This window comes from Dermacentor andersoni, chromosome 11 (genome assembly GCF_023375885.2).
Source record: "Dermacentor andersoni chromosome 11, qqDerAnde1_hic_scaffold, whole genome shotgun sequence".
In the NCBI taxonomy this organism is placed as follows: domain Eukaryota; kingdom Metazoa; phylum Arthropoda; class Arachnida; order Ixodida; family Ixodidae; genus Dermacentor; species Dermacentor andersoni.
In genome coordinates, this window is record NC_092824.1 from 40,253,256 (window position 1) to 40,325,344 (window position 72,089).

Below are 72,089 nucleotides of genomic sequence, written 5' to 3' on the forward strand. Positions count from 1 at the left end.
CCGTGGTTTTAAAGCGCACCCGTGGTAGAGAAACGGAATGCGATATAAGCGTGCGTAGCCATGATACGCACACGACAAACTGCCTTAAAACATTTAGACTTCAGGGAAAGCTTCCTCAGCAAACGATAGCACGGCAATCAGCACTCGAATATAATTATAACCCTAATACTAATTGTAAATATTCATCTCATCTATGGGATCTAATGCGCGCGCTGTTGCTTTGTCTCTGCGTGTAGTAGTTGAGAGAGCCAGTTTAAGGGCGGAGAAGAAGAAAGAAGAGAAAAGCAAAAACTGCAGCGCCGTGGTTTTAAAGCGCACCCGTGGCAGAGAAACGGAATGCGATATAAGCGTGCGTAGCCATGATACGCACACGACAAACTGCCTTAAAATATTTAGACTTGAGGGAAAGCTTCGTTAGCAAACGATAGCACGGCAATCAGCACTCGAATATAATTATAACCCTAATACTAATTGTAAATATTCATCTCATCTATGGGATCTAATGCGCGCGCTGTTGCTTTGTCTCTGCGTGTAGTAGTTGAGAGAGCCAGTTTAAGGGCGGAGAAGAAGAAAGAAGAGAAAAGCAAAAACTGCAGCGCCGTGGTTTTAAAGCGCACCCGTGGCAGAGAAACGGAATGCGATATAAGCGTGCGTAGCCATGATACGCACACGACAAACTGCCTTAAAATATTTAGACTTGAGGGAAAGCTTCGTTAGCAAACGATAGCACGGCAATCAGCACTCGAATATAATTATAACCCTAATACTAATTGTAAATATTCATCTCATCTATGGGATCTAATGCGCGCGCTGTTGCTTTGTCTCTGCGTGTAGTAGTTGAGAGAGCCAGTTTAAGGGCGGAGAAGAAGAAAGAAGAGAAAAGCAAAAACTGCAGCGCCGTGGTTTTAAAGCGCACCCGTGGCAGCGAAACGGAATGCGATATAAGCGTGCGTAGCCATGATACGCACACGACAAACTGCCTTAAAATATTTAGACTTGAGGGAAAGCTTCGTTAGCAAACGATAGCACGGCAATCAGCACTCGAATATAATTATAACCCTAATACTAATTGTAAATATTTATCTCATCTATGGGATCTAATGCGCGCGCTGTTGCTTTGTCTCTGCGTGTAGTAGTTGAGAGAGCCAGTTTAAGGGCGGAGTAGTTGGAAGGCATACTTTCTAGGAAAAATGGCCGCTCAAGGAGAAGAGCCAACTCGAGCGGCTTTAGAGGCTAGGAAAACTGCCTTAAAATATTTAGACTTGAGGGAAAGCTTCGTTAACAAACTATAACACGGCAATCAGCACTCGAATACGACGAGAGAAATTACTGAGACGTGGAAAATTCCCTTGAAAAAAAAATCTGGTTTGCTAGGCAAATGCTTGTATGTATTGAACCTCTTAAAAGATGAGGGGTGAAATATGCGCTCACCGAGAGGGCATCTTCGGCACGAGACATCCCCAAGGCACCTTACAGAGATGTGGAGAGCTTCGCGGCCGGAACGAAGCTTCCCTTCTCCGCCGGCCAAGAGGGGGAAACGCGCTTTCCGATCGCTCAAGGTTGCGCGGACAAAGCCTAACTCTAGCGTCTAGGAAAAGCTTAACCAGGTGCGATGGCGGCACGCATAGCGTGGGAAGCTAGCCGCCAGAATAACTATACCAAGGACTGCTGCTGATGAGGGCGAAATACCTTCGTGTAATTATAATAACCCTAATAGGACTACTTTCGAAAAAAAAAGGAAACGGCCCAGAGGGCTATACTACGAGAGCTATGACTGATAGTTTTCTCTCTCTCTCTCTCTCTCTATATATATATATATATATATATATTCATCTCATCTATGGGATCGCATGCGCGCGCTGTTTCTTTGTCTCTGCGTGTAGTACAGTGAAGAGAGCCAGTTTAAGGGCGGAGAAGAAGAAAGAAGAGAAAAGCAAAAACTGCAGCGCCGTGGTTTTAAAGCGCACCCGTGGTAGAGAAACGGAATGCGATATAAGCGTGCGTAGCCATGATACGCACACGACAAACTGCCTTAAAACATTTAGACTTCAGGGAAAGCTTCCTCAGCAAACGATAGCACGGCAATCAGCACTCGAATATAATTATAACCCTAATACTAATTGTAAATATTCATCTCATCTATGGGATCTAATGCGCGCGCTGTTGCTTTGTCTCTGCGTGTAGTAGTTGAGAGAGCCAGTTTAAGGGCGGAGAAGAAGAAAGAAGAGAAAAGCAAAAACTGCAGCGCCGTGGTTTTAAAGCGCACCCGTGGCAGAGAAACGGAATGCGATATAAGCGTGCGTAGCCATGATACGCACACGACAAACTGCCTTAAAATATTTAGACTTGAGGGAAAGCTTCGTTAGCAAACGATAGCACGGCAATCAGCACTCGAATATAATTATAACCCTAATACTAATTGTAAATATTCATCTCATCTATGGGATCTAATGCGCGCGCTGTTGCTTTGTCTCTGCGTGTAGTAGTTGAGAGAGCCAGTTTAAGGGCGGAGAAGAAGAAAGAAGAGAAAAGCAAAAACTGCAGCGCCGTGGTTTTAAAGCGCACCCGTGGCAGAGAAACGGAATGCGATATAAGCGTGCGTAGCCATGATACGCACACGACAAACTGCCTTAAAATATTTAGACTTGAGGGAAAGCTTCGTTAGCAAACGATAGCACGGCAATCAGCACTCGAATATAATTATAACCCTAATACTAATTGTAAATATTCATCTCATCTATGGGATCTAATGCGCGCGCTGTTGCTTTGTCTCTGCGTGTAGTAGTTGAGAGAGCCAGTTTAAGGGCGGAGAGGAAGAAAGAAGAGAAAAGCAAAAACTGCAGCGCCGTGGTTTTAAAGCGCACCCGTGGCAGAGAAACGGAATGCGATATAAGCGTGCGTAGCCATGATACGCACACGACAAACTGCCTTAAAATATTTAGACTTGAGGGAAAGCTTCGTTAGCAAACGATAGCACGGCAATCAGCACTCGAATATAATTATAACCCTAATACTAATTGTAAATATTTATCTCATCTATGGGATCTAATGCGCGCGCTGTTGCTTTGTCTCTGCGTGTAGTAGTTGAGAGAGCCAGTTTAAGGGCGGAGTAGTTGGAAGGCATACTTTCTAGGAAAAATGGCCGCTCAAGGAGAAGAGCCAACTCGAGCGGCTTTAGAGGCTAGGAAAACTGCCTTAAAATATTTAGACTTGAGGGAAAGCTTCGTTAACAAACTATAACACGGCAATCAGCACTCGAATACGACGAGAGAAATTACTGAGACGTGGAAAATTCCCTTGAAAAAAAAATCTGGTTTGCTAGGCAAATGCTTGTATGTATTGAACCTCTTAAAAGATGAGGGGTGAAATATGCGCTCACCGAGAGGGCATCTTCGGCACGAGACATCCCCAAGGCACCTTACAGAGATGTGGAGAGCTTCGCGGCCGGAACGAAGCTTCCCTTCTCCGCCGGCCAAGAGGGGGAAACGCGCTTTCCGATCGCTCAAGGTTGCGCGGACAAAGCCTAACTCTAGCGTCTAGGAAAAGCTTAACCAGGTGCGATGGCGGCACGCATAGCGTGGGAAGCTAGCCGCCAGAATAACTATACCAAGGACTGCTGCTGATGAGGGCGAAATACCTTCGTGTAATTATAATAACCCTAATAGGACTACTTTCGAAAAAAAAAGGAAACGGCCCAGAGGGCTATACTACGAGAGCTATGACTGATAGTTTTCTCTCTCTCTCTCTATATATATATATATATATATATATATATTCATCTCATCTATGGGATCGCATGCGCGCGCTGTTTCTTTGTCTCTGCGTGTAGTACAGTGAAGAGAGCCAGTTTAAGGGCGGAGAAGAAGAAAGAAGAGAAAAGCAAAAACTGCAGCGCCGTGGTTTTAAAGCGCACCCGTGGTAGAGAAACGGAATGCGATATAAGCGTGCGTAGCCATGATACGCACACGACAAACTGCCTTAAAACATTTAGACTTCAGGGAAAGCTTCCTCAGCAAACGATAGCACGGCAATCAGCACTCGAATATAATTATAACCCTAATACTAATTGTAAATATTCATCTCATCTATGGGATCTAATGCGCGCGCTGTTGCTTTGTCTCTGCGTGTAGTAGTTGAGAGAGCCAGTTTAAGGGCGGAGAAGAAGAAAGAAGAGAAAAGCAAAAACTGCAGCGCCGTGGTTTTAAAGCGCACCCGTGGCAGAGAAACGGAATGCGATATAAGCGTGCGTAGCCATGATACGCACACGACAAACTGCCTTAAAATATTTAGACTTGAGGGAAAGCTTCGTTAGCAAACGATAGCACGGCAATCAGCACTCGAATATAATTATAACCCTAATACTAATTGTAAATATTCATCTCATCTATGGGATCTAATGCGCGCGCTGTTGCTTTGTCTCTGCGTGTAGTAGTTGAGAGAGCCAGTTTAAGGGCGGAGAAGAAGAAAGAAGAGAAAAGCAAAAACTGCAGCGCCGTGGTTTTAAAGCGCACCCGTGGTAGAGAAACGGAATGCGATATAAGCGTGCGTAGCCATGATACGCACACGACAAACTGCCTTAAAACATTTAGACTTCAGGGAAAGCTTCCTCAGCAAACGATAGCACGGCAATCAGCACTCGAATATAATTATAACCCTAATACTAATTGTAAATATTCATCTCATCTATGGGATCTAATGCGCGCGCTGTTGCTTTGTCTCTGCGTGTAGTAGTTGAGAGAGCCAGTTTAAGGGCGGAGAAGAAGAAAGAAGAGAAAAGCAAAAACTGCAGCGCCGTGGTTTTAAAGCGCACCCGTGGCAGCGAAACGGAATGCGATATAAGCGTGCGTAGCCATGATACGCACACGACAAACTGCCTTAAAATATTTAGACTTGAGGGAAAGCTTCGTTAGCAAACGATAGCACGGCAATCAGCACTCGAATATAATTATAACCCTAATACTAATTGTAAATATTTATCTCATCTATGGGATCTAATGCGCGCGCTGTTGCTTTGTCTCTGCGTGTAGTAGTTGAGAGAGCCAGTTTAAGGGCGGAGTAGTTGGAAGGCATACTTTCTAGGAAAAATGGCCGCTCAAGGAGAAGAGCCAACTCGAGCGGCTTTAGAGGCTAGGAAAACTGCCTTAAAATATTTAGACTTGAGGGAAAGCTTCGTTAACAAACTATAACACGGCAATCAGCACTCGAATACGACGAGAGAAATTACTGAGACGTGGAAAATTCCCTTGAAAAAAAAATCTGGTTTGCTAGGCAAATGCTTGTATGTATTGAACCTCTTAAAAGATGAGGGGTGAAATATGCGCTCACCGAGAGGGCATCTTCGGCACGAGACATCCCCAAGGCACCTTACAGAGATGTGGAGAGCTTCGCGGCCGGAACGAAGCTTCCCTTCTCCGCCGGCCAAGAGGGGGAAACGCGCTTTCCGATCGCTCAAGGTTGCGCGGACAAAGCCTAACTCTAGCGTCTAGGAAAAGCTTAACCAGGTGCGATGGCGGCACGCATAGCGTGGGAAGCTAGCCGCCAGAATAACTATACCAAGGACTGCTGCTGATGAGGGCGAAATACCTTCGTGTAATTATAATAACCCTAATAGGACTACTTTCGAAAAAAAAAGGAAACGGCCCAGAGGGCTATACTACGAGAGCTATGACTGATAGTTTTCTCTCTCTCTCTCTCTATATATATATATATATATATATATATTCATCTCATCTATGGGATCGCATGCGCGCGCTGTTTCTTTGTCTCTGCGTGTAGTACAGTGAAGAGAGCCAGTTTAAGGGCGGAGAAGAAGAAAGAAGAGAAAAGCAAAAACTGCAGCGCCGTGGTTTTAAAGCGCACCCGTGGTAGAGAAACGGAATGCGATATAAGCGTGCGTAGCCATGATACGCACACGACAAACTGCCTTAAAACATTTAGACTTCAGGGAAAGCTTCCTCAGCAAACGATAGCACGGCAATCAGCACTCGAATATAATTATAACCCTAATACTAATTGTAAATATTCATCTCATCTATGGGATCTAATGCGCGCGCTGTTGCTTTGTCTCTGCGTGTAGTAGTTGAGAGAGCCAGTTTAAGGGCGGAGAAGAAGAAAGAAGAGAAAAGCAAAAACTGCAGCGCCGTGGTTTTAAAGCGCACCCGTGGCAGAGAAACGGAATGCGATATAAGCGTGCGTAGCCATGATACGCACACGACAAACTGCCTTAAAATATTTAGACTTGAGGGAAAGCTTCGTTAGCAAACGATAGCACGGCAATCAGCACTCGAATATAATTATAACCCTAATACTAATTGTAAATATTCATCTCATCTATGGGATCTAATGCGCGCGCTGTTGCTTTGTCTCTGCGTGTAGTAGTTGAGAGAGCCAGTTTAAGGGCGGAGAAGAAGAAAGAAGAGAAAAGCAAAAACTGCAGCGCCGTGGTTTTAAAGCGCACCCGTGGTAGAGAAACGGAATGCGATATAAGCGTGCGTAGCCATGATACGCACACGACAAACTGCCTTAAAACATTTAGACTTCAGGGAAAGCTTCCTCAGCAAACGATAGCACGGCAATCAGCACTCGAATATAATTATAACCCTAATACTAATTGTAAATATTCATCTCATCTATGGGATCTAATGCGCGCGCTGTTGCTTTGTCTCTGCGTGTAGTAGTTGAGAGAGCCAGTTTAAGGGCGGAGAAGAAGAAAGAAGAGAAAAGCAAAAACTGCAGCGCCGTGGTTTTAAAGCGCACCCGTGGCAGCGAAACGGAATGCGATATAAGCGTGCGTAGCCATGATACGCACACGACAAACTGCCTTAAAATATTTAGACTTGAGGGAAAGCTTCGTTAGCAAACGATAGCACGGCAATCAGCACTCGAATATAATTATAACCCTAATACTAATTGTAAATATTTATCTCATCTATGGGATCTAATGCGCGCGCTGTTGCTTTGTCTCTGCGTGTAGTAGTTGAGAGAGCCAGTTTAAGGGCGGAGTAGTTGGAAGGCATACTTTCTAGGAAAAATGGCCGCTCAAGGAGAAGAGCCAACTCGAGCGGCTTTAGAGGCTAGGAAAACTGCCTTAAAATATTTAGACTTGAGGGAAAGCTTCGTTAACAAACTATAACACGGCAATCAGCACTCGAATACGACGAGAGAAATTACTGAGACGTGGAAAATTCCCTTGAAAAAAAAATCTGGTTTGCTAGGCAAATGCTTGTATGTATTGAACCTCTTAAAAGATGAGGGGTGAAATATGCGCTCACCGAGAGGGCATCTTCGGCACGAGACATCCCCAAGGCACCTTACAGAGATGTGGAGAGCTTCGCGGCCGGAACGAAGCTTCCCTTCTCCGCCGGCCAAGAGGGGGAAACGCGCTTTCCGATCGCTCAAGGTTGCGCGGACAAAGCCTAACTCTAGCGTCTAGGAAAAGCTTAACCAGGTGCGATGGCGGCACGCATAGCGTGGGAAGCTAGCCGCCAGAATAACTATACCAAGGACTGCTGCTGATGAGGGCGAAATACCTTCGTGTAATTATAATAACCCTAATAGGACTACTTTCGAAAAAAAAAGGAAACGGCCCAGAGGGCTATACTACGAGAGCTATGACTGATAGTTTTCTCTCTCTCTCTCTCTATATATATATATATATATATATATATTCATCTCATCTATGGGATCGCATGCGCGCGCTGTTTCTTTGTCTCTGCGTGTAGTACAGTGAAGAGAGCCAGTTTAAGGGCGGAGAAGAAGAAAGAAGAGAAAAGCAAAAACTGCAGCGCCGTGGTTTTAAAGCGCACCCGTGGTAGAGAAACGGAATGCGATATAAGCGTGCGTAGCCATGATACGCACACGACAAACTGCCTTAAAACATTTAGACTTCAGGGAAAGCTTCCTCAGCAAACGATAGCACGGCAATCAGCACTCGAATATAATTATAACCCTAATACTAATTGTAAATATTCATCTCATCTATGGGATCTAATGCGCGCGCTGTTGCTTTGTCTCTGCGTGTAGTAGTTGAGAGAGCCAGTTTAAGGGCGGAGAAGAAGAAAGAAGAGAAAAGCAAAAACTGCAGCGCCGTGGTTTTAAAGCGCACCCGTGGCAGAGAAACGGAATGCGATATAAGCGTGCGTAGCCATGATACGCACACGACAAACTGCCTTAAAATATTTAGACTTGAGGGAAAGCTTCGTTAGCAAACGATAGCACGGCAATCAGCACTCGAATATAATTATAACCCTAATACTAATTGTAAATATTCATCTCATCTATGGGATCTAATGCGCGCGCTGTTGCTTTGTCTCTGCGTGTAGTAGTTGAGAGAGCCAGTTTAAGGGCGGAGAAGAAGAAAGAAGAGAAAAGCAAAAACTGCAGCGCCGTGGTTTTAAAGCGCACCCGTGGTAGAGAAACGGAATGCGATATAAGCGTGCGTAGCCATGATACGCACACGACAAACTGCCTTAAAACATTTAGACTTCAGGGAAAGCTTCCTCAGCAAACGATAGCACGGCAATCAGCACTCGAATATAATTATAACCCTAATACTAATTGTAAATATTCATCTCATCTATGGGATCTAATGCGCGCGCTGTTGCTTTGTCTCTGCGTGTAGTAGTTGAGAGAGCCAGTTTAAGGGCGGAGAAGAAGAAAGAAGAGAAAAGCAAAAACTGCAGCGCCGTGGTTTTAAAGCGCACCCGTGGCAGAGAAACGGAATGCGATATAAGCGTGCGTAGCCATGATACGCACACGACAAACTGCCTTAAAATATTTAGACTTGAGGGAAAGCTTCGTTAGCAAACGATAGCACGGCAATCAGCACTCGAATATAATTATAACCCTAATACTAATTGTAAATATTTATCTCATCTATGGGATCTAATGCGCGCGCTGTTGCTTTGTCTCTGCGTGTAGTAGTTGAGAGAGCCAGTTTAAGGGCGGAGTAGTTGGAAGGCATACTTTCTAGGAAAAATGGCCGCTCAAGGAGAAGAGCCAACTCGAGCGGCTTTAGAGGCTAGGAAAACTGCCTTAAAATATTTAGACTTGAGGGAAAGCTTCGTTAACAAACTATAACACGGCAATCAGCACTCGAATACGACGAGAGAAATTACTGAGACGTGGAAAATTCCCTTGAAAAAAAAATCTGGTTTGCTAGGCAAATGCTTGTATGTATTGAACCTCTTAAAAGATGAGGGGTGAAATATGCGCTCACCGAGAGGGCATCTTCGGCACGAGACATCCCCAAGGCACCTTACAGAGATGTGGAGAGCTTCGCGGCCGGAACGAAGCTTCCCTTCTCCGCCGGCCAAGAGGGGGAAACGCGCTTTCCGATCGCTCAAGGTTGCGCGGACAAAGCCTAACTCTAGCGTCTAGGAAAAGCTTAACCAGGTGCGATGGCGGCACGCATAGCGTGGGAAGCTAGCCGCCAGAATAACTATACCAAGGACTGCTGCTGATGAGGGCGAAATACCTTCGTGTAATTATAATAACCCTAATAGGACTACTTTCGAAAAAAAAAGGAAACGGCCCAGAGGGCTATACTACGAGAGCTATGACTGATAGTTTTCTCTCTCTCTCTCTATATATATATATATATATATATATATATATATATATATATAGATATATATATATATCTCTCTATATATATATATATATATATATATATATATTCATCTCATCTATGGGATCGCATGCGCGCGCTGTTTCTTTGTCTCTGCGTGTAGTACAGTGAAGAGAGCCAGTTTAAGGGCGGAGAAGAAGAAAGAAGAGAAAAGCAAAAACTGCAGCGCCGTGGTTTTAAAGCGCACCCGTGGTAGAGAAACGGAATGCGATATAAGCGTGCGTAGCCATGATACGCACACGACAAACTGCCTTAAAACATTTAGACTTCAGGGAAAGCTTCCTCAGCAAACGATAGCACGGCAATCAGCACTCGAATATAATTATAACCCTAATACTAATTGTAAATATTCATCTCATCTATGGGATCTAATGCGCGCGCTGTTGCTTTGTCTCTGCGTGTAGTAGTTGAGAGAGCCAGTTTAAGGGCGGAGAAGAAGAAAGAAGAGAAAAGCAAAAACTGCAGCGCCGTGGTTTTAAAGCGCACCCGTGGCAGAGAAACGGAATGCGATATAAGCGTGCGTAGCCATGATACGCACACGACAAACTGCCTTAAAATATTTAGACTTGAGGGAAAGCTTCGTTAGCAAACGATAGCACGGCAATCAGCACTCGAATATAATTATAACCCTAATACTAATTGTAAATATTCATCTCATCTATGGGATCTAATGCGCGCGCTGTTGCTTTGTCTCTGCGTGTAGTAGTACAACGACTTATAATAATAGTTAATACAGTAATAATATGTATATTTAATAATGATAATGATTCAGATCTGCGTCTCCTTCCTTCATGCCACAGAAAATGTCTATGGAATTCTTGCTGTCAAAAATATAAATATACTTCAGAGCATTGTCGCGTTGTCGTGACAGTGTAGAATAACACACTGGCAACATCACTTCAAAGCTATAACTGTTTATTGGTCAAACCTGTTCCCAAAAAAACATGTGGCGCTCAAAGCACAACAACCTAGCGGCGAGCATGGTGTGTCAAGCGCGTCACATGCCTTGTCAAAGGTCGTAACGTAATCACTGGTGCTATATGTATATATATATATATATATGTACTGAAATGGGGTTTATTGCAGCTCGTTCGAGGGATCGCAGGTAGCTCTAGATCACGAGTCCTAGCGCTTCGCATCAACAACCCGAGCTCGAGTCTCGCGCCGCAGCGGTGGCAGCCCGCACAGTGCCACATGCATATTACCCACTACAACTTCCCCCGCGGCGAAGAGGAGCCATCCTGGCGACCTAAGGTGATGATACAATAAGGGAGTCGTGGTACGGCTTCAGGCGGCTGACGTGAACGGTCTCGCGGCCACGGCCGCGTTTGTCCGAAGATGGCGTCACCGATTCGACCACATAATTCACAGGCGAAGTACACGCGACGATCCGGTACGGACCTCGATATTTCGGAGCAAGCTTCGGGCTAAGGCCTGGAGCTTGGAAGGGCAGCTGAAGCCAGACGTGAGAGTCCACGGCGAAGGACTGTGTGGGCTGATCGTTGTCGTGGCGATCTTTGTGGATTCCTTGGGTATCCGACGTGAACGAGCGAGCCAGTTGGCGGCACTCTTCAGCATGGCGAGCAGCTTCGGAAAGAGGGGTGAATTCAGAGGCATCCGGGTGATATGGTAGTACGGTGTCGAGGGTAGTGGATGGTTCACGCCCATAAAGAAGGAAAAATGGTGAGAAGCCTTTTGTAGCCTGAACAGCGGTATTGTATGCGTACGTCACAAAAGGGAGGACATCGTCCCAATTGGAATGATCGGACGCAACATACATGGTGAGCATGTCCCCAAGAGTGCGGTTGAATCGTTCCGTTAGACCGTTAGTTTGTGGGTGATATGCCGTAGTGGTGCGGTGAATAGTGCGGCACGCGGCGAGTAGCTCATTAATAACTTCGGACAAGAAGACACGGCCTCGGTCACTGAGCAGTTCTCGCGGTGCGCCGTGCCGTAAGACGAAATGCCGTAAGATGAATGCGACGACGTCGCGAGCAGCAGCCGAAGCAAGTACAGCAGTTTCAGCATATCTTGTCAGGTGGTCTACTGCGACAATTATCCAACGATTTCCGTTAGCACTGCATAGAAGAGGCCCATAAAGGTCGATGCCAACCCGATCAAAAGGACGTGCAGGACACGGTAAAGGTTGCAGAGGGCCTGTCGTATGAGAAGATGTCTTGCGTCGCTGACAGGCTGCACATGACCGAATGTATTTGCGGACATAAGAATACATGCCGCGCCAGTAGTACCGCTGGCGGAGCCACTCGTAGGTTTTCAGGACGCCAGCATGAGCTTGTTGTGGGTCTGCATGGAAATACGTGCATACGTCGGAACGCAAATGGCGAGGGATGACTAGCAGCCATTTGCGACCGTCTGGCTGATAGTTTCGGCGGTACAAGATGGCGTCCCGTAGCACGAAGTGGGTGGCTTGGCGACGAAGGGCTCGAGGGCATGTAGACGTTGAAGAACTGCTAAGAATGTCAATGAGAGACACAATCCACGGATCTTTTCTCTGTTCCGACGGCATGTCAGTAACAGCAAGCGTAGCAACCGGGCACTCTATGGATGAAGGTGGCGTTTCGTCGGAACGCATGGGCGAACGGGAGAGCGCATCTGCATCAGAATGTTGGCGCCCGGATCGATAAATGACGCGAATGTCAAATTCTTGGAGCCGAAGAGCCCAACGTCCAAGACGCCCCGACGGGTCTTTCAGTGACGCAAGCCAGCAGAGCGCGTGGTGGTCTGTCACAACGTCGAACGGACGGCCATACAAGTAAGGGCGAAATTTGTTTAAGGCCCAAACTATAGCCAAACATTCTTTTTCCGTGACAGAATAATTGGATTCTGCCTTTGTGAGAGCACGACTCGCATATGCAACCACATATTCTGGAAAGCCAGGCTTCCGTCGTGCAAGGACGGCTCCAAGACCAACGCCGCTGGCGTCGGTATGAACTTCAGTCGGTGCACTCGGGTCGTAGTGGCGTAGAACAGGCGGTGAGGTAAGCCGACGACGCAAAGTGGCGAAGGCTTCGTCACATGCCGGAGTCCAGTCGCGAAGGTCACCAGGGCCAGCCAGGAGCTTCGTCAGGGGAGCGATGATGCAGGCAAAATTGCGCACAAAGCGTCGAAAATAAGAGCAAAGACCGACAAAACTTCGGAGCTCTTTCACTGTAGTCGGCCGCGGAAATTCTGCGACAGCACGAAGTTTGTCAGGGTCGGGAAGGACGCCGTCTTTGGACACGACATGGCCAAGTATGGTCAGCTGGCGGCTTCCGAAGCGGCACTTTTTCAAGTTAAGTTGAAGGCCGGCGGTGGTAAGGCAAGTAAGGACTTCGCGTAGACGAGAGAGGTGAGTGGTGAAATCAGGGGAGAAAACTACCACGTCGTCTAAATAACACAAGCACGTCTTCCATTTGAGGCCTCGTAGAATATTGTCCATCATCCTTTCGAATGTCGCGGGTGCATTGCAGAGGCCGAATGGCATTACTCTAAACTCATACAGGCCATCAGGCGTAATAAAAGCTGTCTTCGAGCGGTCGGATTCATCCACTGGCACTTGCCAATAGCCCGATCGCAAGTCCAAAGAAGAAAAGAATTCGGCACCATGAAGACAATCCAGGGCGTCATCTATGCGCGGTAGAGGATAGACATCTTTTCGTGTAATCTTGTTGAGGCGACGATAGTCCACACAGAAACGAATCCAGCCATCTTTTTTCTTAATGAGTACTACAGGAGACGACCAAGGGCTGCAGGATGGCTTGATATCACCACGTTCAAGCATGTCTTCAACTCGCTCGGCGATGACACGACGCTCGGTGGATGACACGCGGTACGGACGCTGGCGTAATGGTGCGTGATGTCCCGTATCAATGTGGTGAGAGACGGTACTTGTGCGGCCTAATGATGCTTGGTTGCAGTCAAAAGAGGCGTGAAATCATTTAAAAGAGCAATAAGCCGCTCACGTTGTGTCGGCTCGAGGTCATCGGCAATAGAGCGACAAAAAACATCCGGTAGTACTCGGTTAGATGACACATGGGGTGCCAGTGCTGTTACGTTGGCAGTATCCACGTCGTCGGGAACAGGGAAATGCACAATAACGTCAGCGTCCACAGTCTGGATGGTACCAATAGTCTCGCCACAGTGCAAAGCCAAAGTGTACGAATTTGAGTTAGAAATCAGTATTTCTGCAGCCCCATTGTGAACCGTGAGGAGGGCGAAAGGCAACAATATAGGCTGGCGGCGAATGAATACGGCAGCGGGTGAAAACATGACCGTCGCTTCGGCAAGCGATGCGCATGAAAGAGGGACAAATACCGCGCTGTGAGGGGGAAGGTCAGTATCTGAAGCTACACAGATCCTGGTAACATCATGAACTTGAAAGTCGTGAGATGGCAAATCGCACAGAACGGAGAACTGAACCTCAGCACGTGCACAGTCAATGACGGCGTGATGGCGCGACAGAAAATCCCAACCGAGAATCACATCGTGGGAGCAACAAGTTAGCACAAAGAAATCCATCAAATACAAAATGTCTCGAATCAGCACCCTGGCAGTGCACATAGCGACTGGCTGAACTTGTTGTGCACTGGCTGTTCTAAGCAATAGTACCGAAGGCATCATGGTCACTTTCCGTAATTCACGGCAAAGTTACTCACTAATCACGGATACAGCAGCACCTGTATCGACGAGCGCAAGACATTTGATGCCATCAACAGACACTTCAATAACGTTAGCGGGGGAAAAACGAGGACTTGGATGTTCCGACGATGACGCAGTTCGTGCCTCAGGAACTGCGGAAATCGGTTTTCCGCCTCAGTAGTACTGGCACTGGGCGTACGACGCATGGGTGAGAGTGAGCGCCGACGAGGGGAAGGTGACCGACGAGTATTATAGAACTGTGACTGCGGTGCTGGTATGTCATCAGCAGCGTAGACTTCCGGTGGTGGTCGCTGAGGCATACGGAATGGTCGGAAGCCGGAGCTGGGTGGTCGCGCGGCGCCCACGAAGGCCGGCAAGCGCCGGCGGCAGAAGCGCGCTACATGTCCCGGTGTACCACAGGCATAGCATATTGGGCGGTTGTCAGGAGTGCGCCAAGGATTTGTGCCTTGCTGCTGTGCGCTGAAAAAGGGAGCCACCTGCTGGCAAGGCGAAGGCGGATGAGAGAACACCGGCTGGAAAGGCTCTGAAGGCGGAGGAGAGAATCCCGGCAGACGAGGCGCCAGTGCAGCGGCTTCAGCATACGTCAGAGGCGCGGCCACGGGAGCCGGCTGACACGAAGGTGGAAAAGCTTCGGTCACTTGCTCTTGAATTACCTGTCGGAATGCTGGAGCCAAATATTGCGAAGGCTTCTCGGTGGTCGGCAAAATCGAGAGCTGTCGCGCGACCTCCTCGCGCACAAATTCTTTTATTTGCGTCAGCAAAGTTGTGTGGTTGTCGCCAATAACCAATGCTGCTAACGAATCTTCCGTAGGCGGTGGGCGCCGAGCTAAGATGCGTTGTTTCCGTAGCTCGTCAAAACTTTGGCACAAATTGATAACTTCGGCCACAGTACGCGGATCCTTCGCTAACAACATTTGAAATGCGTCCTCATCAATGCCTTTCATAATGTGTTTTATCTTGTCCTGTTCCGCCATTGACGGATTCACGCTCTTACACAAGTCAATGACATCTTCGATGTAACTTGTGAACGTTTCACCGTGATGTTGCGCGCGCCCCCGTAAGCGTTGTTCTGCGCGAAGCTTGCGCACAGCGGGGTGCCCGAACACTTCTGTGAAACTTGTCTTGAATCTGCTCCACGTTGTGAAATCGTGCTCGTGGTTTCGGAACCAGAGTTTCGCGACGCCGGTTAAGTAAAACAGCACGTTGTGCAACTTGGTGACGTCGTCCCACTTGTTATGCTGGCTCACCCTTTCGTAAGATGACAACCAATCCTCCACGTCATGATCATCGGTGCCGCTAAAGATGGCAGGATCACGCTGGCGCTATGCACCGGAAACGATGACCGTCGGAGGCTGTGGTGCATCTTCCTGGGTGGTTTCGTCAGGCAGTCGGTAGCGTCCGGCTTCGGAGTTCCAGTTTTCAAGGTTACCCCGCAGCTCCACCAAATGAAATGGGGTTTATTGCAGCTCGTTCGAGGGATCGCAGGTAACCCTAGATCACGAGGCCTAGCGCTTCACATCAACAACCCGAGCTCGTGTCTCGCGCCGCAGCGGTGGCTGTCCGCACTGTGCCACATGCATATTACCCACTACAATACATATATACCTTCCGCAAAGTACAACACTATTTTCCTCTCGCGTTGATTAATATCTTTCAGTTGTTAGTAGGTGAAATGCAACCCACAGAAAAAGGATAAACAATTGTATGCATATGTGTCAGTATAATCACGCAGTATCAGGCTGGGCGTCAACCAAACTAATTCTTAATATCTGTAACTGTGGCGAGGAAAGCAGATGTCGCCTTAAAGAAGACAAGCCCACTTGTTGAAACGTTGGCTCCTGCTTTCACCTTCTTCTCGTTTTGCTCATCGTCTTGAATTTCCGTCTCCCGCCTTCCCCATGTTTTCCCCGGGTTTGTATACATGGTATTTTAACACGCAGCCTAAATGATTGCAGATTCTTCTTCTATATGCATAGTTGGTATATAATTCTGAATCAGCAACACACTAAAAAAACGTTTTCTTCTAGCATAACACTGAAGCATACAGAGCTGAAAATTTATTGTGCCTACCTAGGCATCATTTCACATATTTAAGAGGTGAATCATTTTCCTTTGCGCACATGGGCGTTGGGCTAGCTCCCACATCGAACTATATGTCATCAATCTGCACAGTTGGCGCAGTAGGAATTCACGAGACAAATTTTAGCACAGTGCCTTGTTTGCACTTTTCTACATTTCTGTATGCAAGATATAACACTACAATTTCCGCTGAAGATACTGTGCTTGTTGTGCAGGCCATGTTTTAATGCTAATGGATGGCACCTGTAAAATCACGCAAGACATTTGTGACTATATTGACACAGTAGCACTTTCTGTTAGTTTGTATGTGAATTTCTGACCACCAACACAACCAAGCAGAGGTATCTTGTGCTGTAGGCGAAACAGGTGGCCACTTAGGTTTGGCAGCTCTAGATGGTCACATCGCACCTAGTCGTTCCTCACCCCACTTTAAGATTTACATTTCACCAATGGACAAAGGACAATGTTGCGATCTGTAAAATATCCAATTTGAAATGCACTATGGATGACTGACTTTTGAAAGAACAATGATGTGATGTCTGGAAACCCATGCACCAACTTTCTTCCCATATTAGTTACTAATGCCTTACAATGTGCCTTAAAATTCTTCATATGATGCGCCTGAATTTGGTGCTAGAGTGGAGAGGAGTGCAGTAGTTTGACTTTACCTGGGGTGGCAAAATGCCTCACAACACTGCTACATCAAAGTAGCAGTGTTGCAGTGCTCAATGGTGCCCTTAAAGGCATTCACTTGAGCGCATCACATAACAGCTAGGGGAGGGAGGAGTACAAACATAAATGAGATTACAAAGTAGTAGTTACAATAAATAATAGGACAAAGTACAGAACAAGAATATGCTAACATTGCTTAGCTATTAGGAAACAGAATGTAAGAAATCATAAGAATTGCCAAACGAAAGTTATGCACACAGCACAATGAAATGTTAAAAATATGCATGCCCACATGAACTACGGTTTAATGCAGGTATTGATTACTAACTCACGAAAACAGCTAAACAAGAATGTAATTAAAAAGGCAACTGATTAACAGTGCGTAGCACGTCGTAAAATTTCAGTGTCAGATTCTGTGGCAATATCAGAGGGAAAGCAGTTCCATCCAGTGATGGTGTGTAAAAGAGCATGCATATTGTAACGTGTGACATGGTGTGCTCTTGAACTTGAGGTGGTGGTCCCAGCATGAAAAGACGACAGGTGGTGACTGAAAGAAATGATTGTGAAGAGAAGTATGATTATAAAGTTTGTCAAGCAGGCAAAGACCCACTGATTTGTGGCGAAGGGATAGTGCTTGTAAATCAGTACGTGCTTTTAATGATGACATGCAAGTGTAAGATGAATAGTTGGAAAATATGAAGGCGAGCAGCCCAGTTTTGAACAAGTGCAATCTCGTCAACAATATATACCTGCCAGAGTACTATATTAGCGATGCGTATTCAAGCTTTGTGTGGATTGGTGTAGTGTAAGCAATTTTATGTATGTTGACAAGAGCATGCTTTAGGTTTCATTTGATGATGCAAAGAGAGTGACCAACTGCTTCAAAGATGGAGTAATTGCGGTGGTTTGATGTTAAGTCATAATGTAAATGAAAACCTGTGCTGGTAGTTTAATGTTCAACTGGGATCCTCAAAATGGTCGATGACGTGTGAATTAATAATGTGTTCCATAAGTTTGCAAATTGTACTGGTTGATGATATTCATCAGTAGTTAAGGGGTGAGAAACTCTCGCCGGATTTGTAGAATGGGATGACTTTAGCCACTAACCAGTCTTAAGAATGGACCCAGGGGGGTATGTCGAGACACTGTGACACATTCTTGAGTAGCTTGTTATTAAGTTCGTGTTACCGGATGTAGATGAATTTTTTAATCTGTTTAGTAAGGTAAAAATGCTCGACTCATTATTAACAATTTCAGACATGTCAGATTGCATGGGGAAGTCAGGGCATGCAGTGATCTCTTCGCAGCTAGGTGGACACTCAACAAAACATGTCATTTAATGACTCCACACACTATAACTCGGGAACTACGTCCCCACCAGAATTAGGATTATGTCAGGCTGTTCATAAGGTTTTATTGCATGCCATAATCACTGTTATTCATGATTAATCATAGCTGTGAATCTGCTGACGTGTGGATTTTAGTAGCATCTGGCATTCTTTGTCACATATGTATCTTTGTCATGCCATGTTTTCTTTTTTGTTAAAGAGAAGTTAAGCAGACCTACTATAATTGCATGATCAGACAGCCCGTCCAGGGGAGTAACGCCAGAACAGATTAGAGGATCGCTCGCTGGGATGAGGAGGAGGAATAAACATTTACTTTTGAAACAGTATCCTGGGTTAAATCCCAGTTCTACTCTCGGTGGGAGGTCTCCTCATTCCAGGAACCCTCTGTCCTTCGCTGCCTCCTTGGCCCTGGCGACGAGGTGTCATTGTTGTTCCAGGCCCTCGGAGACGAGCTTGGCCTCCCACGTTTCAATGAGGTCTTCGCTTTCTTGTCTGCCGTTATATTCTTTCGCTGAAGGTGATGCGTCTGTATCTAGATGCCATGGACACTCGAGGATCAGGTGCGCCAAGGTGTCTGGTAAATCGCACATTGGGCAGTGGTATCCTTGTGGCATTGGGTATAGTCTGTGTATGAGTATTCCGTGGGTGTAAGTGTTACTCTGTAGTCTTCCGAGTGTGGTACTTTCTTCTTTGGTGAGCTTTGGGTGAGGTGGTGGGTACACCCTGCATTCTAGCCTGTGATGTTGAAGGATCGCTGAGTAGGTGATGGGTACGGTCTCTGCCCCTGCTGACGCAAACTGGGCATCTTGAGAGTAGGAAGGGTTGACCCGGCAGGTGTGGCCTCGGGCTGCGGCATGTGCTGCTTGGTTCCCCTCAAGCCCGTCATGCCCAGGAACCCAGATCATGCAGGTGTAGGGGATCGGAGTGCTGTCGTGCTTCAATATCTTTAGTGCTTCTGTCGACACGTGACCCTTAGCGTAGTTCCGGACAGCTGCTTCAGAGTCAGAAAAAAACGACAGCTGCATCCTTGCACGTGGTAGTTGCTAGGGTGACTGCAGTCTCTTCTGCAGTCTCAGGGTTTCGTGCATGGACTCTGGCAGACGCTAGCACTCTGCCCTGAGAATCTATGATGTTCAGGGCGTAAGCATTTCTTTGCGGGTATTTGGCTGCGTCGATGTATCTGGCATCTGGATCTTGCCTGTGTCTTCGCCGTAGGGCATCCACTCGGGTTTGTCTGCTTTGCTTGTGATCTCCCAGTGGGTGTGAGGTTAGGTCATTCTAACTGACTGGCTTTATGAGCTTGCTAATTCTTGCCGGGGGTTGTGTATGCCCATCTTGAGAAGTCTCGTAGTCGAAGCCGTAGATGGTAGGCCCAGGGCGATTTTGATGGCTTTGCATATTTGAATGTTAATTTTTCTACCTATGATGAGATCTAGAATATTGGCCAATGTACATGATGAACAGGTTGGAAGAGTAATGAGTTGAGGTAACGGGAAGTGTAGACAGGAATGAAGGAGAACATGCTATTGAGCGTGAGCAGCTGTGACAGATTCTGTTGTCTAATTAATAACGGAGAAATTAAAATTGCCATAAATGATCAGAGTAGAATGCCAAAATAGCATATGTACTTCATTTAGAATGTTTTAAGGCTCGCTTGAAAATGCTTCAGTTACATCCGGAGGGAGTAGTATGCGCTTTTGATTACGTTCTGCTTGAGCATTGAAGTGAAATGAAAATGTGCTCTAGGAATGAACGAATGCCAGTTGGAACTGCAAGAAATTATTTTTTTAAAGCTATGAGCATGCCACCTTCTATGCAGTTGCATCATTCACAACAAAAAGTGTTGTATGCAGATGTGGAAAGAAAAATTTTATTGGAGATGGTATCGTTTAGCCACGTCTTGGTTAGTACAAGAGATGTCGCGCATGAATCAATGAGTGGTGAAAGTGACATATATTTTGACATCACACTTCAGCCATCTGTGCATAAGAATGACAGGCTTGTAGAAGTATTATGGGTGTGTGGTTGCATAAGCAGTCAGTTTCCACACTTGCAGAAGATGAAGGTTTGACTTGTCATTCCAAAGAATGCTGAGACAGATGCACTGCACAGTTTACTTCAGAGTCCCAAACATACGTGCCGTCGTTGACCAAGAGCTTGTCAAAAAGCAAGCAAGCTAAGTGTGAGCTGTCTCATACTGAATACAAATTTAAAAAATAATAAGAAAATTAATATATCTGTCATCCTGATTGCTGATTTGCTGTTCCTAAGTGATGGAGTAGTGCAAAAGTGACATACATATTTTATTTGTATATATTGTACTCAACCCACCACAACAGTAAAAAAAAAGGAAAGAAAGGAAGGTAAATATGTGAAATTATACAGATGCAGCATTCTTTTTTTTCTCGTGCTGAAGTAAACAATCAATATATGCACATGTGAATACGATATATATGCGTGCACCAGCCATATTATGTCAGCAAGACTGCAAGGTGGGCGAATTGGTTAGGATTTATCTTAGTTTTGGTAACAGCTAGCGCAAAGGTACGATGAGTAGAATATGTTATTAAATACACAAGCAGGGCTGCTAATGCTTTGTGAACACTTTTCTGTAACGCTATGTGTCATATCCGCGACCAGCGACTAGGCCGGTATGGACAAGCGTAGGTTATGATCGAGCTATTCCTTGTCATTTCACGCGCTGATAACCACGACTTATTACAATACGGCACTTTCTTGCCGTTTGCTAATCCGGCTTGGGCAAAGCTTCCGTCGTTGTGTGCCGCCTCACGTCCGCCGTACGCGATGCCGGCCGGGCAATAATAGATTCACTTTTGGATGGTATGCTCGCTGCGTGAGGGAACCCCGCAGGTGAAGGGCACGGGAAATAGCCCATTCTTACGACGCGGGGTTCGATATATGACCTGTCATTAGCCCGAGGGTTCTTAGATTAACAGCGTAGCAGTTGCGCGGCCCAATGCTTCGCGCTGCCCGATTGTAGACGGTGGATATTGTAAATTTGTAGTCGAAATGAACATATTTGAATTTCGCTTGCGTTTCGCTCGCGCAAGAACTTTCAGCGACTCGCTGACTTCCCGGCTGTCGCCAGTGAATGTTCCCCGGCCAGACGCTCCTAGGTCCAAGCCCGGCCCGGGCCCGAGTCACCAATTGCTCGCCCGCCCCGAGAGTCCTCGGACCGAGTTTGGCATATGCGGCCGACAACGCTTTCTGTGTGGCCAGCGCTAGTCGTAAAATCATGTTTCGTCAACAATTAAGTTAGCGTGTTGACGGTACGTGAAACGTCGGTAGCTTCCGTATATCGCAGCTCTGTTAATTGGCATTCGCTTTGTTTTTCTTATTGTGTTACACAGTAGGTGCGATTGCGATCACTTTATTCCTACGGTTATGCTTAAAGCCAACATATATAGTTTTTCCTGCGACGTCGTCGGCGATAGAGCAGGTAGGCCGGATCGAGGTGCCGTACTCGCTAGGGCCTTTCCTGCTGCGTGGACGCTATCACCGATAGGTCGTTTATATGGACGGTAGTTAATAATAATAACGGTAACCCCGAGAAAAGAATCCATGTGATATACTGGCCCTGAAGATAGGTTCGTGTTTGCCGAATCGCACCGTATGTATCTATGACTCGGTCGAATTGGCACGTACAGTTGAGAGGCTCTCATGAGATATATATTGCTCGCCGACGACATGCCGATGAAATGATGTTTAGTATTTTTCTCGCACACAAATATAAACGAACTTCGTATTAGCGTGTAGACGAATGATGAGCGCGGCATATATGTACAGTACCGTACATATTGCATATGTGCAAAACATATGTGCATAAGGGGCAGGAGTTGGCTATGTCTGAAACCCACTTATGTCTTCATTATAAACGCAAGCAGCAGTGCTTGTGTCATGCCCTGCTGCTTACTTTCACAGAGGCTAAGAGATGAATGAAAGGCATAGATAGAAACATTGAGATGAGCGTTTATTTATGCTCTTTTGCAATATCATGCTGCACTTACCACAAATTATAAACACTGCATTAAACACTGCAATAGTTGTCTCTAGCTTGCTCATTTTAATAACAGTGCCATTTACAGTCTCAACTGAACAGCATTACACAACATATTAACTTATTGTACTAAAGTCTTAAAGTGTCTTGGTTAGGCATACATTTACGTATACTGAATGAGTGAGAGGCATATGAACACACTCAGTGCTGCTTTCCAACTGAGATTATTCAATCCATTGAGACACCTGATTTGAAGCCTTCGCAGGTGACTGTTCAAGTCAATTAATGCACATACATTTGCCCACATCTACTGTTTGTTCTATATTGATTTCTCTCTTACGAGTAATCACAGTGGATTGTATGGGATATTACAATTTTAAACATTGAAGGCCATAATAATGAAAATAATATAGCCTTTAAAAACAAGAAGCATATACAGGCCATCAAAATGACAGCAAAAATAAAGAATAAATTAATTGTTTGTTTAAAAAAAAAGCCTAATAACCTCGTAACCCAGCATGGAGGAGGTACTACCTGTGGTGTCCACAATTTAGCTAGTGGGGAGGCCTGAATGTTCGGCTCAACAAAGAACGCCACTGGTCAGGCATTTTGGAGGCTATACTACACAAAACTACCACCTTTTCACAGCTGTACTCATGACGAAATGCTTGTACACAGTTTTAATGTGACAATTCCATCTGTCTGAGAAAATTCATGATATATTCACCCATGACATGCCTCTTGGCTCTTGAAAGTTGAGCTCCAAGACTGGTATGCTGTGTATATCACCGACCGTAAGCACCAGACTAGCAATACCAGAGTAACAGGGGAATCACCCATTGCAATCACCTCTGAAAATTTTGTCAATGGAGTTAGAGAGCTCTTCTGAATCACCTTTCTAACAGTGGAGTAACACTGTACCATTTTGGAACAATACATTTGTGTTTCTCTGACATGACCCAAATACCTCAAATGGATCCCGGTACATATGGGAGAAGTAACCATGAATGGCTCTCCTAACCTCACGAGAAGGCCCATCGAGCCGCGCGAGAACTAACCCACTGCGGCTCGGACAGTGACGGCCCAACACCCCGCAACCCCCGGGGAAAGATGAAGGACTGCGGGGAGGCGACGACAACAGAGTAGCAATACGAGACAACAGGAACAGACTGGTCAGGTATCACGACATACTGACACACTATACGAAACAAAGAGAAACATACCCACAACCCCACAAACAGCTCGACAGGTCTCAAGAAACAGATTGGAGAAGGTTGCAAACCAGAACATTCCGAAACCCAGTACATTTAAACAGAGTAAATTCAACACAATACTCAGACACGAGCTGCAAGCTCTGCAAGCACGAACATGCAGACATGGCACACATATTATGGAAGTGCACACAGATCAGATCAGTATATGTAGAGGACAAGATAGAACCGGGCCTTCTCGAGGAGCGATGGCTAAGCGCTCTGACTAGCTCGGAACTACACGACCAACTATGGGCTATCCAGTGGGCCCGGGCAGCGGTGGAAAGGCTATGCCTCACCGCACATAATGCCTGGGTGGCCCGAGTCCAGGCTGGCAACCTTGCAGATCCTTTTCTCACTAAACTTTTTTCCGTATGTCCCTCCCTGGCTAAAAAAAATTTACCTTCCTAAACACCACATGCATTTTAGAGGCATGACTTATAGAGATACATTGGCAATTTAATCTCTCCACTATGGATGCTAAAAAGTCTGAAAAAGCAAAATTCTACTTGCTAATAGATGCTCCATTTCAAAGAACATTTGCCCTTTTTACACACAGTGCTTTGTTTAAGGTCACATTCAGAGCAAGTGAAAAGCACAATTAGGCCTATAATTCCCTGCCTGTAATGATCCTTTGTACAAACTTGCTGTGAAAGAGTATTGCATGAAGCTACACTGACTCTCTACAACTGCAGAAGATTACTCTCTTCATTCAGGCAGCAGTGACATTTCTTTCCATTCATAATAAGTGAGTCAAAATGCCTGCGCTCACATTATTACAATTACGTATTTCCTGATGATAAATTGCAGTTAAGAATACTGTGTCCTTGACAGTGCTGGCAAAATTGATGCAGTAAAGGCTGTCGAATTTGAGCGTAAAAGCATGTCTCGCATCAGAGCAAACTTTCCGGGGTCGATAGACGGTAAGTGAGCCTGGCACAAGAGGTGCGGGTAGATACATGTCGTTGATGTTGTTGCGTGCTTTGTTATCTGCCATGGCATTGAAAAGGCCAGGGATGTGTCCCTGTACCTAGTGTAAGCAAGCATTAAAAGTGAGTAGTTGTGAAGCTTGTGTATCTTCTGACAAAGCTATCTGGCTTTACTGTCTTGCTTCAGCTGTTAAATGGCACTCAAGGAATTGGTGTGTGTCTGTATTTGGGCGATGTTTGATAAAAATGAGGCTGCCTCATTGGTGTCATGTGTGACTACCGTGTACCAGCCCTGTTCTGCAGACTCTTGTCATGTATGGTATGAAGCTCAAGTAGAGTTGCAGACATCAATTGTATATTCCTTATTTTTAAAAAGAGGCAAGTACTTAAGGCTGACTCATACTATGCTTCCATCTCCTGTAATAGCAGCGTCTGTACAAAATACATTGGTCCAAAGGAACATCAGTGTACAGCAGTGCCATAGCCTTAAGTCTGTTCTTGCACCCAAGCAATCAGAAGTGACTGCAACATGCAACCTCTTTAATTCACATGCTCATTCCCATTGAATTAGCAACGCTGCCATGGTGTTCACCTGGGCGTGTTCTTGAACGAACAGAGGGAGAGCAGCTATTGCCTTCATCATATTCTGAATAATGATCTCAATCTGGTCCTTCTGCTTCGGTGAGAGCCAGTAAAACTGAGCCTGATAAATAATACGTGGCTGGAGTACAGACCAAACAACATTACTGGCTACTTCGGTACATGCCCCTCCATATTTTGAAGCAATCCCTCATATCAGCTAGAAGGTTGACATTGGTGTCTTCTTTACTTTGCCTAGCCAATTTTATCGTGTTCCAGATTGGCGAACATCGAGACCAAGGATCTATACTTTTATTTCTTGTAACAAGGACCAGTGCCGTAGCCAGGAATATTTTTGTACGTGTGTTGGGTGGGGAGGGGGGCGAGGAGGGCAGGGGGCAGGTGAGCATTGTCTGCACATCGTCTTATGCCAGGTAAACAAAAATTTTGGTTTCGGGGGAAAGAAGTTCCCGGTGTCGAGCATGCTGCAAGGCAATGCCGGTCTAGTTTGGTGTGGTTGGAAACGCCTCTCTCAAACTAATTGCCAAGGATTGTTAGAAAGCTATATTGTGGCTCCTTTTCCTTGCAGCAAGGTGTGTATTGTCCAAAATGAGTGATGCACAAATGATGGATGTCGCTGCACCTATTGCTGCCTGCAAATGTGAGCCACCATTCAGGAGCACAGCAGTACTGGGCTGTAATGCTAGTAAATTGACATAAGTAGCAAGGCTTCATTATGCGTGCACTGGAGTTAAATGTCATTTTTGATTAAAATGGCTGTGACATATGGGTAGGCTTTGTTTTTTGTGGCTATTATCTGGCTTTCGTGCACCCCCTGCATTGACTGTATTATTCTTGCATCGCTCTGACAATAAACATTTGCTTGTGAGTTCTTCTTGTTACCTTCATTATTGATTTTTTTCTTGATACTCAGATCCCCGTCCTTGCAGTGTGGCCTCTGGCTGTTTAAGTTCTTAGGAATGCAGACTTGTATGATGTTAACATGCCTGAAAAGAAGCAATATACGCACTGAATACTAGGATTATAGAAAGCCACTGCTGTAAAATTAATGGTTAGTCTTGAAAAGGGTCAGCTGAATTGGCCACAATGAATAATTTACTGAAGCTATAAAAGCTGCTTGCCTGAATAAATTTTCCAGGACAAATACAGCAATATGTGTGTCATGTTTGAATAGAATTCACAATTATCTGAAACATAATTGCTTTGAGAATTTGTCCCAGGTGCCAGAAGCACACTTATTGCAGAAGCTTAAAAGCAATACAATGACAGCCACCCTCCTCTACCACGTGGAATAAAAAAAAACCCAGACGGTAGCACACTGCTTAGTGAGATAAAAAAACAAACACATGTTGTCACTTATTGAAATTGCTCTTTATTTTTAAAAGTTCAATTCAGAACAAGTTGCTGCAGAGTGTAATAATGTTTACGTCGGTTTCCACATTACATGCCCCTCTGTGGCAACAAAATGTTGGACATACACAATCAATCATGCATGCCCTCCAACAAAGAGTGCATTTTCTGGATGGAAACTGAGTGAATCAAGTGACATGTGGCTCATTTGTAATTGCACGTAAACTTGATGGCTGATAGCACTAAGGGCAAGTAATAGTAGTATAAACTTTATTTCTCTTAGTGATTTGGGCGGTCGGTGCGTCCCTCAGTTCAGGGCTCCACTGGTCTCTGTGGTTTGCTGGGCTTGATCGAGAAGAGCTCTCTGGCTCTCTGCATCTTCACTAGCAAGCCAAACATCCCAGAGTCTGTTACTTGGCACTTGCGCTGTAAGGGGCGAATTGGAATTTGGAGGCTGTAGTTTATACTTTCATGTTACGTGGGCAAGAGTTGGCAGCTCCCCGCACCAAGAGCACGTACTTTCATAGAATGCAGGGTGTATCTTACTGAGTATTTGTAGGTGTAGATATGTGTTAGTCTGTACACAGCGCTAATCCCTGGCCTGTTCTCCCATAATGTTGGGGTGCGGGCGGCTGTATTTGTGTCTCTCTTTTTCCTGGTTTTCGAAGGTGTGGTGTGGGTCAATGGGGGGTTCCTTGAAAGGACCAACTAGTGCTCGGATGCTTATTGCCCAAGCAGTTCGGTCTGCCCTCTCATTTCCCTCGAGTCCAGAATGCGCCGGGCACCAAATTACCACCTGGTGCAATTCTGTGAATTTTGTGTGAGACGGTACCCGTCATTAACGAACAGCATGCTGCCTTAGAGTACATCATGGCCAATGCAGATTGTTTCTTTTGCTTCTGCATCTCGAAAGGCCAGTGCTATGGCTGCTGCATCCACGCTGCAGGTTGAAGGGTTCTGAATGGAGGTTGTTATCACTGTGAACCGATTGAAGGCCACTATTGTGAAATTGTCTGTTGCCACTCTACACGCATCTGTGTAGTATATGTCTGGATTTCTTTCATATTTCTTTTGTAAAGCCTTTGATTGCACTTTTCTGCTTTGTTGGTGTTCCATGCTCATATTCTTTGGGATTGGTGAAACTAGAATTTTCTCTCTTGTTTGTCTGGGTAGCGAAACTGTTTTTTCCAAGCCATACTGCGCTCTCAGGGGATATCCCACCTTTTGCAATAGGGCCTTTCCTTGTTTTGTCGAATTCAGACGTTTTGTCTGAGGCGTGACCACTGCTGTGGCATGTTCTTCAAATGTGTTGTGAATATCAAGAGCCTCCAGATTTTTGCCACTTGTGTTTTTGGGAGCCCTAACAGCCCTGATGATGGAGCTCACTTTAGACATTTCAGCCTTATTTAGTTTTTGAAAGGGGAGGCTATAGGTCACCCTGCTAATAATGACTGCTTGCACAAGTCTGACTGCCTCCGCTTCTTTGAAGCCTCTTTGCTGTTTTGCGACTCTGTGGATCATTTGTGCCACATTCCTTGTTCTTCGTTTTAATGTTTCTAGCATGTGTGATGCCCTGCCGTTGTCTTGGTACAAAAATTCAGAATACATTCAGGTATGTGGATACCAAGGGCAAGAAACAAGAAAAAGAATTGAGATTGGCTAGGTGCTTTCTTTTAATGCAGTGAAACGTAACTAAAGTCCAAGTATGCATTCACACCACATCTGCACATGAACATATGTTACTAAAATACAGCAAAGCCTGACCAAGCAGACAAATTCGCAGGCTTCTTTGAATTTATTCCATTTATCCTCTTCAGCACTGGTCAAACATGCAATACATGACTATGATAACGCAGTTGGTGTCTGCATACAGAAAAAAAAATTGTATGCTGTAACTGCCCGAAATTTATTTCTAATGCACAAACTTTTGTGCATAGACAATTTGGTACAAGAAAGTGCTGGTACGGATTTCCCAGTGAAAATGCATGCAGTTTGAAGCTTATTTCACAAAAATGATAAAATGAACATAATTGTGTGCACACACTGCGCGCCTCCATTTAACACAGAAACAGGCTGGCTGTTTGCATTGTTCATGCTGCATAACAGTAATTTGCCGCCTTAAAAATAATGTTGCTGTGACACAAATCGCTGTCACAACCTATATAGACACTTAGGGAATAGTTATCAAACACACCTCATGACGAAAATACAACACTCTTTGACCCGCCGTGGTTGCTATAAGTGTCCTTGGCGTTGTGCTTAGTAATATAAGCACGAGGTCGCAGGATGAAATCCTGGCCACGGCGGCCGCACTTCGATGCGGTGGCGTGCAAGAACGCCCGCGTGCCGTGCATTAAAGAAATGTGCACGATAAAGAGCCCCAGGAGGTCAATATTAATCCGAAGTCCCCAACTGCATGCGGCGTGCCTCGTAATCAGATCGTGGTTCCGGCACGTAAAACGCGAGAAATTGAAAAAAAAAACAATGTCTCTTTTTTGTGCGGCACTAGCTCCTCGAGTTTTCTTGAGCGGACCGACGGGTCTCAACACCACAACATAAAAGGTGTGAGCATTATGTGCATTACGCAATGCGTCCGCGCCGCACTCACCACCGCAGCTGAATATATAAGGCCACGTGAAACCTGAGGCAACTGGGCAAGCGGTAATCCGAAACGCGCCATTTCCAAAGCAGTCAACACCGTACGCGCTCCGATATTGTGAGGACTGTGGGTGAGGTTTCACTAGCCGCTTTCATATCGTGGCGCAGTAGGGAATGCCCGAGCACGGCCGCGCGAGCCACAAAAGTGTATTGTAGTACACAGATCACAAGGCGATGGCTACGCGGTGGGCGATCACCGCCGTGCTGCGCAGTGGGGCAGGTAGTTTTTTTGTGAGGTTCCACATTACACGAAACACTCTCCGACGGCCGCCGTAATTCTCTCGTAAGAACTCACATATAGACACACACGCAGAACTACGAAGAGCAAAACAGGTGCCGTCACCGGCGCCGACGAAAGTGGCGCTTCGCGGGCTTTACCTTCAGTTTCACTTTTTGTTGATGGGAAAACGAACAGAAGCGAGGACATTCTGCGGCCGAAGCCGTCGAAGTTTTGCACGGTCCCGCTTCCGAAGTCAGGTCGTCAGGTGACGACCGGGGTTCTGACAGCGCGACAGGACATTGTGGTCGACGAGACGAACAAATCGTCTATTATATCGCCCTAAATAAGCTGGCTTGCGCTCTGGAAATGTATAAATTTGCAGAAATAAAAAGAAAGAAAAAGAACCACTTGGACAATATATCTCTCCTTTCTCGTCTCCTTCTCACAGATGTGTATAATAAAATAAAATAACGCATAAAATAAGAAACAGAGAACTCCGTTTACGCTAAAGGGAGGCCTCTGTCTTCTAAACTGCCTCTTAAAAAGGGTGTAGAATTGAGGTTCTTTCTGCTTCTTTCATCCCCATTTTGCGAGGGAGCAAAATGGAGGACGCTGAACATTTCGGTACCACTGTAAGGGAGCACGGTTTTCAGGCACGCATTCTCAAAGGAGGTCACATCCCTTAATATGCCCTTTTCGGCTCATTTCCGTTTACAGAGTATTGTTGCATGCTTAGTAGCACGCCATCCGGAACTTCATCAGTGGCAGTCACAGTTTGAAACGCGTAGTTGACTTTACGCACTCAATCTCTTGGGCTTTCAAATACAGAAAAGAACAGCGTAGCGCCTTGCCGGCGTAGCCACAGATGGATTCTGCACCCACTAACCAGAACCTGCAATGCCTGAATCCGGCCGCCATATTCTTTATGATAAGGATGACGACGGTGTGAGTGCTGTGGGAACGATTTTGGCGACAATGGGCCAGTGCACCTTTACGGTTGTCAGTCATCTGCGATGACAAATTCCGAAAGTGCTGCTCCCTTTCTATCATTCCTGGAGTTCAGTAGAAAGGCCATTTGAAACCCAACCTCATTTCAGATAACATAACTATAGCCAAGAGTTACATTATCGAGATCACCATGAGGCACTGTTTGCTGTAGTGCAGTTTCAAAATCGTGTGGTAGGCCGAGCTATTTTTCGGCGACATCACCGCAGAATTACTCGTTTTCTCAAGTCAGCCTCTGAAGTTATGCGTAAAATCAAAGTAAACTACTTGTTTCTTTTTGTTCAAAAAGGGCAGTTCTCTGTTTGGGCCGCATGCTGTCCTGATACTTCGTGCTGCATTTTTATCCTGCTTTTGTCATCTCTGTAGTGGTACGCTTAGAGTATACCGCAATCACGTTCAGTACAATAAAGTGGTTTTCTAAGCTTTAGCACACTGCGCGCAGTCGCAGAAATGCTCCAGCGCCTGCAAGTTTACGTACGACTTAGGTTCGAAGCAGGTGTGAAAATCATGATGTATAATATGTATTTACACTGACAACCAACACACTTAGCAAAATAACTGATTAGTGAGCCAGTGCATTCTTGTTTCGCTTGCCGTGACGGAAAAATCGGTGCGCGAAGTTACGAAGTCGGCATGTACCTTCGATAGCTTTTTTCTAACTTTACTTTTGTATTCAGAAAGCGCGCGAAGCCTTCACGGCCTCCGTGGATTTTCCTTGTAGAAGGTGAACCGAAGACACACGAAATAGAGCCTGGACGGCAGAACACGGCACTGTTATCCAAAGCCCACAAAGTAGGAAAGCGAAGCGCCGACTATCGTGTAGGTTACGGCACCAAAACGAGTACCCAACCGAGCGAACATGGTACGTACGAATTGCTTTCTGTGTAAAGTGAACAAAGATGTGTTTTGCAGGCTCTAGGAAAAGTTAGTGAGGCGCATACAAACCACACAAGCCATTGCTTCTTGTGTCCGGTTACACGAGTTCTTGCATGAGCCAAGTCCTCTCTCACTGGTTGTGGTTGCAGCCAATGACGGCCTAATGCCGCCGGTGCAATACATCTCCTACATGCCGCTTCTCAGAATGTGTAGAAGACAAACAGCTTAGCAGGTGTGGTTGTAATATGTCTCCAACAACAGATCAAGCGAAGACGCACCTCAAGTACCACCATTTTATCCTGTTTCATGCACTCCACACTAGAAGGCAGCACCTGCTGTCGAGGGTAGCGGAAGGCTGACGCTCACTCTATGGTCTTTCCACTCAATCTGACATTCAATCTGGCCTTTAGCAGCGAGTAACAGGTGGAGGTCACCATCTAACAGTAGTGAAATTAGCCTCTATGCAGTGTTGTTATGCCGCATCTTCAACAAGATCGAAGATTGTACTTTGCGACAGAACGATCGATGACACTTGACATTTCCATTATTTGCTGATCAAGCTTAAAGAATCCAGAAGAGCCAGGTTGATCACGTTTGTTTGGATAAAGAACTGTAGGTGTTCTACCACCGCGAAGCTGGTGTTCGTCATAAATTTTCTATATTGCTTGGGACTTCATATATTGGAAAAGTTTAACAAAATGTTTGTATTTATACTGGTTTTCAAAAAGGTATGTAAATTTCTTCATTGGAAAAAAGTGCAGCCAAGTATTTGCGATTCTGGCCTTTTTATATCTCCCTTATTTCCTAATTACTTTCTTCATGACATAACTTCCAGCTAACCACAAAGACCTATACACACAAACAGGTCAAACTATAGGCATAGCCTCTGTGATCAATGGCGCCTAATCAATTGGTCTAACATTAAAGAGATGTTTTCAACGAAATTTCCGCGTTCCTTTTGTGCATCTGTTTGAGCTGAATTGGAATCTTTAGTCATCTGTGACAACTACCAAGACGTTGTGCGGTTGGCCCTTATCCTTCAGCCTATTCCTTTTAATTTTTTCACCCTCAATGTCAATGGCATTGCAGACGGGAGTGGTAATAATACTATCATAAAGAAAACAGCAAGATACAGTGAGTTATATTAACAATTTCAAGCAGGCATGTACTTAAACAATGGTAGTTATTGGCTCGCGAAAACGTTGGTTATCAATGTTTGATTCAATGTCAGCACGAAGGTGGTTCAACTCGGTTGCTGTGCTCGGAAGAATACATGCGGAAAATGTTTTCATTTTACGATATGGAATTCCTACCTTATGGCGACGATCAATGCAATAGGATATATATTGCGGTGACAGAATAAATTTGTTGTGAAGCATGGCATGATAGTATACGTTATGAAATAAATTCAAGGAGAGCAAATTTTTGACGCGCAGCTAGAGGCGGAAGGAAAGGATGGCTTTCTTGGTTGTTATGCTGGCAGAGCGATTGTAGTGAAACAGAACGAAATGAGTCGAGTTATTCTGAAAACATTCCAGGGCGGTGATGAATTTTGCGTGCATAGGATCCCAGACAGAAGCAGGTGTATTCAAGCTTTGGTCGTATTAAGGTTTCGTAAAGTATTAGTTTAACTGAAGAAGGAACAGTGGAAAAGTTGGGACGTCAGTACCCTCTCATACGGTTAGCATTGTTAATAATGATTTCTGTGCGCACTGTCCATATTAAATTACAGGATATAAGAACACCGAAGTATATATGAGATGTGACTTATTCTAGGGAAACGCTGTCCAAATATTAAAAGAACGACGGCTAGTGTTTCGGGCGGCACACATAATCTTCTTTTTTTTTACGACTAGTTCCCTTCGCCATATTTTATACCATTTGGATACAGCAACTATGTAAGAATGGAGAGTGTTGGTATACCTATCGGTGTTAATTTCACGAAACAATTACACAGTCATCGGCGAAAAGTAGAATGTCAGAGGAAAGAACCATAGCCATATTAATAATGTAAATTAAGAATTCAGGAGATCCAAGGACAGACCGTTGTGGAACGCCGGAATGTGCGTAGTAAACGAACAATTATGGCCATTAGAACTAACAAATTGTAATCGGTTAAGAAGGAAGGATAAAAAGGTTAGGGTCAAGGTTAAGAAAACTTAGCTTGTTCGGATTCCTTTTGTTCAGCAATTTCACAGGTGGTCACACTCGAGATCGCTGCCATAATAAAATTGAAAAAATATTATTCTCCTCTATAATAACGCAACCTCTTACACACTTGATATAGTATTTGAGGTATATGGCCTGCATGTTGCCGAAAGAATCTATTGTTATGCAGCCCATGGTCACGACAGGAAAAGTTATCAAAATGGGTCATCCTCAGTAGTGTCCCCAATTTTGGTGATATGAAATGCTCGGAGCGTAGATACCCATGGGAAGGAAATCGCATGCCGAAGACCCCGTGTCAGAGGAGGAGCACGAAGAGGAGGAGAAGGAGGCGTAACATATTTTAATGAAGGGAAAGGGGGAGAAGTCGGCCTGGAGAGTGTGTCTCCAGCGTGCTACTCGTCACTGTACTAAGGAGATGTGGGAGATACTGGGGCAGGTGGTTGTGATATGGATTTTACTAGTTGTCCAATACGCGGATGCGTGCTTTAGACATAATACAGCCAAATAGTGTGATAAAATGCTGGTGCGTCCGTAACACAGACGGGAGATAACTTCCCTATCTCTCCCAACTTTCCCCAGCAATGGTCTGTATGCATCCGAAACCTCAGCCTCGGTTTTCTGTAACAACCAAAATTATGAAGGTGATTGTACCTTCTATGGAAGGCAATCAAGGATAATATCCTCCTGAGGGATTAATCATTGTAAAATATATTTTCGTAAGAGAAGCGGTGGGAAGATTGATCTTTTTATTACGCCTTTTTCGCAAGTGGCCATATAATATGATGACGTGTTAAATAAATTGAAATTATTTATCAGTATTTAATTTCCCAAAGTAGGTGTTCATCATGAGGCACGCTATAGAGGAAGAAGAACGTCCATGGTGTAACAGCAGCAGTACCGCGATTCTACACTAGAGGTCTTCATTTCGAATGCCACTGCCATACAATTTTATCTATTCTCTATATACACTTGAACACACTCACATACATACATACATACATACATACATACATACATACATACATACATACATACATACATACATACATACATACATACATACATACATACATACATACATATCGGAAAATAACTGGGACAAGTGGCAGCAGCGCCACTGTCTTGATAATGGTTCTACAAAACAGCCTACAAACATGTCCAATACGGAAAAGTAGCGGGAACTCACTGATAGGGGATTTGACATAACCACTTAGGATAACGTGTAAGCTATCGTGTAAGCAGTTGAGCCAATAAGCAAATGGGCTGACCTAGACTGCGTCATCATATTACAGTCGCAACGATACAGCCTGTTGATGTAGCTTGCTTGCCTCTTTCACTGACTTGAATATTATCATACACCTATGCCATGGTGAGGAAAAGCCAGAATACCTGCACCGTTATTATGAATGAGACCGCAGCGCGTTCATTTGCGAAGTAGCGGTGCTTCAGTTGTCAGACATAGTGTACGTGAAGTTCAGTGCAACGCCGCATGACATTTACCGACGCCCACACTGGGAAGTTTAATTGATCGTCGCGCGGCGTTCAACGACAATTGTTAACCTTTCTATTTTCCAGTACATACACCTCTACTTTCAGTTCAACCATTTCTGCCTATTAGCAGCGCCTGACTGCTCAGAGTCCCTTGGAAGCCATCGCGTCTATAATTATACTAGGATGCGAATTGTTCACTATCATTCGGATAGGTCAACGACTAAATAAGGCAGTTCTATTTATTGTCTTTCTTCAATAGAAGCAACGTCATGACATGCATGGCATCAACATAGCAACTAGATAACATAAAATGCGATCTTTCTAAAATTCCATAAAATGCACATTATTGCAACATCACATAGTGTCAACTGATTTCTACTGTATGTTTTCTTGAATTAATAAATAAGAGGGAGAGTGCAGTATTACTTAAACAGTACGACGTCTCAAAGTTTAGGAACTGTCGGAGTGCTCCTGACTTACTAAATAATACTGCCGCATGTGGCGGGAAACATAGGTTCAAAAAGCTACGCGTACATTTTAAAATAACTAAAAAAAAAACGTGAACGATTACAAATAAAGATAGCCCAAGTAAGTGCAAAAGTGTAACAATAATCATGAGCTAGGATTCATAAATTGTTACCGCACCTACAGCATGTGTAACAGCGAAAGGTTCAATACAGACCGGCAAGAACCGAAATCCCCAAATGAGTCAAAGCAAAATAAATATCAGCCTCCAAGAAATTGGCAGTTCACGAATTCAGTGGCAGCTACTGATAACACAATTGCATTTTGTATGTTTTCCTAAATGCTTAAATTTCGCTTCGTCATAAAACATTACTGCGAGTTTCAATGCCCACTTTTCATTACGTACTCGTAGGAGTTATAATTCTTCTGCTTACTATGACAGCCAGAGACATTTCACCTCTAAAGGAATAATTCTGAAATGGTAGAATCTGGCATTTGAATTGAAAATTTTTTCTCTAGGAACGATTATACTCCAGTGCAGCACTTTATCCTCACCCAGTATCAGCTACATTTCGCTTTTAGCTTGAAAACAGACATGTTTATATACATAAAATTGCGAAATTATTGCTCCTAATCGCTTTTCTTCCATATATGCAAAAAAGCAACAAGTTCGCACTTGAACAGAATGTTCTAGTTTAATAATCTTCCTTTTATTGACAGACAAGTCACCAAGAGCCGAAAGTAAGATTTTCTGAATATTATACTGTCTTTAGCATCCTTTTTATTCATGGGGTATTCAAATGTGTGTTATCTGCAGATAATATTTTTGCGTGTTTAACAGATACGCCCTAAATAACATTGGCCCACTATGTTGACTTGACTTCCAGTATTTGAGACTTTCCAGAGCGTTGAAATCCCTACGTCTCCCTAAATGCTGACCATACATTTTTTAACTGAAGTGCTACCGCATTACTAGTGCAGAACAATCAAAATCAAGAAAGAGGCTGGCTGATAGAAATGTACACTGTAAACATATTTAAACATATTCTAGAAACCAATTTTCTATCGCGCTGCCCCGACAAGCACCACACATACCTACGATACATAGACGACCAATTCATAATATGGAAACATGGTCAAGACAGTCTAGATAAATATGTAGCATTTCTAAACTCTTTTCATCCAACAATAAAATTCACATCAGAATCGTCAACTGAGTGCATAAACTTTCTGGACACAGCAATATACATTGACAAGGGGGACTAACGACAACGCTGTATAGGAAACCTTTCGATAAACAACAATACCTCGAATATACGAGCCACCATCCCAGACATTGCAAACAAGACATTGCAAACAAGGCTTGGCATCTTGGCACCTACTACGCAACGTGACCCGTGAAGTGGAAGTAAATGAGCAATCTCTACTTGAGATAGCGTTCTCAGCGATACAATAAGTGATTTGTTAGTCTAAGTAAGTGTATTCCGTGATAATCGCGCCTTCTGTGCGAGCAAAATAATAAATTACACCGCGGTGCTAGAGCGTGCAAGGCTATTGCTGCGATAGTTCCTTCGTTTATTATCTTAAAACGTGTGCATGTGTGTGTGTGTCTGTTCGAGGGTGGGTGGGTTGTATCTGCGTGAGTGCGTCTGCAGCCGCATTTCTGCAACCCTTCGCTAGCATACCTGCATAAAGTGTACCAGCGCGCTGAACACAGCTGAACACATGGCGATATCTACTGTTGCAACGTGACGCGATTGCAATACTTACACAAATTCAGGCAGAAACTCCTCTGGGAGTTGATTAAGCATACGTAATCATTGTTCTGCTTGCTCATCTGTATGCAGCCCGGTGTCATTATCAATATTATGAAACTTCGTCCGTCCAGTAGAAACCCTTATGAACTTTGCCTGCTGTTATCAACTTTATCCAAATATATCCCACCCTTATAAACTCTAATCGATCTGTATCTACCTTATCGCTATCGATCCGATCCCTATGAAATCTTATCTGTCTTTATCAACCTCATCGGGCATAATTCAACACTAATCAAACATTAGCGCTGCCTATTAACCCTATCCGAATTGCTCCGACTCCTATAAGCTGACTGTCATCCTTGATAAGACGCATATAGCGCCTCATCACTCTTTATCAGCTCTTTCACAGCGTATCTCTCTGCGTTGTGTGACGTGAAGCGCGTGAGTCCAAAGAGATCGGTGGCATTTCGTTCGGCGAAGGAACATCTCATCGGGGATGTCGTTTGTTTCGCATTAAATTTTCGCAAAATCGAAATTTTCCTGATGTCTACAATGCTCGAAGATGGCTCTATATGGGGTCATAGAGATTTATTCCGCCGTCGCTAAATATTTCAATAAAGCCTTCAAGAAACTGTTCCCCTTTGAGGTTTGTTTTGTAGCGCATGTATAACGCATTCATATGGTTCAGCAATGTTCACCATCATCAACCGAGGGAGTTTAGCCCATTTAATAAGACACTCGACCTTTGACCGTGCGGATGTAGCTTCGAAACTCACCACCAATTTCAATTTGTTTAAACATCATTTTCTTTACAGCCACTCTTCTTATGGGACGGATGGACAGACGGACAAGTTTGCTGGTTGGGGCAGCCATAAAATGCTTACGCACTTAAGAGTGGCGCAGTAAGTTAATTGCGCAATGTTTCAAACATGGGTGACTGCCTCAATGTGACACATGCAGTAATAACACGTAATGGGAAAGTTCAAGAGTCGCGCTTTCGCCTTGACGCGAAGGTTCGAACTGGATTGCCCAAAGTATGCGAGTGCTGTCTGCTGTTGGCGATAGTTGCCGTCCTTGAACACATTTCCTCCTCGAAAAGATTGGTCGCTTTCAACTGCAGTGCGGAGGTGAACCGGTCTTGCAGGTCCCAACGAATATCAAAGTTTTGATTGGTTGCTCCGCCCACGCAGCGCATGCGTACGGTGCGGCTTGCGGCGCTAGTGTGGTTCGAGCGGGAATCGGCATTTACGCTGTGCAGCGGCACAGACCTCGCGTGCTTGCTTCGCCCGTCGAGCGAGGCTGCCTTTAATACTACTGTACACTTTTATGGACATACATGCGTTAATAAGGAACGAAGCTGGCACTGCCTCGAAGAATACATTTTTCACGTTCATGTTATGAGCAACTCCACCAATTATTTCCGACAATTTGGTTTCTTCGTCTCTTGTGAGTTTAATTCAGTGACATGCAGATAAATATCCGGATCCCATGCAGTGCGTCATCATCATCATCAGCCTGGTTTGTTCATCATCATCATCAGCCCTTTGTTATGGATTAGGATTATGTTAGCGTTCCTCCAAGATTCCGGTACGCTCGAAGACATGATGTGTTGCATATACAGGGTGGCCACTATTTCTCGAACAATCTTCCTACCATCCTTCAACAAATCTGCTGTTACCTGATCTTCCCCAGCTGCCTTGCCCCTTTGGATAGCTCCCTAGGCTTTCTTTACTTCTTCCGGCGTTACTTGTGGGATTTCAGACTCCTCTAGACTATTCCCTCTTCCATTATTGTCGTGGGTGCCACTGGTACTGTATAAATGTGTATAGAACTCCTCAGCTGCGTGAATTGTCTCGTCCATATTAGTAATGATATTTCCGACTTTGTCTCTTAACGCATATATCTGATTCTTGCCAATTCCTAATTTCTTCTTCACTGTTTTTAGTCTTCCTCCTTTCCTGAGAGCATGTTCAATTCTATCCATATTATACTTCCTTACGTCAGTAGTCTTATGCTTGTTGATTAACTTGGACATTTCGGCCAGTTTTATCCTAGCTGTAGGGTTAGAAGCTGTCGTACACTGGCGTTTCTTGATCAGATCTTTCGTCTCCTGCTATAGCTTACTGGCATCCTGTCTAATGGAGTTACCGCTGACTTGTATTGCACACTCCTTAATGATGCCCATAAGATTATCGTTCATATCTTGAGAACTAAGGTCCTCTTCCTGAGTTTAAGCTGAATACCTGTTCTTTAGCTTGATCCGGAATTCCTCTGTTTTCCCTCTTACCGCTAACTAATTGATCGGCTTCTTATGTACCAGTTTCTTCCGTTACCTGCTCAAGTCTAGGCTAATGCGAGTTCTTACCATCCTATGGTCACTTCAGCGCACCTTGCCGAGCCCTTTCAAGTCTTGTATGATGCCAGGGTTAGCGCAGAGTATAAAGTCTAATTCGTTTCTAGTCTCGCCATTCGGGCTCCTCCATGTCCACTTTCGGCTATCCCGCTTGTGGAAGAAGCTATTCATTATCCTCAGATTATTATGTTTTGCAAACTCTATTAATAACTCTCCCCTGCTATTCCTAGAGCCTATGCCATATTCACCCACTGACTTGTCTCCGGCCTGCTTCTTGCCTACGCTTGCATTGAAGTCGCCCATCAGTATAGTGTATTTTGTTTTGACTTCACCCAACGCCGATTCCACGTCTTCATAGAAGCTTTCGCCTTCCTGGTCATCATGAGTGGATGTATGGGCGTAGCCCTGTACGACCTTCAATTTGTACCTCCTATATTCACAAGAAGACCTGCCACCCTCTCGTTAATGCTATTTAATTCCTGTATGTTATCAGCTATATCCTTATTTATCAGGAATCCGAATCCTAGTTCTCGTTTCTCCGCAATAAGCCCCGGTAGCACAGGACGTGCGCGCTTTTCAGCCCTGTATATGCTTCTTTTGTCCTCCTAACTTCGCTGGCCCCATTATATCCCATTTACTGCCATCTAATTCCCCCAACAGCACCGCTAGACTCGCCTCCCTAGATAACGTTCTAGCGTTAAACGTTGCCAGGTTCAGATTCCAATGCAGTGCGTCCTAAGTAAACCTTTCTGTGGTGTTTGAGGTACTTAGCAATGATGTTTACTGCAAATGTTCAAGTTCATGACCGTTTAGTGCCATACCTGAGTGATGAGCTTATACTGAACCCTTTGTCTTTGTCTACGTAGTAGGGAGAACACAGAGCCAGATTTATTTGCTTGAGGATTTATTGTGCGCCGTACTTCAAAGCCTACGAGAAAGTTAGCAAATAGCGCAGCGCATCGAATCAGATGCGTTAAACTTTAATAAATAAGGGGGCGTTAGGTGCGACTCCCACAGTTCGCTTATGAGGCAGGTGGACGTGGCTGAGTACGTCTCAATTTTTACCAGATGGGATTCTCTACCATGCACCGAAATCTCACTGCATAACTGTTTCTGCATTTCGCCCCCGTCAAAATGCGGCCGCTGCGGTTGGCATCGATGCTGCACCCTCCAACTACCCCAATCGCCACAGAACTATCGGGCGGTGTTCATGTTCATGTTTTCGGCGGCCAATGCCATAATGCTGTCTACACCTAGCGGTACTTTAATGCCGATTTACATTCGAATGCCCTACACCAGTTAGCCGCTTCAGAAATTTGCATGACGTTAATTTTTCAGAAATAGTAGAAGCGTATCGGAATGCACCCTGTATGCAAGTTTATTCAAATTTTCCGCAGCTCATACCGCGTCTACTAGTAGCGTATCCACGCCTTCTCACGTTTCCTGTTCGTTTCCCGCCGTGCACCTCACGAATGCGAGCTGCGAACTAAGGCTGTTAGTCACTCGTTTCGTGACTGCCTCGGTTTTACACATGCGCTGCCTGCTCTCGCTACCTCCTCTCTGCCACTATATTTACTCCGCTCTGGACAGTGGCATGCTAGCAGATACAAAAGTAAGCCAAGCAGTTTCTTCAATAGTTTTGATGGCGATCACGGATAATAAGAGGGTGTTGGAGCGACGCCATAGAAAGACCGAAACAAATTTTTGGCATCGCCATAGCTCTCTGCAGCGCTGTTGTCATGGATGTACACGCTCTGAACCACCTCCTGAGGGGGCATCAGAAGACAGCAACAGGAGAACAAGAAGTGGGAAAGTCGAAGAAAGAGGAAAAGATAGCTTCGATTAAATAGGTACGCAAGATTGCCAGTGGTAATATTCGCATTATTCAGTACAAAGCGCCCACCTGAAATGTTTTGTTCCATATATAAGGTGCCGTATTTATAGAATGTTCGAAGTTCCCAGGAATTTCCAATCAAGGGGTAAATTTTTTAACATCTCCAGACTATTCTATGGCATTTTGCTTTAAAAGAACAAACTTTTTTGCAGAGGCGCATGCTTTACGAAACTTTATTTGCTTTGATTCTATTACCGCCACCAAATCCTAAAAAGGCATCCCAAGAAGATATCCATCATAATAATTGATTCAAAGGAAGCAGGGCGGTCTACTTTTTTATATCTGTAACAAAAAACCGAAGTTTGTGCGTTAGTTTGATCTGTATGATATACTTGAAAAAAGAAGGAACATAGGCATGACAGTCAATATTTCCCCCAAATCACCATATACATCATAGCGGCGCACAGCGTAGCTACGGCTATATCGCTTTGGTCACCTGAAATAAACGGGACCCGTATGGCAACTGGCATTCTCAGGATACATCAAGCAATTTTTACTGTCTATCAATCTACGTTTCGCTGTTCTCGCCAACTTGAGACGTTGGGTATTCAGTGCTCAGCGCATTGGGCTGCTTTTCTGAGGGAACAGGGTTTAAAACTTGCCGTCAGAGCGGCTTTCTTAATTGGGTAGGTGCCACTAGGTTTGTACTACCCTTATTGTACCTCTGTGACTGCAGCTGGAGTGACTCGATGCGTCCTCATAATTAATGAACCTATATGACGCCGATTTCGGTGCCTAGTAGTAAGCCACTCGTCACGTGCTGCTCTTTAATGATAATAAAAATTCTTTACGATTTCTTCGTTTCTTCGTAGTATGAAATCCGCGCACTATAAATTCAGGCAACCTCATCTGCATATACGTGATGACCATATTAAAGTTTGATGGAATATTTAGAAATCGTCAGTTGCATTTTGTGTAATGCCATTCTTTGAGCTGTGTCCTTCAGAGAGGTGTACACTACTTGAACGCACAAGAACCAGAAATGTTTTACATATTCAACCTATTAGCAAAAAGTAAATAGGTAACATTGCAATAATTACGTTATGTCACGCATTCCATCTCACCAATCGTAGCAGTTGAGTGTGCAAGCCGTACGAATTTCCAGAACCGACGCCTGATTTGAGTTCGGAGGCATCAAAATCTCCGTAAGAATGCACTGATGTTTCACTTACCTTCTTTCTTAACACAACGCCCTTTTGATCCAAACAAAAAACTAGAACGCTCATGTATTTTGTGCCACAGCGTGGCAAAGTACATCAAAACTGGTGCCACCTTTTCAATTCATTCTATATGGATACGCTTTCCGAACTGACCAGCTACAACTCGTGAATTGTATTAAGTGCAAACAATAAATTCTTAAATAATAAAGACGCTATTAGTAAAATTTTGTTAAGTAGCTTAATTGAGGTTCCATTTCTCATGGTAGTAATGTCTGCCTCTTCGAATAATCCCGCTCAAGGAAAAGAATTATGCTTCCTGCCACAGGCAGTTTTTTTTTAGATTCTGGAAGAGTAATAAAAATTATCTCGCCGTACAATCACAACAATCACACGCGTGAACCTTTCGGTGGCGCCGCTAGATAAGGCAGTGCTTCCATGGGAAGCTCAAGAGAACAGCCCAGCTGCAGACGGGGCTCATGCATGACGCATTTCAGCATTTCTAATAGGATTTGTCGCTGCATTGCCACGATACAAGTCGCATCGACCTGGCGTTCATCATGTGCTGTGTTGTGTCAGATATTTTTTATACTGGACGTTGTAAAGCTTAATCAGGTTTCTGTGAAGGTTTCTGTGCTAGTAGACGCGCTCAGAAATGTTTTCTGCGTGTTTTGCAGCATTTCTAAAAGTTGACCCGGCGACAAACCAATCCCAATTCTGCAGATGTTATGGTAATAAATATTAAAGTATGCAAGCTTGTTAGGGGCTAAATGTATTTTCTTAAATTCTTGTTTATTTCGCTTCCAACATTGGCGGCGATTTCAAAATTGTAGAGATTGGGTACATGTTATGGCGATGTGCATCGAAACTTTCAGTTGTGTAGGATAGGTTAATGATAATTATAAATGAATGAAATTAATGGAAATAGTTTTCATCTCCTCCAGAGGTGCAATATATGAAGCGCACACTTTTCTTTTCCACTTTTGCAGAGAAACTAGATCTGTGCCTGAAATTCCCTATTCACAGCTATGGGAAGAATTTTGTGCATGATGTAACAGCTAGGTGGAATTAAAACGTTTCCAGACTGGCTGTGCTTTGAAGAAAGTAACTTTTTAAGTGCATTGAAGCACTGTCGTGTTCTAAATATTACCACTGCGCATCAGCAGAGTCTGTAGTGTTCTAACTGTTTGGGTTGATGAGGTGCGTTTTTAATTTTGGTAAGTCAAACGGCACAAGCGGACTAAAATCTGACAATTGAGCCGTATTTCACGCCGATCACCATCACCATGCGCCAAAAATTGAGTGTACTTGGCACTTTTACTAACAGACTACTTTAGAACAACCAAAATAGAATTTGAGACTTTAAAATTGTGAATAAGCACCACGCATCACAGTGAAAAAGCCTGCCATCCCCATGACGCAAAAAGGCTGGACATGTACGAATCTCGACAAAGTGCATCTGCATCATTTTTTTTGCGGAATTGTTGGTATGGTGCATGGGGATTCGTCCCTAATGGTCACATTATGAACAACGTGTCAGATTTTAGGGCTTTTGAGGAAGCACTTTTGGTGATAGCAGCCCGATGTGAAGGGCTCGAGGAGCTGGATTATGAACGACGACAGTGGGCCCTGCCACAGATCACTCCGCACATGTGAAATTCTTACTGGAAAACAGTAGTTTCATTTCCATTCCTATGCTGCTCGCCGTAAGTTCGTAATGCCTGTTTCGCTATTTTCCGTAAATTAAACACCCACTTCAAACGACGCCACTTCGACAAGTTTGCGGAAATTGGGCACACATTGCAGAAAGTGCTTGATTTGAACAGGAAAATATATTTCCGGTAAATATTTAAGAGCTGCTGAAACACTGGAAGCACTGAATTGCTGCTCAAGAGTACTATGTCCAAAGTTACATCGCTTGAATGCACACAAATAACATTATTTTTTTCAAGACATAGCCAGTCTAGAAACTTACTTATAGCGCTTCGTATGTGAGGTAAATGGTTTATAATTACAGGCTACACAAACCTTACCTATACAATTGTTTAAGGAAGTTAAGAGGGTATTTTATTAAACGCGTACACAATGTTTGCTTTGTTCAGTATTAACGAAAATGGGCACAGAGTTGAAATTTCGGCGACAGAGTTGAAATTTCGGCGAAATAGTCATCTCATGATTGACGAGCGGGTAAAGTTACAAGAACGTCAGGTTGTTACGAGCAACTGCAATAAAGTGTCGTGTGCAACGTTTCTGATTGTCCTCGAACTCTACCGCACGCTAAGTTCACATTCTATTTCAAAAAAGGAGGTCATATTCGCAGTAGTGCGCTTCAAAATTTCCGGGCTTCCTACATAATTTTGAGCTTTCAGAGTAACTACAGCGTACTCGTTTCCTTCGCGATTGCTTGTGGTATACGATGTTTAGTGCACTTTTGATTAATAGTCTTGGTGAACTGAACAACGAAGGCTGTTTATAGTATTGGTGAATAGAGGGCAGACCACAGGTGAGATTTAGGCGAATCTTTGTTGTTTGCATTTGATTCACACGCTCTGCAATGGATTACTTATACAAGCATTATCGAATGTAAAAGTAACTCTATGACAGCAACGCCTCATATTGTTAGGAGGAGGCCATTTCACGCCTAAGAAAAAGTCACAATTTGACCCGAAAGAAGAATTATTCATTGCCGCAGCAAATTCTTAGACAACTGTGCGAAGTTAAGGTTGCATATTTATCAATTGCATAAGTTGTAGTAAAGATTGGCCTAATAATTAAAATGCTAAGCATGGTGATGCGGGTGCATAGGCGAAAATGAGCGTAATATCACTCGGTAGCCACAGACAGCCACTGTCCCAACGCTGGCGTGATGAAGAGCGGCAACAGCGATGGGCAAGCGCTTCGTACCGGCTCTAGCTTCAAAGCGCCTCCGAAACTGGAGATTAAGCAACCTCCAATACAATATTCGCGAGAACACTGCGCATAGGAAGACACCAGCAATTTCAGAACGCTTGACCTTTGTACACTCCATAGATTACCGCCATGGGACACCATGTGCAGCAATGGCCAGGCTAGAAGAGGAGATGCGCAAAAAGAAAAAAAAAAAGATAAAGCCGCGGATCTCCGGACAAAAATGAAGCGATGTGCTGTGCGATCTGGACCAGTCTTCCATACTTTTTTCCATACGCAATGTAAATATTTGCACTGTGCCGAGGAAAGAGCGAAACAAGCTGAAGTGATATGCCGAAGGTGATGACGTGAATGATTGGCTTGCGTAGGCCTTAGCTCGAAGTATGTTAGCTCTTGACAAGGCAGGATCAAATAACGTTTCAAATACCGCTTGCGGATATTTTCGTTTTGCAGCTATAGCCCTTCGCCAAAATTACCGTTTTTATGCATACTTCATCTCTCAATTTTTATCATAGGTGAGTTGCAGACAACTCACCGCTGGGACTTTCCAAGAATCGATTTAGAGACTAGGATTCCTGGACCATGGGCCCACGCGTCGCAGGCTTACAAAGCGACTCGGGCACTGCTACGTTTCATGAAAGCGACTGGCCTCAGTGAGCGATTGTAGGCGTGAAGTTAGGGCCATCGGCACGTGTTCACACTGATAGCACCTTTTTCACTCCCTCCCTCTCCTTTCTTTTCGTCCCTTAGACCTCTTCCCTTGTGTAGGGTAGTAAACCGCACGTGCGTCTGGTTGACCTCCCTACCTCTCCTTCCTTCCTTTTCATCCTCCTCCTCCTTCGCCAAGCATTGATAGGACTTTCGTTCTTAGCCCACTCAAATTATACCGACGCGGCCAACGCGGCCTCTGTGCCCGTGCGTGATCTGGTATCCCACATCACCCCTTTTTAGCGTCAGTTTTGTGAGTGGTGGAGCTCGCTCCCAATACCAGTGATCCAAAATGTGATTTCAAGAATCGAACCCTGCATATTTGCTGTCTCCCCAGCCGTTGTTACACAATTTGCTAACTCACTAGCTAGAAATGCAAAGGCGAAGCGTAGATCGTGCGATATTGACCCTACCTTTGCCCTTCAAAGTCGTGAGCGGCCATCACACAATGGCTGGCAAATTTCATGGATCTTTCAGGGTACCTAGCACAGTGAAGCTTCAAACTGTTAGTTTGACAGCACCATGATCTACAAATTCCGACGGAAGCACTGACGTCTGTTTGATCCCGACATAGGGCGGCCCCATTGACCCGCCGCTGCAAGACGACGAAGACGAATACGTCTTCGCGGGAACAATTAACGGCGACGATGACTTGGCGGAACAGCAGCGAGCTGACGCGGCACCAATGAGCTTCGCGGAGTTCTTGGAAGGCAAGACCGAATGAATGTCTTTAAACGCGGATGTTTTTCGTTTTTCTTGCGAAATGGTGAGTTCATGAAGTACTTCTCTTGAGTAGGCTGCAACTACATACGCGTCGTACCATCAGTATTGCTGCCAAAAGAAGTTCTTCATGCTCTGTACGGCAACGCGACCTCTGGTCTCCTCGGTTTCTACGATCTCGAGAATGCAGAACTGGCTACGCCTCACCGCCGACGTCGCTCTATACCTCAAGACCTTCTCAGACATGCAAGACATCATCAAAAAGGCTAGTCGTACTGCTGCAGCATACCAAATCTTCACACCGACCGTTCCAGCAGATCCGCATGGAGTTATTGGGGCCTTTCCGACGTCAGTATTAGAAAATAAGTGAATCATCGCGGCCACCGGTTATCTTACCCACTACGTCGAAACGAAAACGTTACCATAAGGTAGTGTAGCAGGAATGTCGAAATTCTTTGTCGACAACATCTTCCCACGACATGGTGCGCCAGAATTCCAGGTAACCGACAGAATGATGGCTTTTACAGCTGAGCTTACCCAAGCAATTCTGCAATACATCCAGACAAGTCGCATGAGGACAACCGCCTACCGTTTTCAGACGAATGGCCGTACGATAATACCGAACAAAGCCCTCGCCCTGTTAGCAGTGTACGTAGACGTCGAGCACGGATGTAGGATTCAGTCGTTCCATACGTAACTTTCGCTTACAGCCCGGCACTGTAGTAACGCACAGGACAACATTCAAGCTAGGTTACGGAAAGAACCAGACAACGACGCTTGATTCTATGCTGCTGCGCATCAACAACGACGAGAATCTCAACGTCACCGCATATCTCCAGCGAGCCGTACAAGGCCGACAGCTCGCCTGCGTATGCATCTGCAAATGGCTGATAGCCGACACTGTAATCATCGCCGACGCTATGTGGAATACAATCCCGGAGACCGCCTGTGGTTTTGGACACCTACACACCACCGTGGACTCAGTGAAAACTTCTGCAACGTTATTTAGATCTGTGAGAGATACTCTCATTTATTGGTCCAAATGACTATGAGATTGTGCCCACGGTGTCGCGCATATCACAACGCCGCCGTGCGCGCCTTAAAACTGACCACGTAGAGCGTCTCAAGCCGCCCTACACACGATAAATAACTGTACTGGAATGTGTTTAATTCTTATTTGATTTACTAGTCTAGTTTTTACACGTACTCTGATTTTTTTTCTCCTTGCAGCATCGGGACGATGATATATTAAAAAGGGGGTATCAACATTCGTATACATGGTTCATCCTTTGCAGATATGTTTTCGGTGCACCGCTTCTCATTGCTCTGCACAAGGCATGTCCTATATGCACCGCAACTTTCTTGAAAGTTGTCTTAGATTCTGTCTGTTGTCTTTTTTTTATTCTAGGGTTTTACTTGCCAAAATCGCTGTATGAATATTAGGCACCCCGTAGGGGACGCTCCGGAAATTTTGACCACCTGGTGTTCTGTAATGTGCATTCAATGTGCGTTACACGGGTGTTTTTGCACTTCGGCCCCATCGAAATGCGGCCTCCAGGTACGCGATTTCATCCCAAGCCATCGGGCGCAGTACCAAAGCCTCTACGTCATCATGGCAGGTCTCTTGACTATGTTGCCGCCGAACCTTCTGCAACGAGACTGTGCGTGCGACACGAATAGTGTTTGACATTCTGCAATATACGCAGTCACCAGCGATCCCGCTGGAACTTTTGACAGGTCCTATATAAATAGCCCACGCGCTGGAGCCCCAGACATAATTTCGACTATTGCCAATTGCGCTGACCTCTATCATTGTGCATTGAGCGTAACTTGTCTTTCATGGCACAGGTTGGCCAAATTACCAATTAGTTTTCGTTGCTCACAGGTGTCGCTGCTGCCTGTTTCTTCGCCATCACTACAAGGTGACATCTGGTGTAGGGTTCCGTCAAGCCACACTGTCAGCTTGCTACTCTAGGGGTTTTCGAGTGGGACGATGAGCGCAGTATTTTTTGGGCCAACCAATTCGCTGCGCTTAGCAATGCCTATAATTTGTGCACGATGAAGAACGCGCAGACGCAATATACAGTATTATGAGGGAGTAACAGCGTTCCTGTCTAAGACAGGCAATGAAAGAAGCAATAAAAAGCTGTTAAATTATTTCCTAATTACCTATAAATTAAATTAAATTACGGAGTTTTACGTGCCAAAACCACTTTTCTTATTATGAGGCACGCTGTAGTGGAGGACTCCGGAAATTTCGACCACCAGGGGTTCTTTAACGTGCACCTAATTCTAAGCACACGGATGTTTTCGCATTTCGCCCCCATTAAAAATGCGGCCGCCGGGGCCGGGATTCAATCCCGCGACTTGTGCTCAGCAGCCCAACACAATAGCCACTGAGCAACCATGGCGGGTCTAATTAACCATGCTAGCTCGGCCCCACAAATACCTTCTGAAGTGCGGTACTCTTATCCTCTCTTGTCAGTCAATTAGATAAGAAAATCGTGTCAAGGTAGACAATGCTACACAATTTAAAAGCAAGCGAAAGTCATCTTCTCCTACGAGGAGCGCCTTTCATTGGGCTTTTCAAACGACCCTTTGGGTAACCACCTGACACCGTGTCCGTCTTGTTCATTCGGCAGTTATGTGAGTTTTGACGTCAGAAGATCGGAATAAAATAAAAATGGATTTGCTTTAGGACAAACGGCTCTTGCTTCATTGAATTTATTTTTTTTACTCGATCAGAAGGACCGAGTGATATTCGATTGCCGGGATGCCTTCGTGGCTGATGGTGAGGTCAAACTTAAGAACATCTCAACTTGTTTTGATGTCGTAGAACTGGACGTGGCACTCGATTTCCTACCTCTAACTTGCATGTCTACGTCCTTTCGCCCTATCTATTCTTGCTGCAAATTCAGGCCTAATTCATTCATTGCATATACGTGCGTAGGTGTCGTTTCCGTTACACATATATTTAGTGAAAGATAGAAGTGTACAAGAATAAATGAGAAATGAGAAAAATGATACGTATTTAAATAAAACAACAACTAAACCATATAATACCCTTAGGGAAGGTGGGGTGGGTGTCGCATTTTTCCATTCAACGTTCTATCCCATTTATATAAAGGACACTCAACAAAGCGAAATAACTTCTGACATGCAAAAGTCGATAAATTAGCTGAAAAACACAGTTGCGAAAAAAACTGGGAGAAACACATGCTTTGAACGTACTTGTTCATTCGGATACCTACAGGGAACGTTCGCTTAAAAATGGTAACACTAAAGATGCTTATTACTTAACTGGTGCAGTTTGAACGCGGTTTTAGTAAACGCCTACTTCACGACGAAGCGGCGGCAACTTACTGCAGAAGCTATATTTAGGTTCTTGCAACGCTACTTGTGAAGGTTCTCCTAACCTGTTTAACTCATAGAGTTCATACGCTGTTCAATGTATTTGAACAGTCCTAGTCCTCCAAGCATCCCACTTATCCCGTATTACCGCAATGGCAACGCCACTTGTACTTGCGAAGTTTATCAAACGTGACTACGCGTACTAAAACAGTGATAAGGAGAATAAAATACCACAAACACGCTTTTTTTAACAAAAAACATTGTACACTTAATAGCTAAGTGACATATATGTCTTCTTAGTCATGTTGCCTGGCTCCAGCGCTACTACTGTGCTAAATATTGGCGTACAATACAAGTATAAGTTTTTCGACATTTGGAGAGTATTTGAAACTATACTGATTGTTGCGTTTTCAAGATGGCTAACGTGGTCTCGTGATCCCGAAAGCTAGGTACACCACATTGCGGTGCTGTTTAGTGTCTCAACCATCTCCAAAACTTGATACACTGAGACCCGCCTGTGAAACTACTTATTTCAGGTGTATGCCTGCTGATGAAAAAACGCAATATTTATAAGTTTACCTTGAGAAGCTTGAAGTCGTTGTTTTCCGGGCTTTTGAACTCGCGGAACGGAACGGCGGCAAAGAAAGGGTACAAATACAGATAGCTCTAGGTGGCCAATGGCCCTTGCTTGGTGAGCGAAACACAATGGGATAATTCTTTTTCAGCGGCGGGCGCCTATCGCGTTAACGGCGCCGAGGTGAGATGAGTGTGCTGCTCAAGATCCTGGACCATTATGCCCTACACGCGGAGTAGCTTTTAGAGACAGTAACTTGTGACGCGTGACTGCGCCCATTAGTGCACAAAGCTGACATCACGGGAGATGACGATCGGCGCTTTTCTACGTCCATTTTTCGTGTGCCCGTCTTGACTACAAAAGCTAACAGGTCGGTGTGCACCTCGAACTCAGGTCGCACGCAGGCCAGGCACCTCATCGGTACGAAATACGCATACACCAAGGACATTATCCACTGTGCGTGACCAATTGACCATCGCGGGAACCTCTTTCAGAGCGAGTGTTTGATCGTGAACTGTACACAAGCCTGCAGTGTCGCATTGACAGCTTTCGTTAACCAATGGGCCGTGATTAATAGGCTACTACGCTATCGGTTTTTTCAAATGGTGTGCGCAGGTACGTGAGAGGGGGGGTGGGAGACGGGGCTACACAGCATATGTCACCACCTGCCACCGTTGCTTGAGAGTGCTTCCTACTTATCGGTTTTTAATTTCGCCCCTTTTTGTTTTACGCCCTATACGATTGCTTCGCCTCTTCATTGTTGTGTTTTTCTTGATGTTGATTTACGGTGAGGAGCAAGTACCATAAGATCTGGAAAAACAATGTGTGCGCAGACGAGGCTCAATGCTTGAACAGCAGCTGGACCACTCATATTCGTACAGGATTGGTGATTGCTGTACCGGAGGACTATTTTTAAGGCCGTTCGGTGCAAATTGGGTAGTAAATGCTTGGGGTGGGTTTTCGAGGTATAGGAAACGTCGCCCCATTGGCCGGACCAAGGGTTCTGGACTCCACTTCAGGTGCTATACACCATCGGCTCTGCCTACATAATGTCGCCATATGTGTTTCAGTTCCACCTTGGCCGAATATGCGATACACGTGGAGTAGCCTGAAAATTGTAAATACAAACTATATTCAAGCTTAATCTGTGTCTGCTCTCAACCACCTGAAGCTTCCAGGGAACCTGTTCCCGCTATCTTTGGCGATATTATTCTTCACTTACGGTGTCCGTGCCTGGCGGTGCGTCTCGAACACCCAAGTGGAGAAGTAATGGCTCTACCCTCAAGAAGGAGGAAGAAGAACCTTGGATCTCACTTCAAGGATATTTGTGTATGAGTCAAACTTTCAACTGTACGATGAGTCAAATTATGCATTCTTATATTTGCGTGCCCTCTATTTATCTGCGTCGTCTGTTAAAACAAGTGGCCCTTACCTGCACACTGATTAAGATTCGCAAGCTTGTAGGTATGGACGCACCCTCTCAATGACCCCTTTCAATATGTAAAGCATTGCAGGACCAGATGACGAGAAAAATTCTCGTAGTTGCGAGCACAACTGCAATTTTTTCAAAATGTCAGTGAGAGCGTCCGTGCGTCAGTGAGTGATTACGGCAACTGAACATGCAAGTATGGGTGTTTTCTGTAATCTCTGTACATGGTCAAAGGAGTGGCCATGTGATACAACATCAACATCAGCAGTCACATAGAGAATTGGTATTTGTACGCCTCGCCTGCCGTCATTCCTTGGTGGCTAGGATGTGGGGCTGCTAAGCACGAGGTCAGGTCACGGGATGAAATCCCGCCCACGGCGGCCACATTTCGATGGGGGAAAAATGTAGTCTACGCACTACCACGCATCGATGACGCCTTGGACTACTTGCACGGAGCTAAATACTTCACGTCGATCGATCTTGAATCCGGCTACTGGCAGATTTCAGTTGATGAAATGGACCACGAAAAAACGGCCTTTAGCATGCCGGATTGCCTATATCAGTTCAAAGTCATGGTATTTGGCCTATGCAATGCTCCTGTGACATTTGAACGAATGATTGACTCTCTTCTGCGAGGCTACAAATGGACCATCTGTCTTTGCTATCTTGACAAAGTTATTGTTTTTTCTCCCACGTTCCACAGCCACCTTACCCGACTCACTGCAATTCTTGCGGTCTTCCGAAAAGCCGGCCTTCAGCTGAACCCCACGATGCGTCAATTTGGGCGCCGTCAGATTACAGTGTTGGGACACCTCGTTGACGCATCCGGTGTCCAACCAGATCCGGAAAAAGTTCGCGCCGTATGCAGCTACCCTGTACCACGTTCTGCTTCTGACGTGCGCTGCTTTGGCGGCCTGTGTTCTTACTTTCGCCGTTTCCTCAAAAACTTCGCCGATGTTGCTCAGCCTTTGACAGATCTTCTAAAGAAGAACACGTCATTCTCATCGGGCCCGGAGAAGGCTCACGCATTCACCGCTCTCGAGTTTCTGACCACCCCTTCCATGCTTGCCCCCTTTTATCCATCTTCACCGACCGAAGTCCACACTGACGCAAGCGACCACGGCATCGGCGCTGTTCCCGTCAAACAGCAGAATGGTACCGAGTGCGTGATAGCTTACGCCAGCCACCTGCTGTCACCTGCCGAGACAAATTATTGTATCGTCGAGCGGGAGTCCTTGGCTTTAGTTCGGGCTGTCACCAAGCTCCGGCCATACTTGTATGGCCGCACGTTTTCGGTCGCTACAGACCACCGCGCGCTCTACTGGCTGTCTTCCTTCTGGGACCCCACAGAACGACTTGGTCGCTGGGCATTGCGGTTCGAAGAATTTTTATTTGTTGTCAACTATAAGTCTGGACATATGCGCAAGGACGCTGGCTGCCTCTCGCGTCAACCCGTGGATCCCCCTCATCCTGTTGCGCATGATCCGGTGACCGGCGTGTTGGCTTTGACTGACATGACCGACATGCGCACTGAACAACAACGCGACGCATCGTTACAGTCCTACATTGCCCGAGTGCAATCTGGCAGCACCAACAGCACATGCCGCATTTTTTTGCTGCATGGCGTCATCCTCTACCACCGCAATATCAACCGTGACGGCCCCGAGTTGCTCCTTGTCCTTCCTCGTCATCTGCGATCCGTCGTTCTCGAACAACTTCACGATGCACCGATGGCGGGGCACCTTGGAGTTTTGCGTACATACCACCGCGTACGACGCCACTTCTGGTCGGGTCTCTAACGCTCCGTGCGTCGTTATGTCGCAATTTGAACCGAAAGAAACCTCCCCTGCCACCTGTCGGACGACTCCATCCAACTGAAATTCCCTCGGAACCGTTATTTCGCGTAGGCCTTGACCTGCTTGGCCCTATTCCGACGACGACTAGACGGAATAAGTGAATCGCCGTCGCTACTCATTACGCGACACGCTACGAGATAACAAAGGCGTTGCCGACTAGTTGCACAACAGACGTCGCCGATTTTCTCCTTCACGACGTCATTCTCCAGCACCGTGCACCTCGACAGTTACTTACAGACCACGGCCGCTCGTTCTTGTCTCGAGTTGTGGAAAACCTCCTCCGCTCTTGGAGCACTGAGCACAAGCTGTCCACCGCCTGCCACCCCCAAACACTCACAGAGATGCTGCCAATGCACATTTCCAACGATAACTGCGACTGGGACACCACGCTGGCCTACGTGACATTCGCGTATAACTCGTCCCGACATGACACCGCAGGATATTGACCCTTTTATCTTTTGTATGGTTGCGACCCCACATTGCCATTTGACACCATCCTACCTTCTGTGACCCGCGTCGCCACTGAGGGCGCTCGCGAATTCATCGATCGCGCTCGCATGGCGTGTCAAATTGCTCGATCTCGTTTATTAGCCAAGCAGCATCTGCAGAAAGAGCGTTAGGACCAGTGCCATCGCGACGTTCAGTTCGCCCCAGGTGCTTGGCTGCATCTTTGGTCACCATGTCGTCGGGTCGGCCTCTCCCAGAAGCTTCTCTCTCGCTACACAGGGCCTTATGAAGTCCTACGTCAAGTTAACAATGTCAATTACGAGATCGCACCGTTGCAGCTTGATCCATGTTCAAGTCCGCCGCCTAGTGTCGTCATGCACTTTTTGTGGCTGAAGGCATACTTCGCTCGCAGTTCTTCGCCTACCATGCGCCGAGACGACGCTTTACCACCCGGGGTCCGGTTGCGGAAGGATGAACGAAGAGAGGAAGAATAGGATCGCGAGACGCTGGCTGCTGCCGGTTGCTAGCGGTCAGCCCTCTTTTCTAAGCTGACTCATCCTGTATATATAATGTAGATACAGTCTTTATATACTCCTAAAATCCCCGTAACAATATTTTCTAACTATTTCGCTCCTTGAGTATATCCTCACTACTATCCTTTATTCCTGTTGTTTTATGGCACTACAGACATACTTGCCGTGATTACGGCCCTTTAGGCGTCAGCAGACGGCTCTAGAAGGTTATATGTGGCCAGAAGTAATTTATTTCGCGTAATTTCTTGCTGGGTATTTTTTTATTCCAGTAAGCAATAATTACTTGCACTACTCGGTTATCAATAGTCAATATTTACCTTGTATATCATCCCATCCCACGCGTCATGCACTGTATGTAAACCATCGTTACCAAAATAGTTGTCCCTCTGCTTGTTAGCAGCATCATTCGAAGATTCATTCTGACGTTCCCCTTCGTGTCACTCCGCGCAGAGACCACTCATCTTGTCCCACTGTTACTGCCATTCCGCATCGCCCTTGGCAGCGCTACTTCGTCGTTTTACCAACTCTTCTTCGCTAAGTGTAAATTTGGCGGCATTTTATCGCCCACTTGCAAGCCGCACCGCTCCTCGAGAATACACCGCCAGCTGATAAAGCAGAAGTGCCCCACAAAGAGATGGCCTTATCGCTTCCTCCCCCTGCCTCTCCTGTGTGACGCAAGCGTGACGTCAGCACCGCGTAGACCCCTTGAAGACTCTGGCACTACCCTCTTCCTACAGTGACAAACATTTATTCCAGTGTCTTGGGCCCACCGCGACCTTCTACACCTCTACACGCAGCTTGTCTCTGATCAATCCGTTTGGCAATGGCAGTGACGGGCGACGAACACACGCTTCCGCGGCTTACACATTTCTGCACTTTTTTCAGGTTGGTGCACTTTTTCCTGTTAATTTTGCCCCGAGAGTCTATTCTAGTGCCACTGCTGCTGCCAAACCTGTCGCAACGTGCGTGTTGTACATAACTGTTTCTTTATGACGGATACGGAGGAAGAAGTAAGCATCGCTTGCAGCAGAACAATGAATACTCCTGAAAGCTTGGTCATATGCAAAGTATGTCAGTACCAATATCATGTACAAGGCTTTTCTGAACCTGAATAAAAAACGGGCCAGTCTAATGTCGTTGAAGAATAAGGTTGATAACATTGAACAGTCCGTTCAGACAATGTGTGACCATTTAGATGAAATCATGAAGCTTCTTGATAATCAAGAAAAAGAATTCCCGCACCTGCGAAAAAGAGTTGTGCGGGTCGAGAATACGCGGTGTGAAGAACAAGTCTCTCAGCTTAAAACCGATTTGGATGAGTTGGAATATAGAAGAACATAGAAGAATAGAAGAATAAAAGAACATAGAAATTTATGGTGTTGCTAAAACTGAGCATGAGAACCTCGTAACGAAAGTGAACGAAGTGGCTCAGAACATCAGTGTTGCGAAGATTAGTGAGAGGGACATTTAGGCCTCCCACCGGCTTCCTGCAAAAGCGAACAAGATACCACCCATTATTGTGCGGTTTCAACGACAAGCACAAAGAGACCAATGGCTTCAAAACAGAACGTCTTTCGCATGGAATGGAAAAGACACCTACCTATGTGAGAACCTTACTCGAAGAACTAAATCCTTACTTATGAAAACAAAATATTGGGCTGAGAAAAACAATTTCGTCCAACACGCAAGGTGCTTGTTCGCCAAAAGGAAGGGGATTCTGCTCAAATCACTCGAGATGAGATTGACCTTGTGGAAGTGAAATCGTAAACAGGTTCCATTCATGCCTGTTGCACATAATGCACCTACAGCATGATGGAACCGAATGCATATCTTTGCCCGTACGAAATCAGTAACAGTGTCAGCTTTGAATTGAAAAGCCCGTCAGTACTTAAATGCTTTCACCTTAACGATAGGTAAGTTAGAAATAAGCTAGATGAATTTTCTATCTTGTTAGACAGCTTCAGTTTCCCTTTTGATGTGATTGTGATCTCTGAGACTTGGCTGACCGACAGTGATACCTTTGAATTGCCATAATTCTCAACTTTTTCCTTAAATCGAAAAACACCCCGTGGAGGCGGCGTATGCATACTTGTTAAGGGTCATTTTAGCTGCGAAATGTTGACCGAATTGAGTTACCTGAAGGATGATGTTGCAATTATTTCAGTTATATCAGGAAACATTGTAATGTCCGTGGTCTACAGGCCGCCGTCTGGTAACATGGACTCATTTCTTGAAACCATAGAATCTTACTTAACCTTAGCACTGAGCAACAAGTACGATGTAATCATTCGTGGCGACTTCAACATAGATATGTTATGCACAGCAGTGAACAGCGTGAATTTTGATGGGTTACTTCGATGTTACTGTGTCACAAATATAACCACAGCAACCCGCATAACCTCTGCTTCCTAAGCATGCATCGATCTATTTTTAACAAATAATAATTCTCCACTCATTCACTCAAGAGTTACATGCTGTTACATAAGCGATCATATGGGCATATATTGATTTTGCCAAAAGGAGGTCCCGAAACGTTACCTTCGTGTAAAAGCTATGTATCAATGTGTAACGGAAGGTTCCCTAGAAAGCTTTCGCACGGATGTTCTAGGTGTAGGCTTTTCTAACATATATAGAGAAGCTAGTGCGGAAAGCGCTTATGACTCATTCCTCGACACCCACACCCATGTCAATAACAAGCACTTCGTTACAAAATTAAAAAGGTTACCTAAAACAATAAGAAAATCGTGGATATCACGTCAACTCTGTACGCGTATTAAAGATAAGCACCAATTATATCAACTATTTATTGATACAAAAGATACTGTGGTTTTTGAGCGCTTTAAGAAATGCAGAAATAAATTAACTTCTGACATAAGACAGGCAAAGCTAAGACATTATGAAAACTATTTTGCAGCTGCATCAAATCGTGCTTATAAGATATGGCGCAGAGCCGGTCACTCGGCTCTGGTGTCTCGCAGATCACAACTGCAGATAAAATTACAAGTGACTGCATAGAATACTCAGCTAATTGTCTCGCAGAAGAATTTCACTTTGCTTATGGCCGCACCGAACTCCTCAGCAGACACAACTCAGATAACTATTGATAGATGTGCCTGTGTTTGTTTCTGGAACCTGGCTCTACAAGTGAAATTTTGTCGACCTTCAGAGACCTAAAGAACAGTACCTCGTGTGATGCGGAAAATATACAGATGCGTCCAGTTAAGCACGTCATTGACATCATTGCTGTGCCATTGGAGCACATATACGAGTTATGCTTAGAAAGATCTACTTTTACCCCGGGAATGCAGATTTCTAGAGTAGCAGTCATATTTAAAAAAGGTAGCAAAAATGACTTTGCGTACTACTGACCAATCAGTATTTTGCCCGTCTTCTCAAAACTGCTTGAGAAGCTCATTCTTAAGCGAGTTGAATGTTTTTTTTTTTAATGAACACAGTATACTTTCTGACTGCCATTATGGCTTCAGAAAAAACTGATTGACGTAACATGCAGAAGCTTGAATCCTCTCCATCAATGTAATGGTGATGGAAATAAATTGTTAATATTAGTAGTATTAAATACGGAATATCCGCAGTGGTTGGCAGTTATATTCGCTTTAAAAAAGAAAAAAGAAAAAGCTCTGGTAAGTAAAGTATTTGGCTGGGTTGTTCATGAAATTGTGCGTTTGCGCCTATACCGCGTCAATGGCTGCGTAAACACGATGAATGGAACAGAAATAGAATAGAATAGCTTTACGTCATGGCGCCCCAGGTTTCTCATGGTCACCAAGGAGTCGCTGAGCAAGAACACCGTTTTCCGCAAACACCAATAAAAGCCTCAACCATACGTATTCTAATTGTGCGTGGGATAATATCAGCTTAAAAACAAGCATATAAGATCAGTAGACATACGAATCATGGATCACACACGTAATATTCCTATAATGTAGTCAATAGTTAAGATATATTGTTATATCCATTCTAGGTTCTTCCCTGAAATACTGGTTCAATGCCGTATGCACTGCGCTGTTATGCCGGGTGATCTTTTAGCTCAACCAAATTTTCAAGAACCCCCTACGGCAGATGGAGCCTTTCTAACAATCGAGCTGAATTACACGATGAGGCGGCCATTACTTCTAGGAAGAAAACGAGTTTCAATATAACAATTTTCATGGAGTTTGATGAAACCCATTGGTGTTTCAAGTCATTTTCTGCTTAAATACATAAAAAAGCTTTTCTTTCAATAAAGTAAGTGGAACAACAGTGAACATTTACCGCAAGCTTGACAGCACATATCTCGATGCTTGTACCATCCTCAGAATTCGTTGCAAATTGATATGCCTTCAATATCCAGTAGCTACTATTCGTATACTGACAAGCAAACCGTAAATTGTTTGTTTAAACAGTTACTGAGTGCAGTTATGCTATCTATACAATTTAGAATTGTACTGCTGGCTACAGGCTTTTTTTTTAATTTAGATGTAGCTAAAACAAACATCCTATACCGTGTACCCAGCTAAGGTTAGCCAAGTGGTTCAATGAAAAAATAAAGAAACAAAGTGTGCGATAAAAGTATAACAGCCATGTGGTTTGTTTGTCAGAGGTTTGACGACCGAACACCGCAGGTGCAAAAAAAGTAATTTGCACCATGTTTTTTTTATCATTTTTTTCTTTAGACAGCATGGTTAAGGTCGCTGTAACACGTGCAACCAATATGGACAAATAGAAAGGAGAAATTTAAGAACGACCACCGAAAATTACAAAATAGGATCATTACGCTACGTACTTATGTTTATGATTAGATTGGTTGTTACGCATTTCACACAGAGCGTAGGAAAAAAACGGCATTTTAGAAGGGGAGATAACCAGACTTACAGCAGACGCAAACGGAATGCCAGTCTTCGCCGAAACAGCTTACACGGCCGTGTGGGCAATCGTCGTTCCACTTCTGAGCAAATGGTAAGCCATCGTTCGTCACTGAGAAGCAATGAAATTCTGGAGTTAGCAACAGCAGACAGCTTTTAGGACTGGCATACTAGTTCATGTGCCCATTAATAGGCGAACTGATGACGCCATTTGTTAGTAGCGCGTTGAGAGCAGTCGCCTCACTTGATGGAAAGCATCGAAAAAAATATAGGGCTGCGGTACAGTACTCTTTACCGCATTTAATAGCTTGTCTCACGTATCGTGTTCAACACCACATACCAGATACCCATCGTCACATTGTTTCTGAAACTACTCTGAGTTAACAAGGAGCTTTCTTTCCATCGTACACTCTGGTCAAGTCCCTAGTTGTACCGCATGCGTATAGTAAAGTGAATGTCCATAAGACACCATTATCTGTTAATATTTTATTTGCATGCAGTGTAACTGTCGACTAATCTCGCGTTTAGCTCATTTTTCCAAGGTATACCATCATGCACCTCTGCGCGAGAAACGTATTTCATAACTGCAGTACAGATTTCCTAGAATCGATCACATTTTTGTAGGGTTGGTATTGAACGATGTAGCGCTATTTTTTTTTTTCATTCAGTCATTTTTGACATGCTCATCTGGTAGCTGGAACCATCTTCCCAAAGAGGTTGTATCAATCAATCATAACTAACAATTTCGAGCAGATTTAGCTAATATTTTCTAATCAGACCTGCATGTATTATAAATTTGTATCCAACCGCAATTACTTTTAATCACATATACATTTATAAACCCCTCTTGCAGTAGTAGAAGCACTACGTAAAAACCGGTAAAACGTTTGTAATTTATTTGAAAAGGAGAATGTTTTGCGCTGGACCACACCGTAAATTTGTCTTCTGTACGAAGGTGGCACAATCGTCATCGCGCTGATCCGGGAGACTGCGATACTTTTGTGTTTTCTGCCTACTTATAGGCTAGGAAAGAAGACCATTTGAAAGATAGGCTGGAAAGGCTTGGTTTAAAAATGATTGTGGTCTTCACGACGTATATTTGTTGCGAACTGTATATTTGTTGCGAAACGTATATTTGTTGCGACGTATATTTATTGCGGTATCATTTGTTTTATCACTGAGTCATCATAATAATCATCATCATCATCATATTATGTCCACTGAAGCACGAAGCCCTCTACCTGCGACCTCCAATTACCCCTGTCCTGCGCCAACCGATTCCAACTAGCACCCGCAAATTTCACAATTTCGTCGCACCACATAGTCTTCTGCCGTCCTCTACTGCGCTTCCCTTCTCTTGGTACACATTCTGTTACCCTAATGATCCAACGGTTATCTAATCTGCCCATAATGACCTGCCCAGCGCCATTTTTTTCTCTTAATTTCTATTAGAATATCGTCTATACTCGTTTGCTCTCTGATCCAAACCGCTCTTTTTCTGTCTCTTAAAGTTATGCCTAGTATTCTTCGTTCCATCGCTCTTTGCGCAGTCCTTAGCTTGTTCTCAAGCTTCTTAGTCAGTCTTCAAACCTCTGTCCCATATGTCTGCACCGGTAAAATGCACTGATACTTTCCTTTTCAATGATAACGGTAAGCTCCCAGTCAGGAACTCACCATCTATGCCGTATGCGAAGCAACCCATTTTTATTCTTATGTGAATTTCCTTCCCAGGGTAAGGGTTCCCTGCGATCAGTTGACCTAGATAAACGTACTCCTTCACAGACTCCTGAGGCTGACTTGCGGTCTTGAACTCTTGTTCCCTTACCCGGTTATTTATCTATCTCTGTCTTCTGCATGTTAATCTTCATCCCAAATCTTAAACTCTCGCTGTTAAGATACTCAATCATGTTTTGTAGCTCGTCCGCAGTGCTGGCAAATACAACAGTGCTATCGGCAAACCGAAGCTTGCTGAGGTATTCGCCGTTGATCCTTGCTCCTAAACCTTCCCAGTTTAATAGCTTGAATACTTCTTCCAAGCACGCAGTGAACAGCATTGGATAGATTGTGTCTCCTTGTTTTACGCCGGTGTAATTATGGTGGCTGTGGAATTTCAGTAGATATTTTCCAGGGTATTTATATAAGCGGTCTGTACTCCTTGATTACGCAATGCCTCTATGACTGCTGGTATCTCTACTGAATCAAACGCTTTTTCGTAATCTATAAAAGCCATATATAGAGGCTTATTTTACTCTGCGGATTTCTCAATAACCTGAATAATGACATGGATGTGATCCATTTTAGAGTATTCTTTCCTGAAGCCAGGCTGTTCCCTTGGTTTACTAAAGTACAGTGTTGCCATTATTCTATTGGAGACTTTTTTGGTAAATATTTTATATAATACTGGGAGTAAGCTAATCGGCCTATCATTTTGCAGTTCTTTAACGTCTCCCTTTTTGTGGATCAGTATCATATTTGCATTATCCCAGTTTTGTGGGACCCTTGCAGTCGTAGACACTTCGTATAGATTGCCGCCAGTTTTCCTAGCATTATGTCTCCTCCATCTTTGATAAAATCGACTCTTATTCCATCCTCTTCTGCTACATTTCCCCGTTTCATGCCTTGCAACGCCCTTCTGACCTCACTTCTAGTTATAGGAGGAGTTTCTGTATATTGTTCATTATTGTTTCGAATACAGCACTCCTGAGTCATCTGGGTACTGTACAGATCAGTATAGAATTCATCAGATGCTTTTATTATACCTTCGAGATTGCTGATGATATTACCCTGCTTATCTTTCAGTGCATACGTCTTGGTTTGTCCTATGCCACGTTTCCATTTCACTGATTTCAGCCTGCTTCCATTTTTTACGGCTTCTTCAGTCTTTCTGACGTTATAATTTGTAATATCGCTTATTTTCGACTTGTGGATCAGTTTTGACAGTTCCGCGAATTATGTCTTCTCTCTTGAGTTAGAATCTTTCACTCTATGTTGTTTCTTTGTTAGGTCCTTTATTACTTGGGAGAGCTTGCTTACTGGTTTGCTTGGTGCCTTGCCACCCACTTCAATTGCTACCTCTGAAGCCAGCCTCATCACCGTTTCATTCATTACCTCTACGTCATCATCATCATCTCTCTGCTCTACGGCTAAATATTTGTTTGCAAGTACAAGCCTAAATTTGTCTGCTTTTACCCTTACTGCCTCTAAGTTGACCTGTTTTTTCTTGACCAGCTTTACTCTTTCTCTATTCAAACTTCTCACTCTCGAGGGTTCGGGTGCTAAACGTTGCAAGAGTCAGATTCCATTCGTGGCCTGCTCGGAGCCAGAAATTCTTAGCACCCTCTGCTACGTCACTGGTCTGACCGCCGCCTTGGTCAGATGTGCTGCAGCTGTTGGGAACTGAGGGCTATTGGTTAATTATAGATATCAGGGAGGTTGTGGCAGAATACCCCACCAGAGAGGCCAATTCCTGTTCTGGTGAGGGAGTGTCTTTGTTCAAGCTTAGTGGGCCTTCCTAATTTGTTTCTGCCTGGATTAGTATATCCCACCTCACTCTCGGCCTCATTCACCGGTGTCAATACGACGTGATAGCTACGACGTGATATCTGGTGAAAATGCTACAGCTTTCGTGTATAGGGCACTTCAAGCCTGCAGATGTAGTGCAGTTGAGAATGTCAAATTTAATAATAAAAAAAATGGAGGTTGGGGGGATTTGAACTTCCGACTGCCGCAACAGAGCATTCCACATAGCTTTGTAAGATAATCCTGCAGGCCGCAAGGCTACCTTGTCGCCGATAAGTACGGCCCAGCGGGCCCTACATGCCTAAGAGATCCGCTGATTTTGCCACGCTTTTCGGGTTTTGCTGATCGTCATTGTTTGCACGATATAGTGTCACTTCTCGGTGGCCCTAACCTTTTGTTTCCCGAATCTCATGCATGCACGTGGTGTTGAGCGCGCCTAGGTACACGATATATTTTCGCTGAATTTGAATGCTTACTGAAAGAAGCGCTTACGGTAAGCGCTTATTTCAGCGCTTACCGAGAGGCTCGAGTCGCGTATCATCCGCTCGTCGCGTCTGCTTGTCCCTTGGCGTCCGAAAACTAGCGTCCCCTGGTAGCTATTGAGAACGGTCACTTGCGCCGCCGTATCAATTCCGCTCTGCGCCTTGCACAAAGCAGGGGCCCTTGATGGCTCCCAGTGGTGTCTTCTGCCTTTCTACAGCTTTGGACAGCGGTTATACTAGAGCTAATGAGAAGGAGGAAAGGGCGGGGGAGGGGGTACGAACTCCGTAGTTTTTCTGGGACCGCTGCGGGCCTAAACGTTAGGGAGTTGGGAATTGTATGCGTCATTTACCCTACAGTGGTGTCTCCTTCGATCAGTCAGACATGGTTTGAAAGTTTCACGCTTGTAAGAAATTGACAACTCTGCTACCACCGCGGTCGTAATACAATTCTCGAGCATACAAACGAAAATGAGCAAGAAAGAATAACTGCCAATGTAGACGAAAGGAATGGATGCATATACGATCGTTCTGGCGTGCTGCAAATCTGTGTGTGAACTTTACAGCTAGGTATGGTTGCTACTTGCTTTCCCCTATTAAGGGACATTTGACGATAATTATAATGGATGTTACCATTATCATGATAAGGGACATTTTCGAGTGTAGGTTTGAACTACCATTCTCTCTCGCTGCTGAAGTGCAGTGCAAGCTGCGGACTCGGTGTACTCAGATCAGCCCACACTGCGTACCCTTGCAAGCAGGTTTAGCAGTAACTATCGGCTCACAATAAGTGTAGTAGCCCTTCAACATTTCTTGTACTCACATCATCACTTTCGCCTCAGGATTGGGTCAGCCATGCTGTCTTTAACATGCCAGCATTGATAATGACATCGATGTGGCCTCATCTTGTCCTCTCACCCACAAACATGCAATTGCTTGCCTTACAATTAATGACTCTACTTACAAGTAACGCCATCTGACAGTACTTTGTGTAACCCTAAAGGCAGCCAGATAGCCAGCTATCTCCATGCAAAATACTTCCCAAAATGCTACCCTCGGTGTAGGTTAGCAAACTAAACTTTCGTCTTGTCGACCTCCCGGCCTTCTTCTCCTTGCTTTCTCTTCACATAAAATTGATTCCAAAGAGTGCGGGACGTGCGTAATTGCTTTCCTAGCGGTTATCTTGCGAATTTCAGGTGTACATTGTGCAGCATGTATGTGCTAGAGTGAAAGGCAATACTGTACGCGACTCACGTAAGAACGCGCGAATGCCTTGCTCGATTGCCCAGCTGGTCCGCATGTATCCACGCGATTGAGCAAATCGTGATTTCACCTTGCGGTTTGAGTACCCCTTGATAATCATACGTCACTGGGTCCCCGTTACAGTGCTTTCCATGAGGCGATTTTTTACAATACGGCCGAAAGCCAAATCACCGTTGGGATATTCGGCGACAGGTACCAATGGCGAAACACTTGGCAGCAACCAGGATTATTGCAGTCTGCAAGTCACTCACTGAATCGAAACGCAAGCAAGAGTCACGTAGCTCATGCTTTTGCTCCGCTCGAGCGTTGTGCTAACTCTGCCGGCCACAGTTCAGGTGACCTAGTTTTTAGTTCCGAGAAATAAGAGGCAGCGGTTGCAACAAATTATACCGGTGTAGACTGGCAGAGTGTAATTTAAGGATAGCATACATACCCCTATTACCAGCAACAGAACTGATGTAAGCGCGAAAACAATGTAAGCATCAGGAACACCAAAGTGCGCGGCTTTCGGCGTTGGCACATACTCCTTGTAGTCTATGTAGAACTATGTTGAAAATATAGCCAGCAGCTTGGACACCTTCAGCTTAGTAAAAATGTCAGTTATTTGATGTTTCTTGTGGTCTAGATTAGTGGCATCTATAGGCGGCGGCGCTTTTGGCACTTTTCGATGTTGATCCCCGCCAGGTGACTCACGCCATTATTGCACTTCTGCTCGCCTTTCAAAATGTGCACGGGCGCCTGTGCGGTATGGCGGAAGAGCTCTCACCCCATGCACACTCACCGCAACGTCACACGTAGCTCTGACACCTGATAGGCGCCAGGGTACGTAATATTATCTGAAGACGTCGGTATCAGGATTACTTGCGTAAAATGTGATAGTTCACTGATGTACACGTGTGTGAAAATAGATTGAAATGAGTGTTTAAGGGATCCACCGGGGTGTCTTAGTGGGTTTGGCGTTGTGTTCGGCGCACGATGTCGCAGGATCAATCCCGAACGTGGCGGCCGCATTTAAATGAGGGCAAAATGGGAAAAGCCAGTGTAGCCTGCATTATATGCACGTTAAACAACTCCAAGCAGTTCAATTAATGCGCAGTCGCTTTTAAGTCGTGCCTCATACTGATAGCTTGGCTTTAGCACAGCAATTCCCAAATTTTTATTACGGCTAGGTGAACTCGCCTTCTCATATTCGTCTGCTACTGCAGTACCATCTATCTCTAAACTTGAAATATATATGTGTTCACGGTCACAAGTTTTCACAAATTTCACACGCTCATTCGGCTTTTCTTGAAGCTTTAGGCCAAGTGAATAGTAAATCTGTTGTTTTGGGGTATCACCATTTGCCGTAATTTCCTCACCAAGAGCCCTGTTATGAAAAGCATAACATACGCAGCAGTACGAAGCACGAGACGCAAGTTAGTGTCAGAGGCGTTCATTGAAGACATCAGAATACCTATGGCACTAACTCCGTTACGCACGATGGTTTTCACTTGCATAACTAGATATGGTATGGTGTGCTATGAAAACTTTTATTCCGGTCCTTCAGGTCGCGCGAGATTCCTAGCCCAAAGCGGACAGCTCTCACGTCGGGACCAAAAGGCCTAGCCTGTCGGCCCCATTGCGGACCCGATGGACTGCCTATGTCTCTTCTAGTCCGGAACTACGGAGAGGCGCGTCGCAACGCTGTTTGGTGTTGTCCTTGTGGCTGCGTAATGCGGAGCACTACAAGGACATATGTTCTAAGTCTGCTACGTTGCCGTGGTCACGTGGCCCAAAGTTCGAGTCTTCGCGCAGATGACTGCGAATAGTCTCAAACCAGAATAGGGGATCATGCTTGTTTATTACCACCATTTGTGTGCGTGCGTGCGTGCGTGTGTATGTGTGTGTTGGCAAACACAATCGAGACTTCTGTTTGTCCTCATGTGCACAATCAATATCCGCCATCAAGACATCAAAATTACACAAAAAAGAGAAACACTTACGACACTTATACGTCGGCTGCGTAGGGCCTTTTCTTTCGTAAAATAGACACACCGTGGTATACAAGTCAGGAAAGGTTCCTTTCGGACATTTCACGCGTTTACATTCCGCAAGTGCCTTATCGTTATCTGGAACAGAACACATAATCACACCTGAAAGTGTTATTTCATTGCCATAAATATTTTTATGCAAAAGAAATATTTCAATAAGCATTGCGGAAGTACACAGCAAAGTTCTACGTGAGAAAAAAAAAACGCCAGGAGTAATGCATCCGCAATGAATCAATATAGCGACTCAATGTATTGCCACTCTGAAAAAGAGATATATGAGCCACGCACTGCAGCAGAATTGCACTTTCGTTCTTCCCGGAGAACAATTGGCGCCGTCCATCACCACCGCCGCGAAGCCTACGTTGACAAAGGAGTCATAAAGCAAGTGGCCTCTTCTCGCACTTTTTTTCTCGACTCACTGTGCCGCCCAGTTGCACTACCGAGAAATCCGCGCTTTGCCTCCTAGACGAAAAGCCTGGCGCGCCAGTGCCTACGAGTCCTCGAAGATTCCCCCTAGCTTGATACGCAATCAGGGGCACATACTTAGTGACTCGGGTTGGTGAGAGGTAGTTGAACAGCGGCCCATACCAAATGCATTCATGGCACCACTCGCTTAAGCGTTGGCGTGAAAGGCGTTTATTGAAGCGACAAAATTACATTCATGACGCAGCTCACTGAATTGCTGGAATGAAAGGCGTTCATTGAAAGCGACGCACACCTGAAACATTTGTAGTACCGCCTGAATGCGTCGGGTTGCTATTCTTGAGGAACCATTGGCACGGGGGTCTGATTCTGCTCAGCATCGGAGATATTTATGGAATCATTTTTGTCTTTGTGGAGCGGCAGCTTTCCAGTTGTAAATGCGCAGTTCCCGAAATTGGCATCAAATACGTCCATTGAAGAGTGGCTCACATCTACTGGGACATACCCAGTGACGCAAGTTGGCATCACCGAGGTTCATTGAAAATCAGTAAACACCCGATTGCACGCACCCAGTGCTCCGAGTCGGTGTCCAATATTTTTTTTCTTTTTTAGAAATGGTGCCTGCCCAGTCCCACGCCTAGAGTGACTCATGTGAGCGTGAACGAGGTTCGTTGCAGAGCACCACGTATGTACACACTCCGACTTACTCAGCGACCCAAGTTCTTCCGATGGTTGGGCTCGAACCCTGTTAAGGCATGCACTAAAGCCGTATGCACTAAATACGGATACACTAACCACGGCTGGCCAGTGACCCAGGTAGGCGAGAAAACGGTTAGGTAGAAACATACAAAGCTCCCAGAAATTGCGTGTAGTATGCTTAGAAATTTGACGTATTTTTTCTGTTAGTTACTTAGGTGTGCCCGAATTTAGCAGGCACACTTAGTACAGTGACATAGAAAAGCAAACACCACGTTTGAGATACTTACGCCAAGATAAGTGAAACTGTGATCAACACTTCGAAGTCTTGCTTGGTCTACCCACCATAATAGTTCTGTGACTATAGCGTTTCGCTGGTCAGCTCAAGGTTGAGGGTTGATTTCGAGCCCTGGCATGCGCATTTCGATATGGCCGAAATGGGAAGCGCCCGTGTATGCAGATTTAAGGGCATACTAAGAAAACCAAAGTGGCCGAAAATTATTCGGAAGTCCGCTACTAAGGCGTTTCTCATAATCTGAAAGGGGGCATTGGTACGCCGATTCCCAGAATTAAAGTGTTAAGACCTACAGTAACGTTAGCATATGAAACATGTTAAATCAGTATCATGCGCCTTGTCTGCGGTTTTCCCGTCTTTCTGTCTGTACTGCAGCATCGCCATATTTGTAGACATACATCAAGACGAGGGTCAACTGCAGGTGAATACATTGTTAAAAATGGCATTCAATAAGATGAGGCTCGTATTCTTTAGCATCCACCATAATAAGTCAACATTATTGTAGAAAAAACGGAATTAAACGACTCTGGTGTGAAATACATTAAATGCAGCCTTTAACAGGGGTCATTGCTATAGACATGTTCGTCGTCACCTTTTTTTCGGACACCTTTTCTTCGAAACCTCTATTTTCAATCGCAGCCTTCTGCTCACTCATTTCGGGTTGCTATATGTCGTCACATCGCAGATCCCCATACGCGGGGTGGACGTCAATCCTGACGTGAATCATTAAGTGTGTTTTAAAAAGTGTGCTTCTCCTTACTCTTACTGTGCATATTTATTGATGGATTTTACGAAATAGGGTGAAGTAAGCTAAAACCGGCGTATCGAATTAAGTCCTTGCGGGTGTACGAGAATCATACAATTATCATTTCTGCCGACTATCGTCAATGAATGGTCGGCCGCTGAAATGTAACTTTGGCCAAACTGCTGATCATGTCGTGGCCATCGGGTGTCGTGAATTTCCATTAGTTTGGAACGGCTAACTAACCTCGAACCACGCGAAAGTCGAGGTCAGTACAGATTCATGCTTGCCACGCACACTCATTCATGGCACTCCAGGCTGATGCCTCGGCATAGTTTGCTTCCTATTAAGCTATTGCACAAAATGCATCGCTTGGATATGGCTACTTGCCGTTGGTCAAAATTATGCAGGACAAAACTGGTCCGCACCACATAGCACGGGCAGACTGAAACACATGGGCGCGAATGCGCACTGCAGCCCTTTTGTGCGCATTCTTAACCTCTACATTTTACGTAGTTGTGTCTACAGCCCAGAGCTTCATTGGGACCTTTATGATCTGCAGCATAGTGTAGATACTGCGACCTCCATGGGGTGCCGCGACGTGCACGCTCGCGGAGCTACTGCGACTCGCTGAGGATAAGAGTGTGCTCTGATTGGTATCTGTAGATGGTATCTGTCAGATGTTGGCGCACTGCGCCTACATCGGATGAACATGTCGTCTACTTCCAGAGTTGCACACCCTAAAGATGTGCCGCCATAAAGGTCGAAGCTCATTACGTCATTAATTATTTCAATGCAAGTCCGGAGTGCGCCATCTATTGTTTCGCCAATGTGCGTGCTTTAGCAGTGCTGGTACGAGTGAAGATGAAGATGTTCGACCCTCAGAAGTTGTATATTTGTCGTAGAGAAGTGCTAAAGGAAATGCGCTATTCATGTCACTCGATGCGAACCTAGCCCGTTCGGTAGTCCACTGCAGCACTGCACTGGGATGAGCCAAAGTGAACTAAACTCATGGCTGGGGGATATCCTCAGAGTGCCAAAATAAGATGTGGTGTCACCTATGTGAACATCAAAAATGAAGTTTGAACTGTGCGCTACGGTGACGCTCTGTAGGGGGAGCGTTGTGGGGTTGATCGCAGCCTGCGTACTGTAAGGCATTGAACAAGACCGGGAGATCCGCGAAGGGGATCACAACCAGTCTTTGCTTGTCAATAACTCCGTTTCTGCTTAGCTTATTGAAATACTATTCGTGGACTACCGATGTTAAACGTAGTTCATAAGGTCTGCGTTAAGGAAGGGACTACTGCATTTCCTTGTACAACGGTTATTTCCAACTATTCGTCGGACAAACTTCGGTAACTTCGGTCAATGAGTACGCGGCAATGTGTACATGTGTCGCTCTACAGCCAACATCTTTCACGTCGACATGGGTCATTGTAGATGTGGGGTCAACAAGGTACCGCTGCTTGAAGAAACGCTTTCGGGTCGACTGAGAGCGCTTGTTATGTGCCTCTCGGTCTGCACTGCTCTTCAATGAACGTCTTGCTGCCAACTTGGATCACTGGATATGTCCAATAGGCGTGTGCTACTTTTCAATGAACCTCTTGCGATACGAACTTCACTAACTAGGTGTTTGCCCCTCCAAACGTGGCGCTCTGTAATGATGAAAACTATTGCTTAATATTCTCCGATGCTGAACAAAATCAAACCCCCGCCACAAGGGTTCCTCAAGGAGACTAATCCGGAATTTTAGCTAACACGCTTTTAGCTAACACGCACCGAAAGTCCACGCTTCTTGTCTCGAAGGCCACATGCAGAGTTCTCGTCAGCACAACTAGATGGCGCTGTTTGTCCGTAAATAAGCGCGAGATAGGAGCCCTGTTGCGGCATGAGGAAGGCGTTTCTAAGCGTGTGAGCACCCCGTAGCGCCATGAATTCCGGAGGCCACGCGAAGTCTTGACAGCGGCTGTGCCAGAAGATAGCGAGAGCTCTTAAGGAACTCCGAAAGAGGAATTACACTACTCTATATGCCTCACACATTTATGGTGGCAAGGTATTCCGTCGCTATATTGATTCACTGCTAAACGCATTAGCGTCGACAGTTATCGTCAAATGGGTTCTGCCGAATTGTTTGACGACCCCATTCCCTATAGATTACGTTACAAAGAAGCTGCGGTGCCCTTTCCTGCCTCTATAACCTCGTAGGATTTCGGGCAAAGCTGAGTTTGCTGTTGTTGCGGTGCAGCGGCTATCAGGGCGCTGTTGCTTCGGTTCCGGATGGATAGATGCTATGAGCATCCCCTTTGGAACAGGGTGGTGCGTTGTACCACTAAGCTCATGGTGTTATAATGCTTAATGTCCTATATGCTACCTACGCTAAAAAAAAAGAAAGAAACAGTGTCAATGAACGCACCATCACCTACAGTGAACTCTAAGCATAAAGGGTCTCCCTTGTGAATGAGCATTGATTTAAATATATGTTGAGAACTTTGGTAGCAGCAACAATTTATGATTTTTTCACTGCTCCGCGCATACATTAAGAGGTCTAATGACGCTCCGAAAATTTCAAGCGGCATTCCCAAGATAACAACACTTTTGCGTTCTCGTTTATGTTGCACCTAACACATTTGAATTTTCTGTAACCTGCATTATTATGTACACCTTTATTCAAAAACT